The 71,915-nt window shown below is 48.5% G+C and overlaps 1 long non-coding RNA gene across 6 annotated transcripts; it reads right to left on the bottom strand.

The window, feature by feature from the left end:
• Nucleotides 1–12,406: 12,406 nt before the first annotated feature.
• Nucleotides 12,407–70,733, bottom strand: LOC128351584 (uncharacterized). 6 transcript variants are annotated; one of them, XR_008319891.1, is made up of 5 exons: nucleotides 70,596–70,733; nucleotides 45,044–45,177; nucleotides 21,452–21,568; nucleotides 18,853–19,026; nucleotides 12,407–12,433 (listed from the first exon to the last, which is right to left on the bottom strand). It is a non-coding gene; the product is annotated as an uncharacterized LOC128351584 (long non-coding RNA). The 6 variants fall into 6 exon arrangements; XR_008319890.1 differs by lacking the exon at nucleotides 12,407–12,433 and adding an exon at nucleotides 16,520–16,969; XR_008319892.1 differs by lacking the exons at nucleotides 12,407–12,433; nucleotides 18,853–19,026 and adding an exon at nucleotides 16,520–16,969.
• Nucleotides 70,734–71,915: the final 1,182 nt, after the last annotated feature.

Here is a 71,915-nt window from a genome sequence, read left to right as displayed (position 1 = left end):
TGTTCTTCTTGTTGTTATATCTGGTAGGTTCTTTTAGCTTTTTATACTTTTCAGTTTTAATTTGAATCTAATAATGATTGTGGTTTTTCATTGGACAACTTTTTTGTTTTGTTTTGTTTTTGTTTAATTTAGTTAATTTTATTACTTTGATTGTATCTTGGGTCTCCCTTATTGTTGTGAGCCACCCTGAGCCGTAGTGCACTGGAGGGATGGGGCTATAAATATTTTAAATAAATAATAATAAATAAATAAATCCATGGCAGATTGAGCCTGCAGGATGGATAATTTTAATTTAAAAATATAAGGAATATGTGCTGAAAGGGGCTGACTTTTGAATAAATATTATAGATGGATCTTGGTCATGGATTAGGGCACTGCTTGATGAAATAGCACTATATTAAGTGCTGCATTGAAATCGAACCACTATTTTAATGGAGCATCCAGCTAATTTTGGGAAAGCAATTCCTCAGTCGTGCTAAAGGGAAGCAATTTCAGTAACTTCTCTGACTTCTTAGATTTTTTTTCCTGGCATTCCCCACACACCTTCAACCTACAACCATAAGGGCCAGAAACGTCTAAATTAAAAATCAAAGGTAAAAGCCACATTTCATAGGAAACTGTATTCTGCAGCCAAACCACAGAAGCCTTTACCAGTATCCAAGGGCTCCTCCTGAGAACCTCCAGAATACAGAGAGTTCCCCAGGATCACTGAAGCCAGTGGCTGAGAAAGAAAATACGGCCATTTTAGCAGCCCCCGCAGCAAAGGTGGAGCAGTAGACATAAGTCAGATGAAAGTCCTATTTAAGCCCTCAGTAGCTTAAATAGTAGCTTAAATTATTATTACATTTATATCCTGCTCTTCCTCCAAGGAGCCCAGAGTGGTGTACTACATACTTAAGTTTCTCTTCACAACAACCCTGTGAGGTAGGTTAGGCTGAGGAAGAAGTGACTGGCCCAGAGTCACCCAGCAAGTCTCATGGCTGAATGGGGATGTGAACTTGGGTCTCCCCGGTCCTAGTCCAACACTCTAACCACTACACCACACTGGCTCTACAGGTCCTTGCTGGAGCAACATCCTAACTCACCTTATATCCAGCCTACACAGAGGCGTAACTAGGGAAAATGGCGCCCGGGGCAAGCACTGAAATGGCGCCCCCCCGCGCCCCCCCCCCCACATACTACATTATACTTAGGTTTTTCCTCACAAGTGCCCGCCACCGCCGCCAAGCCAGGCCACCAACTGGCCGCCAGGCGCCAGCAAAGCAATGGTGGGGGGCACGGGCGGTGCGGAAGGGACCACTCGTGGGGGAGGGGGCGCCGATGCGCTCCCTTGACTGCTGCAGTGCTGCTGCACTGAGCAGGAAACATTTGTATTAACAAAAAAAATTTTTAAAAAATTCAAAAAATTTTTGTCATGGCGGCGCCCCCCACGTGACCAGAAAAGATGGTGCCCGGGGCACGTGCCCCCCCCTGCCCCCCCTATAGTTACGCCTCTGAGCCTACAGTGAACTGTCCATGGCCCTTTTCTGATACAGGGAGCAGTCTCTGGTCCTATTTCTCTGCCTAGTTTCCTATTGTGATCCTGGCTAGACTCTGGCACAAGTAACCCTACTGGCCCTCAATCTTGGAACAGGATTAGATCCACTGGATAAGTTCATCTGGCTCCTGAAAATCCACTTGTTTGGTCCAGGCTGGGTAATTGACAGCCGTACTTTACTTCACACTAGGCTCTAGGCAAGGATCGGGTGCCTAGCAGGCAGAACATAATGATCTGCTGCCCAGAAAAGAGAAGATGGCCATGGTCCAAGGATTCATACCAGGCCTGGCCAGTTCAGAGGCTTCATACTGCCAGCCAATCACAGGGACTGATATTGCATATCACTATTGCCTTCAAGCTTAAAAGGGGCTCCAAGCCCTGAACATAAATAGTCTTGGGTAAGCCTCTCCCAGGTCCTCAAGTTCCTGATGCAAGTGTCAGTGCTTGATATAGCCAAGGCAACATGGCCTGATGTGTAACTTGTGGCAATGCCAACCAGTCTGGCTTGTGGGTTAGCCTGGAAGGTCTCCAGAACCAGCTTCAGTGGCAGGGGAGGGGATTATTATCACCCTCTTCCTCCTCCCTGTGGTAGCTCCTGTCTGGGTCAATTCTGGTATTTCACAACTAGTATTTAAATTCATAATTCTGTTTGGTTCTAGGATCCTAGAACTAGCATTCTAGTATTCCATTCTAGTCTCAGGGTCATCCAATGAAACGAACTCTTGGCAGTAAATTTGGTAGACTCTTGGCAACAGAATAGGCAAATAAAGTATTTATCAACACAATACATAATGAATTCATGAAATTCATTGCCACAGGAGAAGGAAAGGAGGAGGAGGATCCCTAGTTTAGATAGTCATTAAAAAGGCATTAGATCAATTGGTCAATTGATCCATATCAATGGAGCCTCTAGTTTCAGAGACAGTGGGGCTATTCTTATGATCACAAAAATCGGGCTAGGAAAATCCTAGCCCGATTTTTGTGATTGTAAGAACCAATGGGCTCACAGCTGAGCCCGGTGGTTCTGGAGCGGCTAACCCGCTCCTGTAGCCCACCCATTAGCCTGGGTTTGCGGAGCGAGCACTCCGCAAACCCGGGCTATCTGCTTGTGAGTAGCCCCCCGACCGGGAGGCTTAAAAGCAGCCTCCCGGCTTGGGGGTCTCCCCAGTATGCCCTGCGTGCTCGCGCAGGGCACACTGGGGTTTCCGGGGGCCACATGGCCCCCGAGCTCCCCAGCCCCCGCCAGCTCCGTCTCAGGGCCGGCCATCGTGTGGGTGGCTGATCCGGCCACCCAGGGCTCCCTCCCTGCTCAGCGCCCTAAACCGGGTCTCACAGATCGTGAGACCTGGTCCACTGTATCTTTTAAAAGCATTTGCTGAGGAGCAGGATATTGTCTTCATGACTTGCTTGTGGGCTTCCCAGTGATGGGTGACTTTGGAAATTCAGGTGCTGAATTAGATGTACCATTGGTCTGATCATGATGGACCATTGGTCTTCTCATGTTCTTTCTTAATGTGACTCAAAAATTCTCTGGAAGAAATGGCACCAGACCCTGTGGAAATTTCTTACTCATTTGTGTTACTCAGTAATTACACAATCCACAGCATCTTGCTAAGAAGCGGAATGTTCCCACTGTCAACCCCCACTTACACTGGTTCTACACACTGTTCCGTCCTTTAATCTGCCGTGCAGTAATTCACTCAGATCTGCAGAGCCCCACCTGGGATAGATGATACAGCATGTGCCCTCCTATGTTCTGTGGTGAATGGAGGTTGGCCCTTGAGGGTCAGCTGACATGCTCAGGAAGACGGCTGTTGCAGCCTAGGTGGCACTTTCAAAGCACAGTCTGCCCGGTATGTTCTGGAACCAGTAATGGTGTGCAGGACATGAGGGATCAAGGCCTGGCATGAAGCTAGTGGAGAGTGAGATCATGTTCAGTCTACTCCAGGGATGGGGAACCTTGGCACTCCTGCAGATGTTGGCCTACAATTCCCATAATCCCTAGCTATTGGCCTCTGTGGCTGGGGATTATGGGAGTTGTAGTCCAGAAACAGCTGGAGTGCCAAGGTTCCCCATCCCTGGTCTACTCCCTGGCGGTCCCTTCTGCAAGCCAGTCATGCTGCCACATGTAACATCACACACAGAGGGTGTGGCCAGCACTCAGAATAGGCTTGGGCCCGAAACATTTCGGAGGCCATTGTAGAGGCCTTCAAAACGTTTTGGCAGCTGAGCCCATTTCAGTGCTGGGGAGGCATTCCCTTAAGGGTGGGGGAGGGTGAATTCACCCCTCCTGCCACATTTTCCTCCGCCAGCGTTTCTCCCTGCCGCCCTGTTGTCTTCATCAGCCAGAAGAGGCCGGAAGTACCACTTAAATGAAATTAAGCTCGCGAACCCTATCCCCAAACCGAACCAAGGGGGGTGCCGGACCGAACTGGCCCTGTTCGGTTTCAGGCCAGTCTGGTTCTGGTTCAGTTTGAGGTCGAACCGAACCGGGCCAGCTGGTTCTGTGCACATCCCTAATACCCAGCCGACAATGAAGCTGGCTGAGAAATGAGGCTGTCAGAGTTTGAGGGGAGGGGAGGGGAGGGGAGGGGGGGGGGAAAGCCAGGTGGCTCCCAGGAGTTGGGTGACTTAAGTTCTTCGAACTCACCCTCCAGGTTATAGCTCTGCTTCTGGTCAGGAGCCTCATGCTGAGGTACACTAGACACTTGAAGAGCACACCTATTTCTCTCCATTGAATACTGAAGGGAACTCTGTACATACTGACAGAACTTCTCTACGATCCTCAAAGTCTCATTCGCTCCCCCCCCCCCCCGTTACCTCCCCAGGTCCCTCCTTCTTGACCACCTATGAATCAGCTGAAAATAGTAATACCAGTGACCTGGTCCCACCATCTCCCTCACTCCATTCTCAGTCTCCTCAGCATCTGGCCATTCTCCCCTCACCCTGGGCCAGGGCTGCATGACATTGGCCCTCCTGCAGATATTGGACTACCACTCCCATCACTCCTCACTATTGGCCACTGTGTCTGAGGATGATGGGAACTGTAGTCCGAAAACTGCTGCGGGGGTGCGGGGCAAAGTTGTTCAGTCCTGCTGTGGGCAAACATCTCCTCCTTCCTTTACCTCTTCCTTCTCCCTCCAAAACCGGCCCAGGCTGCCCAGCTGCCCATTCAGCAACTTGTGAACAACCCCCCCCCCCAACAAAGCAGCCCCTGTCAGCCCACCGCAGATATTCACCCATCACTGCCTGTGGAGACAGCCGGATTGGCCCTGAAACAAATTCCCGTGGCTGACGCCACACAGCGAAGGGGCCATTTGGAGCCCTGCTATAACATTCCACTGTGAAACCACAATTGGACACGCTGTCAGTCCCAATGTGTCTGACTCGAGGAAACAAGAGTTCCGCGCACTGCTTGGGGTGCAATTTGTTATATATTTCCCCCTCTTTTTTTATGAGCAGTGTTATGGCCAACCGTGTTTTATGGCTTGTATGTGAAACCAATGTCGACTCCAGTGTACATAAAGGGGATTGGGGAAATCTGCTTGGCTATGTTCATACCACCAGGACTGTTGCTGCTACTGGAGAGGTGAACACTGTCCAGTATACTGGAGGTATGTCCTGTGGATAGTCAGCATGTGGGCCAACAGCTAATTTTTCTTCATCAGTAGAGGCTGGGGGTGGAGACAGGTAATGCTCCCACTACCAACCTCAATTCAGAATGAATTTTTTCTGCAGTTTTGCAGAGAATTGTTGGGGGGAAACATGGTCACAAAGACCTGTCCCATTCCAATCCCTTACCTACTCTCCCTGCAGCTAATAGTCCTCCTCCTCCTAGCAGCAAAGGTGAAGACTGCTGCAAGGGCCTTCATGAAGCCCAAATGCCTTACCAACACGAAACTCCCTGAAGGTATCACCACAGAAGCTCTGACACTGAGGTCATTCTCACGTCCAGCCCTACCTAGGTAGGGCAGTGCTAGCCCAGGTGGGGCTGCTCTGAGAACCATCAGGATATTATTATTATTTTCTTTTACATTTATATCCCACTCTTCTTCCAAGGAGCCCAGAGCGGTTTACTACATACTTGAGTTTCTCCTCACAACCACCCCGTGAAGTAGGTTAGGCTGAGAGAAGTGACTGGCCCAGAGTAACCCAGCTAGTTTCATGGCTGAATGGGGATTTGAACTCGGGTCTCCCCGCTCCTAGTCCAGCACTCTAACCACTACACCACGCTGGCTCTCCAATCCCAGCACTCCTCTGCTGGGTAGCCCAGTTTTGAGGCCACCTACTCCACTGCCCAGTTGTGAGGGTGAGCAGGCCGCTGGCAGTCCTTACCAGGCTGCTGACAGCCATCTTACCCAGAGAACCAGGGAGAAGAAGCAGCCCAGCAACTCAGATGTATCCCAGATTGAATGGCCTTGCAACCTCCTGTTACCTACCCAGTTGCTTCAAGGCAAGCGTCCTTGCTTTTAAGCCTGCAAGCCCCCAAAGCCACACCTTTCCCAAGTAGCTCCCAGGACAAGCGACAGGTGGTATAGTTCAGCAATCTGGGAGGCTGGCAACCAGCCAGCTGGAACTTGGCAGCAGACAAGCAGGCTGCTCCCCTCCTGGGCTGGAATGTCCACAGGAGGCCAAGGGGCCAGCTGGTAAGTCCCAGCAAGGCAGATTGAATGGCCTTGCACCCCGCCTGTTACCTACCCCTTACTGAATGACTTTATTACATTGTACGAGTGTACAAAGACACATGTTTTTGTGTGATTGACCCTACCTGCACTCATTTTAAAAGTGAACCTGGTTACAAGTCCTTCGAATGCATGGTACAGATAGGAAGTGTGCTGCTTCCCTGTGATCAACATAATGTGTTGACCTGTGTACAGATACTGTACACTCATTGTACAAATGCTGAATATAACGTGTGAATGGGGTTTCTAAAGGCCCTCTTTCTAGTAAAAACCAATCCAGGTTCAGATGGAAAAGGAATATAAAGCAAGATCTCACCTGACATTAATGTATGTATTTAAAATGTTTCTGTCCCACCCCCCCTCCAGCACACTGCTGCTCAGGGATGCTTACAATAAAAGATGATACACGACACTAAAGCACAATAAACCGCAATGAAACAGTAAGAGGCAATAAAGACACAATCAACATATCAAAACACAATAAAAGGCAATAAAAGACAGCAGCAGATCACCACGCCAACGATATATGGGACCAAAAGCTCTCTAAGAGAGTCTGTTCCCGGACCATTCCCAATGTATTAATTATTAATCATGGCAGCTTTGCAAAATGTCTACAGAAACTACTTTCCTGTGATGATGTTCACTTGCATATACCTGTATTAATCATGTGTGGCCTCCGAGAAGTTCAAAGACACACGTGCACACACACATATATATACTTTTGTAGCAAGGCCTGGTTTCCTGGCAGACATACCTTTGTCCCAGGGGTAAGCTGCAGGAGAGTGACTATTGGCAAGCTTTTAACGAAAGTCCCAGGGCGTGTTGTGAAGACACCTGGTGGTACTGAAGCCCAACAGGTCTGGGCACTGCCAGGGCCTGGATCAAGGGTGCCAGCAGGATTTTCTGACCCCAGTCCATGATACGTAGATTGCCCCCACCCCTGCCTCTGTTGGCAAGTGCTGTGCAGTGGCTGTTGCTCCCCACACAGCATGCAAAGTGCTCCAGCCCAGCTCATCACCTGCCAAGCCCAGATCATCACTTGCCTGGAAGGGAGACCCATGTATGCCACCTTGGGATGGGACCATAGAGCCCATGATAGAGCCTCTGGTTTGCATGCAGAGGGTCCCAGGTTCAATCCCTGGCATCTCCAGGTAGGGCTGGGAAAGATTCCAGAAGCAGGAAGAGCTGGTCTTGTGGCAGCAAGCATGAGTTGTCCCCTTTGCTAAGCAGGGTCTGCCTTGGCTTGCATTTGAATGGGAGACTACATGTGCAAGCACTGTAAGAAATTCCCCTTAGGGGATGGGGCTGCTCTGAGAAGAGCATCTGCATGCTTGCAAGCAGAAGGTTTCTAGTTCCCTCCCTGGCATCTTCAGAGAGATTGGAGAGACTCCTGCCTGCAGCCATGGAGAAGCCGTTGCCAGTCTGTGTAGACAGTACTGAGTTAGATGGACCAATGGTTTGATTCAGTATATGGCAGCTGCCTATATTCCTATGTCCCTACCCTCTGAATTCATTAAATCCCCTTGGCCCAGTTACTTTCTCTCTCTCAACCTCACGGGGTTATTGGGAGGATAAAAGCAGAGACAACCATTTTATCCTATCCTTTCTCCAGGATGAAAATGTAATAAATACCATATTTTCAAGTATACTGTATACCCTGCACACAGGTACAACCTTCGCCTGAGTAAAACCCATGGAAAATTAGCATTTCTGTGTAAAGAAAAAAAATGAGCATAGCCCACACATATGTATTCCCTACACTGGCTTGGAGCAATTACCCTCAAGGAGGAAAAGCAATCTTCCCACCCACTAGAGAAAAGCAGATGCCTTTCCTTGATGCTGTTTTGGCTCTTGCGTGCCAGGCTCAACCAGAGGCTTTTCAGCTGTTTCCATCAACCAACCAGTCAACAGCCTGCCTGGCCTATCCCCAGATCTCTCTCTCACACACACCTAAACAGGAGAGAGTGCTCACACATGCTGTCACAGCTGCTTTCTTTCTCTTTCTCTCAGTTCCTTTCCACCTGCCTGTCTGGTCTTGTAGTAGCAAGCATGCATTGTCCCCTTTGCTAAGCAGAGTCTGCTCAGTTTGCATTTGAAAGGGAGAGCACATGTGAGCACTGTAAGATATTCCCCTCAGGGGATGGGGCTCCTATGGGAAGAGCACCTACAGGCTTGCATGCAGAAGGCTTCAAGTTCCTTCCCTGGCAGCATCTCCAAGATAGGGCTGAGAGAGATCCCTGCCTGCAACCTTGGAGAAGCTGCTGCCAGTCTGTGTAGACCAGTGTTTCTCAAACTTTTTGGAGTCAAGGACCACTACATTCTTCATGTGCAGTTTCCCAGACCAGCAGTTAGTAAAGGGGTTTCAAGTCTGTCTATCTATCTATCTGTCTATCTATCAGACTTCTATACTGCCCAAAACTTGCATCTCTGGGCAGTTTAGAATGAAAATAATATAAGCATTAAAATAATTAAATTTGGAATCTTTTGCAAACATGGAATATTAGGGGTTCTTAACCTTGGGTCCCTCAGTTAAACTCCCATAACCCCCAGCAACAATGGCATTTGGCCATTATGGCTGGGGATTATGGGAGTAGAAGTCCACCAACGTCTGGGTACCCAAGGTTGAGAACCCCTGAATCTAAAAGCCTGGGTGAACAAATTTGTCTCCAGTATGTCTGGAGTGGAGGTGCTTGTGATTACTCAGTGGAGAGGGGATGTTGGGCCATTAGAAAAATTCAAAAGCTACATGGGGCCAATGAAAACAACATACAAGCAAGCCCCACTGATGCAAGAGGGAAACAGCGTTCCCTCTCAAGGCGCCTCGATCACAACAGGCAGCTGGGTTTCAATCAACCAACCTTTGGCTGCAAACAATGAGCATGCAAGAACCAGCAGCCCTTCAAGTGGCGCCCACTGCCATACTTTTTCCTCCATGCCCCCGCATCGCATACAGTTTGAAGCTGTAAAGATAGGGAATAAGATAGCTGTAGGAAGATCTCAGCAGCACGTGGAGGCAAGGCACAAGAAGGGTCCCATGCCTCCGTGATACTCTTCCTCTTCCGTGCCATGTGCAAAATTGAGGAAGTGAGTGCCTTGATTTCAGTTGGGGGGGGTTGACTCCCAGTCAGGGACCGGCACTCAACCCTTCGGGGACCGGCAGCAGTCCAGGGACCGGTGGTTGAGAAACACTGGTGTAGACAATACTGAGCTAGATGGACCAATGGTATATGGCAACTCCCTATGTTCCTAAGGGGAGCCAGCTGTGGTAAGGGCAGGGAAGAAGCCAGAACTGTGACATGTACAGGAGGAGACAGCAAGGCTGTGTAAAGATAATGGCTGCATTCACATGAAACCGGAGGTGAAGGGACTTCTGGTTTCGAAAACTGTATGTCCAAATGTGGGCAACCTCAGTTTCATCAAAACATGGACCCGCGGTTTCCCTGCCTGGACTGTGCTTTGTACCTTCGGTTTCTAGTGAGGTCCGCCACCTGGACCTCCAGTTACGTCCGAACACTGACATCACAGTCTGGTTGCTCTGCAGCTGGCGTTGAGGGAGTAAGCTCTTCCCTCACTCTGGCTGCTGTTGGCTTCCAGGGCTGTACTTCAGTAAAGAAGGAAGCACAGACAGCCAGATCCTCCCGCCCTGCAAGACTGCAAAGAGGGAGCTCTCCTGAATGTCCACATTTGGATGAGAGAGCGGGCGGAGCAGAATTGTGGAAACTGTGGTTCCGTGTTAGATCCGAAGGTGGCCAATGGGTATAACCCACACCCACTTAGATCCCTACACTGCAGCTCCTTGAGGGGAACAACAACAAAAGTATAACCCATGGTGTATACAGTATGTGTGAAAAAACGTTAGAGGCATGTTGAAAGCTATTCCTGAAGAATACAGAGGTTGAGTTGGCTGAAAGGGGATTTGAAAATGGTTCTTCTCAGCCCAAACTCATCCCTCTGGTCACTGGCTACTAACTTGGCAATGTTGTCCCCTCCCAGAAATCTCCCCATGCCAGTTTGCACTTTGGGTCATTTCATTTGGCACCCTCAATTCCTGCAGGTGACAATAACACTCTGGGTCCTGGAGCTAGACCTGCCATCCTTGCACCAGCCACACCTCTTCCCTTCCACACTGCTTGCCCCATCCCCCCCCCATCTCAATCCCAGAAAAGCTCCAGTTCTGCTTCAACACTTGATCCAATTTGCTCAGTTTTACATACCCATGAAGGAAACTTGGCCTCCCCATCTGGATTTGGCATCTGCTAGACAGCCCCACATTCACGCCTGCTTGTTCTCAAAAATGCAGGAAGAGAGGCGGTGGTCCCACCATGGCCCCCAGCCCATCCCCTTGCATAGTTACCATCAGGTCATATTTTATTTCACCACACAAGCTCTTATTGTTATTATTTATCTTTGATATAGCCCTGTAGGTGCTCTGGGCCCTCTACAGACAAGCAGACACGGTAATAACTGTGTAAATTATGAACAGAAGATTCAAAGCTCTCCAATGTCCATAGAAATGCTTTCTTTGCTTCCCCTCAATGAATATTCCAGATCTCATTCCCCACCCCGCCCCCGCCCCCGTGGTTTCCATGTGCTCCACCAAAGTCAATGATAATGCCTCCCATCAGTCCCCACTTAATTCCCCTCTCCGGACCTTTTTATCAAATCTGTGCAGTAAGCCCAAGGAGATGTGGTTCTCGCTTTAATCTCACACTTCTGGGACCTCTTACGCTCGGTGTGACCCAGTCGAAATATGTGTGGTGATAATTGCACTGAGTGTGCCCTAGGAAATACAGTGGATAAATACGTACAGACAACTGAGTCAACATGTTCAGCAGGCAATTAAGCACACACCATGTGGTCTCAAGGGCCAAAGGGTCTAACCCAGGGAATTGCCATTCAAACTGAGGTAGTTGTGTCAGAGACGTTGGGTGGATTCCAATGCAACCATTTGTTGTTGTTGTTATTTATTTATATCCTGCTCTTCCTCCATGGAGCCCAGAGAGGTGTACTACATACTTAAGTTTCTCCTCACAACAACCCTGTGAAGTAGGTTAGGCTGAGAGACAAATTACTGACCCAGAGTCACCCAGCAAGTCTCATGACTGAATGGGGATTTGAACTCCCAGGTCCTAGTCCGGGACTCTAACCACTACACCACGCTGGCTCCTTTCCATTCTTTTTAGCAAAAGAATGCCCTCCATCTACTGACGCAGGGAAATGTAGACTCTCTCTTCCAGTGATGCAAGTGGTGGGCTTGTAGTTGAAGTGGGGAAATTAATCTGTCAAACTCTCTGCTGCAGGACGTGGTGATGACCACCAGCTTGGGTGGCTTTAAAAGGGGCTTCGACAAATTCATGGAGGACAAGGACTAATGTATTTACCTGGATCCAAGACTAGGTTCTTTTCCCCAGGTTATTTGATGTTAGAAATTGGAGGTCATCTTAAATTCAGAGTGCTGTTTGTTTCGCGTAAATACAGGTATAATCTATGTTTAACTTCTATTTCTAAGTGGGTCATCTTAAATTCAGGGTCATCTTTTATTCAGAAAAGTATGATACTAGCCTGGATGGCCAGAGGCTACCTGCAGATTGCAGGGGAGCAGCAGCAGGAGGGTGGCCATGCCTTTATCTCCTGCTTGTGAGCTTCCCAAAGGCATTTGGTGGGCCGCTGTGGGAATCATGATGCTGGACTAGATAGGTCTCAGGCCCGGTCCAGCAAGGCTGGATTGTAGAGGAGAGCTAATCTTTGTGGTAGCAAGCATGACTTGTCCCCTTAGCTAAGCAGAGGCTAGCCTGATTTCGCCCCATCGTGTGAAGCACTGGGCTCGGCTGCGAGTCCGGTGGTTCCTAGGCAGGTAACTCATCTAAGTACCCCTGCCCTAAAACCGAGGTTTCAAATTGGAGTTCAGCAAGGGAAACCTCCAGTCTCTTTTCGGCCGGCACCAGGGTTTCATGCCTACTCATGTACAGGTTTAGCAACCTCCAACTCTGGTTTCCCATTACGTGTGAATGTGGCCAATGGAATTCTAAAGGGAGGTTGGCCCATTTGGCAGTGCCATTGAATTTCTGCACACAAATGTCATGAGCACCACTAGACTGGTCAGCCCATTCGTTCTACACAGAATGGAGCTCAAATCATTCGGAAAGGGAAAGGAAGAGGAAGAGCCCAAAGCACTGGCCACATCTTCCATCCCACGGTGCATTCGATGTGACACCTATGGAGAAAGATAAGCATCTGGAGTCCTTTTGAATTCCGAATTCCATTCAGCTGTTCCTTCCTTGCTTTCCCTCTGGCATCTCAGTGGTCTCTGCCTTTCATAAGGAATGTTGTCCCTGGGAAAGTGTTGGGGTTTTTAAAAATCAGTTGCAGGCTTCTGTGTTAAATAGCTCCCATATGCAACATTTTGAGAGTTGTATCCCCACATCTGTGCGGAACAATCAACTATCCCCATGATACCGAGGGTTAGGGGAGATGGATGCGTGGGGAAAGCAAAGGACCCAGAAGGGAGGAAATCTTGGATTTGGTTGCGAGTTTGGCTGCAGTCTCACTGCGTCCGACCTTGGGCAAGGCTCTCCTAGCACTTCATCAGATTAGTTTCCTTTAATTCCTTTACAAAGGGAAGGATATATATCTGCCTTAGGAGATGACAGATTCAGACTCAGTTTTCCTGGTTGGGATTTTGATTTATATGCTGCCTCTTAATGTCTTGTTACAGCACATGCTAGAATCTGCAGCTACCAGTTCCCACCATGTGATAGAGCGATGTGGTTTCTGACGCCTCTTGCCCCTTATTTCCGGCTGCTAAAGCTCATTAAACACAGCTTTGGAAATGTATGGGAAACGGACCACATCCTAAGGTTACTTTCCCACTTGGACAATCGTTTTCTTGCTTGCTTGGTTTCTAGGGTTGTCCTGGAGCACAGAGATGAAGTGACTGAGCTTAAAAGGCCCTGGTTCAAACCCCTTCTTGCTATGAACTTAGGGGAAGCACTGTTTTCTCCATCGCAGTACCCACTTCTGCAATGTGGCAATCATAATACTGTCCTACATTACAGGGTTGCTGTGAAGATTACTAAGCTAATGTATGCAGAATGTTTTGAATACTCTAAAGCAGGGGTTCTCAACGTTGAGTCCCCAGATGTTATTGGACTTCAACTGCCATAATCCCCAGCCCCAGTGCCCTTTGGTTGGGTATTATGGGAGTTGAAGTCCAATAACATTGGGGGATGCAATGTTGAAAATCCATGCTCTAAAGCACCATTAGGGGCAAACTATTTCTTTATTTACATTTATATCCCATTCTTTCTTAAGAGTCCAGAGTGGTGGACATGGTTATGTTTAGCCTCACAATAACTCTGTGTGGTAGATGAAACAGAGATATGTGAGTCACCCAGTGACTTTCATGGTTTTATGAGGATTTGAACTCAGGACTCACTGGTCCTAGTCCAACCCTCAAACCATTACACCACACTGCTTCTCACATGAACAATGGCAACTACTGAAGTGGTTCTGCAAGATGCAGACACTATATACAGCCAGATTTGAGTTTCAGCACCTCCCATATTAAAAATGGACTAGAGTTGGGACAAAGGCAGCTGCCTTCTACTGAGTCAGACCATTGGTCCATGTAGCTCAGTCTACACAGACTGGCAGCAGCTTCTCCAAGATTACAGGCAGGAGTCTCTCTCAGCCCTGTCTTGAAGGTGCCAGAGATGGAACTTGAAGCTTTCTGTGTGCAAACAGGCAGGTGCTCTTCCGAGAGTGGCCCCATCATCCCAGATCGGCCCCATCCCCTGAGCAGCTCACACCTGTCTCCCATCCAAATGCAAACCAGGGTGGACCCTGCTTAGCAAAAGAGACAATTCATGCTTGCTACCACAAGACCAGTTGCTACCTTTCATGTTAACCTTTCATGCAGAAGGAGATGGTGCATTCACTGTGCCTCTAGCCTGTACCTTCCTCTCATGGGACTTTACTACACCTGTGCAGCCTAAAAAATGTTGGATCCAAACTGACAGATAAATCATCAGGAGCCCCACCACACCCCACAGCCACCAATTGTTGAGTTGAGTCATGTCAGATCGAATATCCGACATTTTCCCACAGTTTCCAGCATTCCTGTCAGACCCAAGCAGTGTTCCCTCTAATTTTTGTCATCTCTGCAAAACATGAGTTTTGTTTTGGGTGGAAGTATCAAGGCAGCTGTGCACCCATGCATTCAGAATGGGGCCTTCCTGACTCAACCTGATGCACATGCACATGCACATGCCTTTGAGGGAACACTGGCCCCAAGTTAATTACCCACTCCGGCACCTCTCAGCTGAGAGGCCCCATGTGGGCCATCCTCTATAATAAAGAGCTTGAGTCTGATCCCGTGTCCCTGCCCGTGTCTTTCTCGGCCGTTCTGGGCATGCGCAGAGTGCATGCCCAGAACGAACGTCCGAAAAAGATACAGCCGCAGGGACACAGGCGGCCATGTTGGGTCCCGGTAAGCAGCGAGGGGAAGCAGCAGCAGCAGGAGGCGGCGGCGACTGGAGCTGATGCCGGCCGTGGCGGGCCACCAGGGACCAATGGCGGCGGCGGCCGCCTCGACGGGACAACGGGGCAGCAAGTGGGGCCCATGGCGGCGGCAGCGGCCACGGAGGGGCGACAGTTGGTGGTTGCGGGGCTGGCCCGTCAGCGGACGGGCAGCCCGCAGTGGGCCCCGATACCAGGGGCTGAAGGTGGAAATGGGGGGAGCGGTGGCTGGCGACTGGGGCCGATGCCGGCTGTGGTGGGCCGGCAGGGATTGATGGTGGTGGCAGCCGCCGCGATGGGACAACAGGGCGGCGAGTGGGGCCCATGCCAGCGGCGGCGGCTGCAGAGGAGCGACAGTTGGTGGTTGCGGGGCCGGCCCAGCAGCGGACGGGCAGCCCGCAGTGGGCCCCAATACCAGGGGCTGAAGGTGGAAATGGGGGGAGCGGTGGCTGTCCGGCAGTCGGCCGCAACGACGGACAAGTGGCGGCAGCGGCCATGGCAGGCCGCGTGGTGTGGCGGGCCCACCGCGGCCGGCATCAGGCCCAGTCGCCACCTCCTGCTGCTGCTTCCCCTCACCGCTTCCAAAAATGTAAACTGTAAACTGTTTGCCGCCCAGGAGGAGGAGCGGAGGGCCGGTAAGATAAAAATTTAAAAATGGGGGGAGGGCAGGGGGGAGGGGCAAGAGGGAGTGGGGCAGTGGGGAGGGGCAAGAGGGAGTGGGGGAGGGGGAGGGCAAGAGGGAGGGGGCAGGGGGGAGGGGGGAGGGCAAGAGGGAGTGGGGCAGGGGGGAGGGGAAGAGGGAGTGGGGCAGGGGGGCAAGGTCAAGAGGGAGTGGGCGAGGGGGAAGGGCAAGAGGAAGTGAGGGAGGGGGAGGGCAAGAGGGAGTGGGGCAGGGGGGAGGGGCAAGCGCAAGAGGGAGTGGGGCACTCTTGGTGGCGGCGGCGAAACTCTCCCCTACTAGCGCCCGTTATTTTAACGGGCTTGAAAACACTAGTTTTAACATAAATGGCCAGCACATCGCCTCTCAGTTGAGAGGTGACTCAGTGGACATTTAACTTGGGTCTGGTTGGAATGTCGAAACTCCGATGGAATTCAGACACAACAGCAGGGAGCTCAGTCGGAGGTTCCGACTGTCAGGGCTCCCTGCTGCCATGTCTGAACAAATTCTGATAATGCCGGGCACAGAGCATATCAGGCCTGACATGCCTGTCAGGCCGACATGACTGCACAGCCCGAGATTATTGTCCATAGCCAATGAAAAGATGGAGGAGGGTGCACTGAAGGAGCAGAGAAGGAAGTGGCATTCTTATGACGGAGATGGAAGTGAGGAGAGACAACACCATTGCACCTTCTCTTGTGGTACCATGCATGCTGACGCTCCAGGCAAATTCTCTAGGCTGCAGCCTGGCAAACCTACAGGGAACAACCACTCCCTCTCTCTCCCCTGCTCTCAGTGGCTCCAACGGCAAGCATTCTCCGGACGCCTCAAGGAGCTGCTTTCTCGGCCGCTGTGCACGGAGCCAAGCCTGTCACTTGCCTGATGCTGTTTCCTTAGTAAAGATGTTTTAGACTAAATTAGTGGCATTGCTTGCCAAAATATTTGACAACACTGAGCATGTCTTGGCAAGGCTCCAGGCTCCTTTTTTTTTTTTTTTTTTGGGTGGAAAAAATTATTCTACTCATACAAAGATCAGCATCAATTTGCATGCCGCTGCCACTACAATCCAGATGACGGAGGAGGGAGCAGGAGAAGGAAGGATGGATGCAGCCAATAAGCAGTAGTGCAACATTTATTTATTTGCTTGCTTGCTTGCTGTACAATTATGTGTAAAATTACAATAAGTACCCAATGAATATCAATTCAATAAAATTCACAAATAATCCTTATTAGTTGTAATTGATAATAATAACATAATTGATTAATAATTGATATATTAATATCAATTCACTTAAAAAAAATACTAATAATCCACAACATAATCATCAACAGCAGCAATGCCAGGATCTTAGTCCCTCCAGAGCTCAGCATGCTTAAGGTCACAACTAGGGTTGCCATATTCAAGCTTCCCAAATCCAGGTGGCCTAATTTGCATATGATGCAAATTATGTGGCAAACAATTTGCATTTTATTTATTTATTTATGTGAGATTTGTATACTTCCCCTCCTTCTCTTCCCTCCCATGGCTTCGGATCCAGAGTAAAATCCAGGCAATCTGGTGAGCACATTTGAAATCTGTATAGTAAAAGGTGAAAGATTTATATGATCTGAAGAAAAACCAGAGTATCCATGTAGATCCAGGAGGAACTGAGGAGCCGGGTGGAGGAGCCAGAATCTGGGGGCTACCCTAAATTCTGAGGGACATGGCAACCCTCGTCACAACACAAGAAGTTCAGTCCCTGACATCTTCAGCTAAAAGGATCTCAAGGACTTTCTGCCCCTCCTCTTGTTGACCACCTCAGCCAGCCCCACAGAAGGGTCCTTAAGGTGAGGAGAGCTGGTCTTGTGGTAGCAAGCATGAACTTTGCTAAGAAGGGTCCACCCTGGTTTGAATTTGAATGGGAGACTACATGTGAGCACTGTAAGATATTCCCCTTAGGGGATGAGGCCGCTTTGGGAAGAGCATCTGTATGCTTGCATGCAGAAAGTTCCAATTTCTCTCCCAGCCATCACCAGATAGGGCTGGGAGATATTCCTGCTTGTAACCTTGGAGAAGCCATTGCCATTCTGTATAGACAGACAATACTGAGCAACAAGGACCAATTGTCTGACAGTATAAGGCAGCTGCCTATGTGCCTATGGGCTTAAGGGCTGCCTCAGAAGCAGATGTGGCCTGCTTTAGTGCAGTTACTAGCTGACTCTGCACAGAGCATCTGTGCGCTCTTTGGGGCCAGCGGTTACCTCTGCCCCACCACTTCTGCACCAGTTTCTGCTTCCAGGCCCAGCCACCTCTCCTCCCCACTGTCAATTTCACCCCCCCACCGCCACTTTCTTCCCCCACTCCTGGGCCTTGCCTCCATGGCCGGGCCGGGTCCACCACCTCTGGCCTCCACGGCTGGGCTGCCACTGTGACAACTAATCCTCCTGGGTGCACCTCAGCCAATCAGGAGCGTCTGCTGCCCAGCCAATCAGGTGGGCTCTGGGACGCACATTCCAAGGCACACCCAGGAGAATCTATATTATTAATTCTCCAAGATGGGCCATGCGTGGGGACGTGGTAGAAAGGAGGCGATTGGCTGACAGAGTTTGCAAGCAGAAGAACCTGATTGGGCAGTGTGGATTCCATATGCAGATAGGGATAAGGAGCCTGTGAGAGCAGAAGCACCATGGTGATTGGGCAGTGGGGTTTCCATATGCAGATAGTGGGGAGGAGCCTATCTGTGATGGTTAAGGTCAGTTGGAATGCAACTGTTACGAGCAGCCATGGTGGTGACAGCAGCAGCGAGGAATGGCCTGGTCAACCACTGCTGCTGCTCCTGGGGGGAGGAGCAGGAGTGGGGCTTGGTTGAGGGTGGGGAGGTCTCTGTGTATAGGGGGCTGTAGCTTGGCTAATAGGCGGCAGCAATGCTGCAGCCACGACCAAGAAGGAGGGAGCGAGCGAGAGCGCTGCGGGGGGATGCCACAGGCTCAGTGCACAACTGCACAGATGCTCTGTGCGGGGTCAGCTAGTTAATATAATAGATTCCCCTGAACCTGGGGTCTTTTGCTATGCAAAGGAGAGCTCTGGTCATGTGATTCCCCCCCCACCCCGAGCAACAGCATCAGTATGGTGGAAGGGGTAGTCTTTCTCCTTCTCCATTGATCCAAGTGAGGGCTGCACAACTCCAGCCCTCCAGCTGTTGTGGGCTTGCAGCTGTCATCATCCCTGCCTATTGGCCACAGTGGATGATGGGAGATGTAGTCCAACAACAGTTGGAGGGCCAATGTTGTGCAGCCCTGATCTACGTGGATCCTGTACCTTGGGAAAATCATTGAGGAACATAAGAACAGCCCTGCTGGATCAGGCCCAAGGCCTATCTAGTCCTGCATTTGGTTTCCCACATTGGCCCACCAGATGCCTCTGAGAAGCCCACAGGCAAGAGGTGGATGAGGGCACGTCCTCTCTCCTACTTTCTTACCTGCAACTGGTATCGAGAGGGATCTTGCTTGTGAGGCCAGAGACGGCCTATAGCCACCAGACAAGTAGCCACTGATAGACCTCTCCTCCATGAACAATGGTGCTGCTTCCAGGCCCTTTCCTGAAGTGGTGGCTTATGGAGAGGTGTAGCAGGAAGCTCCATCTGTCCCATCTGCTGGAAGAGTATTGAATAAACAACAAGAATTGGAGGCTCTGGGAGGAGGATGCTAGTCCAAAATGATAATCTGGCACCACAGTAAGGGCGAAAAGAGTGACTTGTTTCTAAATACATATACAGTGTTTTCTGCCACCCAAGTGGCACCTAAAGTTGTGGGCAGCATAATAAATCATCAATAAAAGTTACAATAAAACAGTTTGTTGTTGTTGTTGTTGTTTTTTAAAAAAATTTTAAGCCCCTTCCAAAAACCCACAGCCTCCATTAAAGCAGCCATAAGAATAACACCCAAGTGCCAGCAGAAATAGAAAACATATTGCGCTCTCCCTCAGCCAAGGAAAAACATCTTCCTACATAGACGGTTTTCAATAACCACCAAGAAGCTAAGGAAAAAATGACCAGGAGGGTTGGGCAGCACTCTGGAGAAGAGGCAGCTCTAGGCCCTCACAGCCCTCACCTTGATAAGGAGTGGGGCACAAGGCAGCACCTGTCCTATAGATGTAAGGCACTGCAAGGCAGAGAAAGGAAGAAGGCTCCTGAAGGGATGCTGGAGGGAGACCACGGGGGCCTTTCCCAGCACTTGAAACTGGACCCAGAGCATATGCGAAGCCAGCACAGTCAAGCCAAGTTAGGAATAATGTTGTTGTTGATTTATTTTTATTTATTTTATTTATTTTATTTATATACTCCAAAGGCTCTAGGCGGTTCACCAAAATAAACCCAACAAAAACAAAATAAAACAAACTGTTAAAACAATTTAAAACGATCCAAAGAAGATTACCCCTGCTAACTGAGCAAAGAGGCACCTTCCAAAGTGGTGATTCTCTTCTATTTAGCAGGGGGAGAACAACTGGCCCTCTCCAACCTCAGCACAGCATCCCTCCGGTGTGGTGTCTGTCTACTTTATGTTTCTTTTTAGATGGTGAGCCCTTTGGGAACAATGGCTCATCTTCTTTATTATTTAGGAACATAGGAAGCTGCCATATACTGAGTCAGACCACTGGTCTATCTAGCTCAGTATTGTCTTCACAGACTGACAGACTGTCACAGACTGACAGACTGCAACCTCTCCCAGGTTGCAGGCAGGAATCTCTCTCAGCCCTATCTTGGAGAAGCCAGGGAGGGAACTTGAAACCTTCTGCTCTTCCCAGAGCGGCTCCATCCCCTGAGGGGAATCTCTTACAGTGCTCACACTGCTAGTCTCCCATTCAAATGCAACCAGGGCAGACCCTGCTTAGCTAAGGGGACAAGTCATGCTTACAACCACAAGACCAGTTCTCCTCCTCAGAGGAGAAAAATATAGGAAAAATCTTTTTTCTATGCAAACTGCTTTGCAAACCTTTGTTGGGAAACGGTATATACATAGTAGTAGTAGTCAATCCTAGAGGTTACCAGAGAGTGCGGCACAGTTCTGAGGTCATTAGCTTCAAGGAACGGATGGATGAGCCCTACAACTCATGTCAGCTCTAGGATATGGCAAATTGGGGCGATTGCCCCCCGGCTCGCCTTTACAGAGGCCCCATAATGTGCTGCCCTCCACCAGCCCCACCCCTTGCCTCAACCCTCCTTGCCTCTTGGCCGGAGTCCAGAGACATCACCCCCTTCCCCCTCGCTGGTTTAGGCTGCCTAGTGCCGTCAGACCCTTTTGCTGAAGCAGTAGCAACGTGCACCCACCGATTGCTTTCCCCGCTCAGGGTCACTTGTCTGACACTTGCTGCTAGCTGCTCTAGCAGCAGAGACTCCCTCACACCAGCACTAAGCTGGAAGGACTTCATTGCCCCCATTCAGTTATCCCGCTGTCCTTTCTTCTGTGGGATGCTTGAAGGGAGGGAACCAAGTACTACATGCACAGTACTGGGGAGAGTGACAGAGGGGTGGGTGAGCGGGTTGCTGCGGTTGGAGCTGCCCACGGCAACAGCGGAGCTCCAGTGGGCAAAGCAGCCCAATGCGTACTGCAGCAGAACAGAGTGCATGCTGGGAGACGGAGGCCAGTGAGAGGGAAGAAGGGCAGAGACAGGAGGTGAGGCAAGAGGGAAGAAGAGGGGCAGTGTCAATAGCCTCTGGCCAAGGGGCATTGCTGGCAAGGCAGGGAGGTAAGAGCAGGGAAGCAGGGGGGATAACGATATGCAAATGCAAAAGGGCTGCATACTCCTCTAGGGACAGAGCCTTGCAAGCTTTGAAAGTGCACAGTGGGGCAGGAAGGGGGGACGATTGCCAGCAGCTTCCTCCTCTGTCCCCGCGCTCCTTGCAAGGATTGCAAGGAGTGTGAGAAGAGGCACTCCTTGCAAAGCTTAGAAGAGTCAGACCAGTCCTTAAGAGCTGCTCTGATGGCGGTGGAGAAAAACATCTTCCGTTCTGCAGGGCTGGCACCACAAGGGTTTTGCCTGCTTGATAAGATCACGGGAGGGAGTTCTGCTCAATGTACCAAGTATGAGGGAGGCTCCGCTGTCGTGCACGTGGGACAGGGCCTTCTTGGTGATTGCCCCCAGGCTTTGGAATGCTCTCTCACCAGGCATCTGCCCCTCAGCTTCCATAACAGCTTCTAGAAAGCAAGTAAAAACATAGAGTTTTTAAACTCAGGCTTTTAGATGAGTGTTATGTTCTGTGTTGCTGCTGCTCTGGATATTGTGTTTTGTTGTTTTGTTGTGCCTATGTTTTTAACTTTGTTTGATTTATTCTATTTCTAATATTGATTTCTAATATTTGTATTTAAGTGTTTAATATATTTGTATAGTTTTAAAGATATTGTAAACCGCCTTGGGATTATTATTATTTTTTAATGAAAGCCAGTATACAAAGCTGACAATCAATCAATCAATCAATCAATCAATCAATCAATCAGCAAGCAAATAAATAATCTGTCACCTAGGGCAACTGACTCATCTTATCAAAGGGCCACCCCTGGGCAATTCTCAGCATTCAATGCTAGATGGAGCTTCCCAATCAACTTCAAAGGCAGTGATCAATATAAGAGGATACAAAAGCATGGATGACTGAGGCCAAAACCCACGTCTGAGAGAAACAGTCACAGATGAAAAGGGAAAATGAACTTTCAAAGAGAATCCAGCCTCTCCCTGACACCTCACCAACCTCAACCAAGTATATTTCATCCTGTCCCATTTCACAGTCTGCACCACATCCTTGGCTAGGGAAAGTGCTACTATCCATCGGATGTTTGAAACCATCTGTTATGTGACTGTAACTGTCAACTGGAATTCATATCCAGGACAGATCCAAGTCCCTTTTCTTCCCCCTGCCCCCACAGCCACCCTGTTTATAGTGGGGAAGAAGAGGGCCTTGGAGCTCTCTTTCTTGCTCAGTTTCTCAGATTTTGGATATGAGTTCAAAATCTTCATGTGAAAAAGCTACAATCGCAAGAGAGTGCTAGGAGAAATATTCTGAAAGACATCCTGTGCAACATTCCACAGGCCTTTTAATAGAGCATGCATGCAGATACTGTATACAAGAGCGTTCTTGCACAAGATGCAATAATTGTGAAAAAGCATTTATGCAATGGATGGTCATTATTTCCAATGGCTGTCCATCATTGTATTAATAGTACGGCTTAAAGGGAAGACTAGGCCTCACTTAGAGCAACTGATCGGAGGGTGGGCCTTTCCTAATAAGGTAGAAAGTCTGGGAAATTCAGAGCCGAGGGACCAGTCCAGAGGACTGGGTGGGAACTACCCACACAGGCACCTACTGAAGAAGAGAAAGTATTTCTCTGTTGGTTAGTTCTGTCCAGGAATGGCCAGAGGAAGCAGCAGGCTGAGAACTGTTGGGGAAATTGGAAGGCCACGGCCTGTGAGTAATAAGTGAAGACCAGTTCAGTTAGACCCATGAGGGAAGTTATTTTTCTTTACTGTACTGCTTGGAATCTAAGTTGCCTGGTTTAATGGAAACTGTCCCTCTTACAATAGGAACCAGCAACGCTGCAGCCGTGACCAAGAGGGGTGAGGGGGATGGAGTAAAAGGATGAAGGAGTGACCAAGAGGGGTGAGAGGGATGAAAGCAACCAGCTGGAGTAGGAGAAACAGGAGTGATGTGAGGATGGAGAGATCTCTGAGGTGAGGGGGCTGTGGCAGGGGGTGAGAGGAGCAATCAAGTGCTAGTACACAGATGCTCTGCATGGGTTAAGCTAGTTATTGTTATTCATACAGTTGTTTTCTTTTAATCTAATAATACATCCTTGTTAGTGAAATGTGCTCCATTTTGGGTCTGCCATAGTCACAGACCTTTGGAGGCCTAGGACTGCTCAGCCCTTCTAGGGAGGGTCTTGCCCCTTTAACCTCCCCAAGGGATCTTATGTGGAAAGGGTGGGTTTTCCCACATGAAAATAAAGTGGATGGTGGCAGCCTACTTGAATCCCTTGCAGTCAAGGATTCACCTCAGCAAACCACCGCCCCCCACCCCCCGGCTCTGGTAGGAGTCATGACAGTTGTGCAAGTGTGTTTGTGCAGTTATTGTACATTGTGCAAGAGCGCACTTGTGCATCTGCATACATGTTCTGTTAAAAGGATGTGCAGAATGCCAGCATCTGTTTATCTGGAAACAAGATACTGCTGTATTTGGACCCCAGCCTAAGCCAATTGGCCTCTTTTTAAGTTCTCTCTCTCTTCTTATCCTACATGTTTTGGATAAGAACAGTGTCTTATCAAATAGTTTTTGCAGATCAAAAAGGAAAAGACAGGAGCATATGCTGCTGCTTTGTTTGCAGTAGCTGCTGAAAAAATGTAGAGGAAAGTGTGTGAAAGCCTATATTTTATTGGACTGATTTTTATAGGTAATTGTATTTATCATCTCTGTGTATTGCTTATGATGATAGATTCACTGACGGTTAGAACCCATTGCTAAGGCCATAAAGTTATTGACATTTCTAAGATGCCATCTTCACCTCAAGTATTCAAACACTGAATTTTCTTATTTAGAATTTAGATTCCAACTTTTGATGTTTCAGGTTGAAGCAATGAGGGTGTTTTTCCCATTTAGAGAGCTTTCAGCTTTTGAAATGTGTGTGGGAAGGGAGAGAATTTAATTTGAATTGTTGTGACGAGACTTGAATTTCATCCAAAGAACCCCTAGCTCTTCAAACTCATATCAAATATCTCTTAAATACCAGATATTCACAGGAAATATCAGATCAGTGTTTGAACTGTTCTCTCTGAGGAGAGATAGTTAGCATTATTGTTGTTTGTTACTCCCCGCCCCCAAAGACTTTAATGAAAGCGGGGCTGAAAGTTCTCTGAGAACTTTCAGCTAAACTGAGGAGGGAGCCCAGAAGTGAAAGAGGGATAAATTGGCCTGCACGTTTCACTGATCTTGTGCCTTTCACTGCCACGGACACTCATTTCATAGTAATGTCCACAAAACTCCTCTTGATTATCACTGTCCACCATCAGCAAGAATCATTTTGCCCCAGAAAGCCCTTCAGAAAGCTGCTGTAGTGCTATTCGCATTATGCTGGTCTTGTGGTAGCAAGCATGACTTATGCCTTCTCCTGATCATGTTGACATGGAGAAAAATATTTGGGTGTCATCTGCATACTGATAACACCCTGCACAAAATTTCCTGATGATCTCTCCCAGCGGTTTCATGTAGATGTTAAACAACATCAGAGACAATATGGAGCCCTGAGGGACACCATACCAAAGTTCAAAATTTGAAGAATGACAGTCCCCGAGGGCCACCATCTGGAATCTGCCTGAGAGGTAGGAGTGGAACCACTGCAAAGCACCCACCCCAACTGCCTCAGATGCTCCAGAAGGATACTATGGTCAATAGTCTCGAAAGCCACTGAGAGATCCAAAAGGACCAACAGAGTCACACTTCTTCTGTCAATTCCCAATTGGATATAATCCATCAGGCCGACCAAGGCAGTCTCTACCCCATAGCCCACCCAAAAGCTGGTCTGAAATGGGTCTAGATATTCAGTTTCATCCAAGACTACCTGGAGTTGGGAGGCCACCACCCTCTCAATTACCTTGTCCAGCCACGGAAGGTTGGAGACAGGCCTATAGTTGCTTAACTCTGAGGAATCCAGGGCAGGCTTCTTCATAAGTGGTCTAATAATTGCCTCCTTAAGACAAGGAGGCATCCTGCCCTCCCACAGAGAAGCATTTATTATCTCTATTAGGCCTTCTACAACAACCTCCCTGCCGGATCGTATTAGCCATGTCAGGTAAGGGTCAAGAGAACAGGTTGTAGGCCGCACCGTTACAAGCAGCTTGTCCACATTCTCACGAGTCACAAACTGGAACTGATCCAGCCTGAGCAAATAAGAGGAGTTTCTGGACACCTCCAATTCAGACACTGCAATAATTGTGGGGTCTAAATCCAAGTCAGCCTGAATACGAGATATTTTATATTTTTTAAAAATGCATTATACATATCACAGCAGGTAATAGATTGTTCCAAGTCGTGATTCAATGGAGGAGGGGCCCTCTCACAACCCTGAACAACTCCTCTGGATGTGAACTTGCGGACGCAATATGTGCTCAAAAGAATTGCTTCTTTGCTGCCAGAGCATAGATCTTCAAATGTGCTCTATGTTGTAATCTGTCGTATTCGAGTCGAGTCTTCCTCCACTTGCACTCTAGTCATCTATCTCACTGCTTCAGCCCCCATAGTTCTTCGGTATACCACAGGGCCAATTCTGAAGTGGGTCGAAGAGGACACTTAGGAGCTAACGTGTCCACTGCCCTGGTGAGTTGATTATTCCAATTCTGCACCAAAGTGTCGACAGGGTCACCAGCAGAGCCAACACTAAATCCCTCCAAGGCTTCTTGGAATCCTATTGGATGCAATAACCTTCTCTGGCAGATCATCCTAATGGGCCCCTCACCCCTGCGAAGGTGGGGTGTGACTGTGAGTCCAACCTTAACCAGATGGTGGTCCGTCCATGGCAATGGGGAAATCACAGGAGTCCCCACCCATGGAACACCACCCTGTTCAGAGTGAAAGACCAGATCAAGCATGTGACCAGCAATGAGTGTGGATCCCAAGGCCCCTTGAGATAGGCCCATAGTTGTCAAAGTGGACATAGAAGTCCTCCACCACCACAAGCGTGGGGGACTCCAATGCCAAACTTGAGACCAAGTCCATCAGCCCAGTTAGGGACTCCATTCAGCAGCAGGGTGATCGGTATACCAACAGAAGTCCCAGTCTATCCCTGGTCCCCAAACTTAGGTGCACGCATTCAATATGGTCAGACACCAACAAGGATCCTAGTCAGGGAGATGTTATTCTTATAGACCACAGCACTTCACCTCCCCGCCCACATTCCCACACCTGCTCCTCAACAGAGTACCCTGGAGGGAGAAGCTGGGACCAGACTGGGCTACCAGCCTCCCCCAACTAAGTATCTGTGATACATACCAGGTCTGCCCCTTCATCCAGAAACAAGTCATGGATGGTTTCTGACTTATTCTGGACAGACCTGGCATTACAGAGAAGAAGGTGAGGGTCTTTGGGAGGTTGGCACTTATCCCCAAGGTCAAAGAGCTGGCCGGTCAGCCGGAAGGAGAAACAGCTAATAGGTTTTTATTTCTCTTTCCCTGCCAATGGCTCACTGACTTGCCAACATTACTTCTTCTGTTCCCCACCACCACTGAAATAGTCACCCCACAGTCAGTGGACACACCCCCTGTCTCTCCATCCTCAGACAAACCAAGACACATCCGAAAACCCCAGGGCCTGAAAGTAACAGAAGCCAAAATAAGAATACTAGGTCTTCACCCTCATTGTCCCCCAAAGTGGCTCCCCCAAAGGGGCAACCCCCTTTGGTGTCATCCCTTCCTGGCCCATGTAGACAATACTGATAGCTTCCTATATTCCTAAGCCCAGATAGAAGTAGGCTGTCTGACCCCTGCAGGGGTGGTGGGCCTATTAGAATGGCCCACCCCAAAAGGCTGTTGGATCTAGAAGGATTCCAAAGGGCCTTGGTGGGCTTAGGAGTTGGTTCTGCCGCTGATTCTGTCAAAGCCCTGATGGATACCTAGAACAGGGAACTTTCCAGGGGAGTAGACACACACTCCTAAGTGTCCTCTTGCTCCTAAGTGTCCTCTCAGAACGGCTTCAAAATTAGTTGCATGATATATGGAAGAGCTACAGGGGCTGAAACACGTAGGTAGACGAGTGGAGTGCAATTGGAGGAGGACTCATCTTGAATTCGATAAGACACAGCATAGAGAGTCCATTTGAAGGCCTATGCTGTGGCAATACATGCAGCAAGGAAGCAATTTTATTCTGTGTGTATTGTGTCTTCGGGTTTTCATCCAGCAGAGCTGTTCCAGATTGTTAGGGGATTAACTCAAGCCCCTTCTGTTTCAAATCTGTTTCCAGAAACAATTTCTCACTGTGACACATTCAATGAGTTCTTTGCAGATAAAATCTCTCACATTCGGGCTGATATGGACTCAAATATTTCTTCAGAGCCAGTTAGGGAGGTGTCCCGCAATCTCTCTTGCAAGATTAGATTGGGGCAGTTTCAGTTTGTGACTCTTGAGGATGTGGACAAGAAGCTTGGAATGGTACGGCCAACCACCACCTGTTCTTTGGATCCTTGCCCAACATGGCTGATTTCATCTTGCAGGGAGGTTTTTGGAGCTGGCCTAGTTGATATCATTAATATCTGACTGAGAGAGGGCAGGATGCCACCTTCTCTTCCTAAGAAGCCCACTCTGGATCCCCTGGTGATGGATAATTATAGGACAGTTTCCAACCTTTCATGGTTGTGTAAGATGATTGAGTGGGTGGTGGCTGGCCAGCTCCAAGCAGTCTTGGAGGAAACTAATTATCTAGACCAATTTCAATTATCTAGAATATCTAGACCCATTTAGGTTATCTAGACCAATTATCTAGATTATCAATTATCTAGATCATCTATACCTACAAAGATTAGAATCCTTTGGTCAATGGTTTTTCCCATGACACTCTATGGACGTGAAAGCTGGACTTTGAAGAAGCAAGATAGAAGAAACATTGACGCTTTTGAACTTTGGTGCTGGAGAAGACTTTTGAAGATACCATGTACAGCCAGTAAAACAAACAAATGGATCCTAGAACAAATCAGTCCTGAATTTTCACTCGAGGCACAAATGACCAGGCTTAAGCTATCATACTTCGGACACATTATGTGAAGATGCAGCTCCCTTGAGAAGTCCATAATGCTGGGAAAAGTTGGAGGAAAGAGAAGATGAGGACAACCAGCAGCAAGGTGGATGGACTCGATTACAACAGTAATGAATGCATCACTGAGAGACTTTAAAGGCCAACTTGAAGTCAGATCATCCTGGAGAGAATCTATCTATGTGGTTGCTAAGAGCTGACACTGACTTGACAGCACTTAATCAATCAATCAATCAATCGGATTATCTAGACCCATTTAGGGTGGGCTATGGCATAAAACTCTTAGTGCTTTTTTGCACTTCTACTATACTAAAGGAAGCCAGTATATACCTATGGCACCCCAGGTATTTCGGGCTAGGATTGTGGCTCAATTACTTTTTAGAGCCTCATCATGGATACAGGGGGTAACAATTGAATTGGAGAGAGTACAGTCTATATTCCTAAGAGCAATCTTTGCAGTGCCTAGGTGTGTGCCATGTTCTGTTCTTTGCCTGGAATCTGGGTCTTTTTCTATAGTCTGTATTGGGAATCCACTTTTGTTGGATGGATTAAACTCTGTTTAGAGATTTGGGAATTTTCTTTTTTCTGTTACTTATGGTTGGACTCTTATCCAAACCCCTGGCTATCTTATATAAACAACAAAATAATGCAAGTGGGACTCTCTCCTTCTGAACTACTTACTCTGGAGAATAATAAGGTGAAGGAAATACTATTTCTATAGTTGCATGACATTGAACGTCAGGAACTTACGTCTTCGGCTAACAGGACCTGCTCTCCCTTACATTTTGGGATTTCTCCCCTATGGGAGATAGAGGTGCAAATTATCTAACAACGCTTCACTTCTCCAAGTTTCGGGTTGCATTTGCTCGGGCTCGCTTAAATGTGCTGCCCTCCTCTCTTTTGGAAAGGTGGTTCGCTAAGGATTCTTCAGCTAAGGATTCTTCAGTTTTCTACCCTTGTGGCTCTGGCCTCCTGCAAACTGTTACCCATGTTTTGTTATATTGCTCTTTGTATCGAGGTGCTAGAGAAGAACTTATTTCCCCCCTGTTAGTTAGATTTTCTGGAAGGTGTGAGCTTTTTTATACACAATATTGCCTTGCGGATACTGGCTGTGAAATCACAAAAGTGGTGGCCAATTTTTTTTATATTGCTATGAGATTAAGGTCTCAATTTTAGGATTTGTTTTACTGTTTTTTAAGTACTCTATCCTGGATGCTTGTATACTGTTTTATTGTGTGTAATTATCAGTCACTATTTGTGTATATTAGTTATATTTGTTATTCTGATTTTTATCTCTTGGCTGGCCAACGGCTGTAATAAAAACTGACTGACTGAAAGGGTGGGCTATGGGCTTGAGACAGCTTTGGCCGGCCTTCCAGATGATCTTCGCCAGGGAATTGATAGAGGGAGTGTGACTTGGCTCTTTTGGATCTCTCAGCAGTTTTTGATTCCATCAACCATGCTATTCTGTGGAGTCCCTCAGGGTTCCATTCTGTCACCAATGCTTTTTAACATCTACATGAAATTGCTGTGTGCCTCACCAAATCATCAGGGGATTTGGTCCTGGGTGTTAATTTTAATCTGGTTTACGTTGTTGTTTTTTTTAATTATTGTTGTTGTTTTCTGATGTGTTTTTGATTTTAATGTAAACCACCCTGAACCACTTTTGCACATGGAAATCCTCATCTCAAAAAGTTAAATTAGCATTTGGAAAGTTGCTTGGATTCACAATATTTCTGAGAATTTTCATTTCAGCGTTGACTGCCCTTTAGAGATTATTGGAGGCAAGGTAGATGGCTGATGCTCTTGCAGAGTCTCCTAGGCTATTCCCTTCTCATGAAGTCACAGTCTCTATCCTGACCTCCTTGCAGCCTGAGCAGCTGCAAAGAGGCTTTGAAGTGAAACCGGAGGAGCAGAGTGTCGTGAGAGGTGAGACTTCCAGCCAGCTTGGCTGCCTGCCTCCAAATGGATCCCGGCTCTTGTTATGGCAAGGCCAGCTGGATGGAGGCTGCATGCCTGAGCAGCAGCCGTGCAAGTGTGGGCTGGCGATTAGTGATGCCTGCCACCCGCCCTCCAGGGCTTCTCCCTCTGCTTCTTGCAGCCCTGATGCCTTTGGACATGGCAAGGAAAGAGAAACAGATGTGCCTGTGGAGAGATGGCGTTTTATCCTGATGTCAAAACAAGGAAATGGAAACCCCCCAAGTGACACCACAGAAGTTTGCTCTTCAGCTGCATACCGTATGCTGATGGGTTGTCAGTGTGTGTCTGTGTGTGTGTGTGTGTGTGTGTGTGTGTGTGTGTGTGTGTGTGTGTGCATGTTAGGACATGTCCCTACTCAAGCTGCTCTGCAGAAGGTTTTGTGTAGGCACGATGCCTCTCAATACCAGTTGCAGGGGAGCAACTGCAGGAGAGAGGACATGCACATACCTTTTGCCCATGGTCTCCCCAGAGGCATCTGGTGGGCCACTGTGTGAAACAGGATGCTGGACTAGATGGGCCTTGGGCCTGATCCAGCAGGGCTGCTCTGATGTGTATTGATCTTTGGCCTGTGGGATCCACAATGCCACTGCTCCGAGGGTCAAACTACTCATCACTTTAAATACACACTCTGAGCCTTCACAACTTGTTTTTAAACAGAAATAACATGTGTGGGCATTGGGCTGTCTAGGTCAGGACAGCAGAAGTGAGGATGTGTATCCTGCTCTCCTCCACCATGGTCCAGATCTGGATTGGGGCCCTGCTTGTGCTATTCACCCTGAGAAAAGTTCCCCTTGGTGAGGGGACCTCCTCCCTGGAGCTGGAGTTCCAATCTGGATCCCCGCCCCCACCCATGTGATTTGTTTGTTTGTTTGTTTGTTTGTTTGTTTGTTTAGAAAATGAACACAGACATCTCAATCCGTACATTTAACATTCAGTTTGACCCTGAATCAGAGTGAAGCCCAAAGATCTCCCAGCAACCCAGCTCAGTCAGTGGTGTGAATTTAGGGATAAGCAAAACCTCCCTGAAAAGTGTCTTTAATCTTTTTTAAATGTGCTTGGATTTATTTGCAATCCCCCCACATTTAAGACTGAAGAGGAACGTTTGCTTTCACTTCTCATTTTATGCCAAGAGAATTCTGGGGATGACAATTTAAAGATGTGAAGCCCCACCCACCCACCCACGAAATTGCACTAGGAGAACTGGTCTTGTGGTAGCAAGCATGACTTGTTCCCTTAGTTAAGCAGGGTCTGCCCTGGTTGCATATGAAAGGGAGGCTAGAAGTGTCAGCACTGGAAGATATTCCCCTTAGTAGGGGATGGAGTCGCTCTGGGAAGAGCATCTAGGTTCCAAGTTCCCTCCCTGGCAGCATCTCCAAGATAGGGCTGAGAGAGATTCCTGCCTGCAACCTTGGAGAAGCCGCTGCCAGTCTGTGTAGACAATACTGAGCTAGATGGACCAAGGGTCTGACTCAGTATATGGCAGCTTCCTATGCTCCTATGTCTTTTTTTTTTTTTTTAAACCCAAACAAGGAGGATTTCCTTCAGATGTTTTATCTCAGACCAAACTCCCCCAGGTTTGCTTTGCATTCTGTTCAACCAAAATGTGTTGCCATTTTAGAAGCTATCACTTCACCACTGGAAACTTTCCAGAGGTGGCCCATCTGCCCACCAGGCCACTACAAGATCAGGGCATGTGGCTGGAAGGTGGGACAGAAATATCCCCACTAATTATAAGGTGTCCAGAGCTGGGGGTGCTGGTGGCTCAGGTGCCTTTTTCTTTGCACCACACAGGAACATAGGAAGTTGCCCTATACGGAGCCAGACACTTGGTTCATTTCACTCACTCCTGTCTATACTGACTGGTCGTGCCTCTCCAGGGTTTCAGGCAGGAGGCTCTCTCAGCCCTGCCTGGAGATGCTAGGGGGTAAGCCTGGTACCTTCTGCATGCACTGAGCAATGGCCCCTTCCCCTAAGGGGGATATCTTAAAGCACTCACATGTAGTCACCCATCCAAATGCAAACCAGGACAGACCCTGCTTAGCAAAGGGGACAATTCATGCTCGCTGCCTCACAAGTCCAGCTCTCCCCAGGAAAATCACAAGGGATAAGGACTGCTGACCTGCACGCTGATGCTCTGCAGTAACTCCCCCCGCTCCTACCTCTGACAGTGGCATGAAGGGAAAGCAAAGCCAGCCAACCCAGGAAGAATCACATGAACTGAAGAGCCAATATATTTGCTGGCCCATTATAAGAATTCCTCTAGGCCACTGTTTCTCAACAGCCGGTCCGGGGACCGGTGCCGGTCCGCGAAGAGTTGAGTGCCGGTCCGTGTCTCCAAAGCCTTTCTTGCTTCCTTTCCCTCCCTCCTCCCTTCCTCTGCCCAGAACAGATCCAAGAAGACTCAGCACTCTCTTTAGCTCAAAGCTGGAACTGCAGAATCTTGCCCCATGATAAATACAAAGGGGTGGGGGCTTGGAACTATTTGCTTATAGTAAGAGACGTGTAAAGTTACTGTCTGAAAATTCTCATCACATTCATACACATGGGGGAGAGAAGAGGGGAGGCTCTTCATTGGCATGCGCTTTAGGAGCCATCCAATGAGAGGGGCAGTTTTTCAGGATGACTATTGCGTTCCAGCCAGTCAAAGGAAAGCTGATTTGACTATGCATAAAGGGAGGAGGGCTTATGGCAAAGGGCAGGGATTTTGTACAGATTTTATTGTATTTATTTTATTATAAATTTTAATTAATTCAATTTATTTTATTTTGATTCAAATTAATCTTGGCCTTCTAGAACTTCAAAAGTTAAATTTGATTAAATTCATTCTAATTAATTTCACTTTAATTTGATTTAATTAATTGATTGATATTAAGTGTTACTTTAATAATCAGCACCCTAAAAATTGACCTCGGCCCCCATGAGCCAAGTCACGGTCAGTTTTGGCCCACCAGGTCATTTGAGTTGTGCACGCCTGTAGTATAGTACTAATAGATAAACTTGAAACCCCTTTACTAACAGGTGGTCCGGGAAACTGCGCACAAAGAATGTAGCGGTCCTTGAAACTCCACATGAAGAATTTAGCAGTCCTTGACTCCAAAAAGGTTGAGAAACACTGCTCTAGGCTTCTCATCCTTAAGAGAATGTGCCAAACCCACTACTGCCCTTATGGCATTTAAAGGGTCTCTTGTTTCAGTTGCTTTGTAATGCAATCATAAAACCCAACATTGGCCAGAAGGTTCATTTGCATGACAAATGCCTCTCTCCTGCATGAACAAAGGTCAGATATCCATATAAATGGCCCGAGGATGATGCAAAGGGAGACATAACCTTCCTGCATGAAAATGCCGTGGAATGATGGTGTGAATTCACCCTCACTTTGGCAATATAGAGTGAGAGTGGTGGAAAATTCTGAGCCAAGCTCTGAGGTTAGGATTTCTAAGTTGCATGCCAAACATCTCAGAATGTTCCGAATCAAAGCTGCCTTCCTGGGTATCATGCTGGCACAACCACCCTCCAACATTTCACAGATGAAAAGAGGCACATGCTTATAACACTCCTCATTTCAAGGAACACTTTGCAAGCTGCACTATGATCCAGTGGGCCAGCATGGAAAATACTGGTCCACTGGAGTAGAAAGGGGGTGCACTGAGAATGTGCCTATCAGGACATCTTCCACAGATGTCCACAGATGTCCTGCAGAGTGGCCATTCAGATGAAAGCCCACCCCCACATGACAGGAATGTGCCACGAGGCCATTGAGACATCCACAGAAGGCAATCCATTCCAACTGAGTGTGCCCTTGGTGCAGCTCCTTCCTGATCACCGTCAACCAGGACGGTGTTGAAGACTCTTCAGTTCCTACTGAATGCTCAGGAAAGGGCAGAGGGCTCAGCTATGGGCATGTATCCTAGGCCTGGCCAATCGAGAGACTTAATCCTGCCTGCCAATCCCAGGGACTCATGTTAGACACCCCTGTTAGCCTCTGAAGAGATACTCATATGAAACAATCCTATCTATCTATCTATCTATCTATCTATCTATCTATCTATCCACACACACACCCTCCGCGCGTTGACTGAATGTGTTATGGAGGAGCAAGACCATGTCTGCTGGCTCCACCCTCTGATTTCTGCATGAACTGTATAAAAGGGGCTTCTTTGCAAGTATGGCTGCATCAGAGAGACCTTGATCAAGCTGGGTTCAGGGTCATGTACAGAGCCTATGTGCTTACATTGCACGAGTTTGGAGGTCCATCATCTACTGTACACACAGAAGGCAGGGGCAGTGGACAGGGGCAGGGTGAGTATATGCATGGGTTCAGTGAATGCATGGGACGCGGAGACACCATCTGCAAAATTTCTCTGGAACTTCTCCTTGGGAGAACCCAGAAATTCCTTTCAGATTTGACCTTGGAGAAATTTCGGATTCACCAAAAATCAATCAGAACAGTTCTAAGTCAGGACTTTGGTCCATCTGGCCCTATACTGTCTACCCTTAAAGGCTTTTGGAAGTAGGGGCTGTTCTCAGTTCTCTACCTGAGATCCTTAAACTGGAGATTCCAGGGACTGAACCTGAGCTTTTCCTTCTACTACACCAACAACTACTGCTACTTATAGACCACTTTTCAACAAAAAAGTTGTCAAACTTATTTATTTGTTTGTTTGTTTGTTTTTCACATTTTTATACCGCCCAAAATGCCAGTTCTCTGGGCAGTTGAAGAAGAAGAAGAAGAAGAAGAAGAAGAAGAAGAAGAAGAAGAAGAAGAAGAAGAAGAAGAAGAAGAAGAAGAAGAAGAAGAAGAAGAAGAAGAAGAAGAAGAAGATAGTTCCCTCTCCCGAAAGGGCTCTAAACAGAAACACAGAGGAGACACCTACAACAACCACTGGAAGGATGCTGTACTGGCGTTGGACAGGACCAGTTGCTCTCCCCCTGATAAATGAAAAGAGAATCACCACTTTGGAAGATGCCTCTTTGTCTCCTTAGCAGAGAGTTGCATCTGCATGCAGCTTCTGCATACAAAGCATGTGATTTTTCACTGAGCAGCTATGGCGTTGAGACCAGAGCCCACATAGCTCTGGGTAAGAGCCTGAGATCCAAGTTCTGGATTATGGCCTCAGAACATGACAACACTAGTTCTAGTCCCTGACAGCATCCATCCCATACAATTCCCACATTTGGAATTTGCAAAGGGGGAGTAGAAATAAAAAAAATCACCAAAAAACTGTATAGATTGGGTCTCTGACAGCCATGAATGGTTTCAACACCAGGTCATTCTGCCCTGAGTCAGTCCTGATTTCAGAGGTACAGTGTATCCTTCCACCCTTCTTCTCGCTTCCTCCCAGGTTGGAGCAATGATACCAGAAGGCCCAGATGCCAGCCATAATCAATCAACCTCTTCTCCTGCCCCCTCCCTCCCCGACTCTCCAATACGCATCAGGGCACTTGCCAGAAGGGTCATTTGGCAGTACTGGTCTGCAATCCAGACCATCCATCCTTCATATAAATTGCCCACATCCTCTCCACCAGATTCAGAGGAGCAGAGAATTGTGAAAGCAAAACATTGCAATAAATAAGACAACCCAACAACAGTTAGCGCTCGCCACCACTGCCACCCCACATGCACAGAAGCGGCGGTGGGTGGGGTGGGGGGGACCCTCAGCAGAACTCCAAATCCCTCCAGATCATTGAGATATTGCCTCAAGACACAGGCAAAACAAAAAGTGGGGAGTATTCATGGAGAAGCTTGGGGTATTATCCCCAGATTTGAGCTACAAAACTAGGACACTGATACAAAAAACCACAAACGAAACAACCAATGTGTTGATGCTCTCACAAAGCATAAATAGCTGGAATGTTAATTACTGGAACAGAAGTCATAGAAGTGGGGAGCTCAGGCTCATAAATAATGATATGGGGGTGGTGGTGGAGAAATTCAAATCCTTGATGCCTCTCAGTAGAGGACTGGAAGAGCTGTGATCTGAAGCAATCTTCTTTGATCTTTGCTGGATCTGTACCTCCTTCTGCCTTGATGTAGAAATGCTCCTCCTTGGTCAGAACTACCTTTTACAAGACAAATGCAATTTCCCAACCTCATACCTGCCAAGCAACAACACTATTGCGGGGTTGGGAGAATTGCAGTGAGTGAGGAGTGCTTAACCCTTTCCACCACCCACGGCCAGCTCCAGGTTACATAGGAAGCTGCCTTCTACCGAGTCAGAACCTTGGTCCATCTAGTATTGTCTATGCAGACTGGCAGCAGCTTCTCCAAGGTTGCAGGCAGGAGTTAGTCTCAGCCCTGTCTTGGAGATGCCAGGGAGGGAACTTGGAACCTTCTGCATGCAAGCAGGCAGGTGCTCTTCCCAGAGCGGCCCCCAAGGTACGTATTTTAAAACTTCGGGAGGATGTGAGAGGGCCCAGCTCAAAGCAGGCTGGATTCAAATCAAAACAGGGCCAGACTTTTCATGCTGGGGGCGTTTAAATTTCAAGCGCCTACCAGTTGAATTCTCATGCCAATCCTGCCCTATAAGCCATGGGTTCTCAACCTTGGGTCCCCAGTTTTGACCACAACTCCCATCATTCCCAGCCATGATGCTTTTGGGTTTCCCTTCAACAGATAATACTAGCCAAAGGCCTCTGTGGCTGGGGATGATGGGAGTTGTAGTACAGCAACATCAGAGAACTGAAGGCTGAGAATCCCTGCTATAAGGGCTTTGGGGTTTTGTGAATACAACCACCTTTCAAAGAGCTCCAGATCCCAAGACCACCATGATCTTAGCCTCATCCATGACCTGAGCCATGTTAGAAGGGCGGTATAGCAATCAATCAATCAATCAAATAAATAAATAAATAAATAAATAAATAAATAAATAAATTCAGACGTGATAAAATCGCCCCACTGTAGCTGTGTACAACGGGGTGAAGGGACAGGAAGTCCCGCCCCCCCACTGCATCAATCAGTAGCTCACCCTGCCACTCACACTTACAATGGGGCTTGTCTGAAGAGGGAAACGCCGAAAGCGTGAAGGCGGACGCTTCCATAAATGCGAGACTGGATCTATTCTGCAATCACAGAAGCACCCGCATTCATTATGCTTTCAGCTTTTCCTGCTTCAGACAAGCTCCACTGTAAGCATAAGGGGCGGAGCATGCTGCTGATTGACACGGTAAGGGTTGGACTTCCTCTCCCTTCACCCCACTGTACACAGCTACAGCAGGGCAATTTTATAACATCTGTTCTTTTGGTGTATTGCAGAGCAATGTGACAGAGAAGCCGTGGAGTGGGGAGGTGAAGTGCTTCTTAAGCCCCACTTTTATTTATTTATAATTCAATCTTATTTATAATTCAATATAATTCAACAAAGAGTGCCTTCTTCGTTATGAGCCCCACCACCCATTAAGATCTTCAGGGGAGGTTCATCTGAGGGTGCTGCTGGCTTGTCTGGTGATGACTCGGAGGCGAGCCTTCTCTGTCGTTGCCCCAGGGCTGTGGGGCGCACTTCCTGCTGAGATTAGAGCCTCTGGATGGGGCGGTTTATAAATGAAATGAAATGAAATGAAATGAAATGAAATGAAATGAAATAAATAAAGAAAGAAAGAAAGAAAGAAAGAAAGAAAGAAAGAAAAAGAAAGACACTTCTCTTCAGTCAAGCTTTTCTGCTATTTAGTGGCTTTTAGCTATTTTAATTTGAACTTTTCTATGTTTTAAATTGTTTGAAAATTTTCTGTTTTGTTTGAATGTTGTAAACCGCCTAGAGACTTGGACAGTATACAGTGGGCAGTATACAAATATGATAACTAAACTAAATGAATGAAGTTCTATATCACCTTTCATAAAACTCATCCCAAGGCGGTTTATGCAAGTTAAAATGCAATAAAACTCCATTAAAATATTAAAATCAATTAACCATATGAGCCATTAAAACACACACACCAAAAAGCAGCAGCCATTTAAAAAGGCCAAGAGAGAGCTTCAGGAGAGCACAGGGCACCACTGTGGCTTCGCTCCTGGCATGCCGTGAGGAGCCTCCTTCCTTCCTCACCTCAAAGTGCCATTGCAAATTCTCCTGCCTCTCTGTTGTAGCCAAGACCAGTAAGTACCTGGTGGGATACTGGCCGGGAAGCTGGCATGGAGGAGTGAAGGCCGTCTCCAATCTTTCAAAGTTCAGGGAAAGGAAACCTCTCAGGGCTCCGAAAGTGTGTCTCTTCTTGCAAGGGGCAGAATTCTTCTCTGAGCTCAATCTCAAAGAATTCCATCAATATCCCCAGGAGAAACACATCAAAAGTAAATTAAAAAATGGACTCCCCCCTCCCATTCTTCTCTTCAATTGAAAATATATCTCTCTCAATAGACAGATAGATAGATAGATAGATAGATAGATAGATAGATAGATAGATAAAACAGGAATAAGTCTTTTTAATGATTATTATTTGGAATTCTTCTACTCCCCCTGCCCCAACTAGGAACATAGGAAGCTGCCATATACTGAGTCAGATCATTGGTCCATCTAGCTCAGTATTGTCTTCACAGACTGGCAGCGGCTTCTCCAACGTGGCAGGCAGGAATCTCTCTCAGCCCTATCTTGGAGATGCTGCCAGGGAGGGAACTTGGAACCTAGATGCTCTTCCCAGAGCGACTCCATCCCCTACTAAGGGGAATATCTTCCAGTGCTGACACTTCTAGTCTCCCTTTCATATGCAACCTGGGCAGACCTTGCTCAGCTAAGGGGACAAGTCATGCTTGCTATTACAAGACCAGCTCTCCTCCTCTATTTTAGGTTGTGTGCACAAGATCCATTCCAATGTTTCAAAAGTCATACATTCTGCCAAAAATCAGCCATAGGGGAAGCAAAGGGATGTTGGAATTTTGGAACAATTACGGAATGGTGACGACTGACTCCACTCATCCCTTGTATGCTTATATTACATAGACCTATACACACACTGACCAGTCCACAGAAACTGCTGCTGTTTCAACCATCCAATACAGCCATCAAGGAAGAGGTCCTTGGCCCTATCAGGGCACCCAGGCACCTGGGAGAACACTTCTTTTATTTAAAGGATGAGGGGTACTGTGAGTATCTTCTCCAAGGGACCCCCAAGACCATCTGCCACTGTGAGAAGAGCTGCTTCTGAAATTAGCTCCATCTGAAACCCACCCCCCCAATTTTGGAGTTCTGATTTACCAGGTTTTGTTTCCAAATTGGAACTGATGCATTCGGAATCCCTCATCTTACAGCAGAGTAAACCCACAGAAGAGCAAAAAGCATAGATGACAGGAAATCCTCTTTCCCCCTAGTTTTGAGGGATATCCACTCTGCTCATGGCATGCTCAGAGGCACTTTTATTTTCTAACTTCCAAGGCACTGATCCTGAAAAATTGGTTCTAAAGCTGAGCACTGGTGAGTTGGGCACACATAAAGGCTCTGATGAAATGAAAGAAATAGAAGTTTCAGCTTCACAAGGTAAGATTCCCAAAGAAGCGCTGAATTAGCATGGCAAGTTCCCTCTTTCATGCAAAAAAAGGTCAAGTGCAACCTTGGGGCAGCCTGATTGTCGAGAGACTCCCTGCACCTGCTTTTCCAATCTCTCTTTCCACATCCACTGCTTGTCATTTATCAACCCTGCCAAGATTACCCCCTTAAGCACATCCGCTGGAAAAGTCAACAAGTCAACCAGTGCAGACAAATGCTCACACACGCTGATGGCTGGATTTTGTGCTCCCAGCATGCGCAGGAAATGAGGGCATCCAACTGGTGCTGGTGGTGCTGATGGAAGAAGATTTTGCCACAGCACCCCCTAGTGGAATAATTGCAACAACACAGCAAACTGTCGGGATCCTTCTTTTAGCTCCATCTGTTTGACTTTGCATCTCTTTCACTGCCCCCTTGATCAGTTCCTCCTTGATCAAGCATGTGTGCACATTTCTTGCAGATGACCATCAGCCATACCAGCTTTGGGCCCATTATGAAGAAACGGTCAGATAGAGAAGCTTCCTGAGTATATTAGCAACTTTGCAATGCAACCAGTGTTAGACTCTTGATGTTAGGAAGGAAGGAAGGAAGGAAGGAAGGAAGGAAGGAAGGAAGGAAAGAGAAATTATCTAGAAATTGAATTCTCTGTCCAGTAACACATTTTGTGCTTTTCCTGTGCTACTATAGAGCTGTGACATATACACTACTAGACTTGATTACAAACTAGGATTCTTCCCCAAATATTTTTACGTGTTCTTCCAGGGATGACTGTAGCCTGGAAGCAGTATCCTGTCCTATGATCATGTGGAGGACAGAAGATCAGACTGATTGATCCAAAGCTATGAACAGAACTCTGGCCATCTTTGCATGTAATGTGGAACCATGGGTCCAATGGACTAGTGGTTCTGTGCCCCACTCCCCCCGCTCTCCCATCCAAATTTGGACAAAATGGAGAGCGTGGTGTAGTGGTTAGAGTACTGGACTATGACTGGGGAGACACAAGTTCAAATCCCCATTCAGCCATGATACCAGCTGGGTGACTCTGGGCCAGTCACTTCTCTCTCAGCCTAACATACTTCACAGGGTTATTGTGAGGAGAAACTTGAGTATGTAGTACACCGCTCTGGGCTCCTTGGAGGAAGAGCGGGATATACAATGTAAATAATAAATAGTAATAATTGCAGAGAAGAGAGGGAGCTGGTTGTGAGGACTTCCTTCTAGACTGAAGGACAGTCTGCACAGCCAATCATGCAAGAATTAAGGGAGAAGCTTCCTCCCTCAAATTCAGTTTAGGAACATAGGAAGCTGCCATATACTGCCATACCAAGGATGGATCCTTGGTCCATCTCGCTCAGTATTGTCTACACAGGCTGGCAGTGGCTTCTCCAAGGTTACAGGCATGCATCTTTCTCAGCCCTATAATCTGGAGATGCCAGGGAAGGAACTTGGAGCCTAGATGCTCTTCCCAGAGCGGCTCCATCCCCTAAGGGTAATATCTTACAGTGCTCACACTTCTAGTCTCCCATTCATATGCAACCAGGGCAGACCCTGCTTAGCTATGGGGAAAAGTCATGCTCAAGACCAGCTCTTTCAGGGGACAAGGCTTTGGATCCAAATTCAGACACGGTTCTGAATTCAGATGTGGTTCTGAATTCAGACATACTGCAATCTGCATGGAACCTCAGGTTGTGGCGACAAAACTCTCTACAACCCGAGGACTCAGATTGGAGTGCTAAATCGGAACCCTCAGTTTCATCATCACGCCAAACCCCAGCTTCCTGCATTTGGGTGTAACATCCACAGAACCGCGGGCCCATTCAATTCTGGTTCCGTGCTACGTGCAATTGCGGCCTCAGTGTCTCTTTCTCACACACACGGCTTGTACACCATCAATGCACAAGGTCAGATGGATGCATGGAGTGTGGAGATGGGGCCAGTGGCTGCTGTCCTGCTCCTCTCGCCCCACATTGGTTCATATGCCCAGATATCTCAGGTGAAACAGGGCTTGCATTCTCATGTCTCCAGGTAATAATGTGATTGGTATCATGAAGTCATGAGAGACTATCATTGTTACAGAACGTATTCATTTGGTTTGCTTGTTTAAAAATGTATACCCTGCTATTATTTCCCCCCCAAAGGAACTGATAGTGGCTTACAGTGCAAAAGTTAAAAACCACAAAATGGTCATACGGCTATAATAATAAGCAGCATTAAAAATGAGCCAATTAAACAGTTATTCAGACAGCCCAGAGAAGAAGCATAACCACAATAAAACCACACCAAGATAAAAGGGGGTCATACCAGGCTAGAGAAGGCCTATATGCAGTGCAGTGTTCAGCTTTCACTTGAAGAAAGCCAGGGAGGGTCCCAAATTGCCACTGGAGGGGCAGGGAATCACTTCAGGAGGGGGCAACTTGACAGGCCCTCCACAAAGTGGTGTGTGTGTGGAGGTTTGATTGCCCCCTGGTGGAGAGGAAATGTTATGCCGGCCTCAGAGTCTGGCAGTCACTGGGAGCGAAGCGCCATAGCTCAGCTAGTTCTGCTCACAAGCCTGCTTTTCCCAGTCCTTTCCCAGTCCTGCTTCCCAGTGCCCAGTAGGGCTTTCACCAGTAGACACTCTCATCCTGGACTGCTCCATCCCGTCCTCCTTTATATATTCCCCGACAGTCAGGGCAACTCTAGCGAGAATTTGGCTCCGGCCGAGACCTCAGAGCAAGAGCTCGCGAGAGATCTCCCAAGTCTTGCAAGATGATGCCATCCTGTGCCGACGACTCTCTCAGTCTCTGCGGGGGCCAGTCAGAACCGACGCAGGTGGCTGTCTCCGTGCCCCACTTCCCTGCATGGCTGTACAAAGCTGGGATGAGCCATGCGGGGGGAGCCCAGGATATCCCAACACAACTACAGAGAAGGCCCACTCCTGTGTCCATATCAGCCGCGCCTCCAACAGTGCCCGGGCATTCAGTAGGGCCTTTGGGATAAGTGTGCATGGCTGCGCAGATTCATGGGATGGGCGAAGGCAGCCCCTGGTCCTAAATCAGCATTTAGGTCTTTAAAGGTAACCACCGGCACTTTGAAATGAAATACACTGGTAATCCGTGTAGACGTGATTTAACATGTTACACTGTTCTGAATTCTTGTTCTGAGTTCTTTTCAGTATATTTGGATAATTAAGACTAGAAAAACTCACCATTTATGGGCTAGCAACACCTTTGGAGCATTATGAATAGGGGTAAAAGAGGCTATGGTGACATTAACAGTAACTAGCAGGAAACGGCAGGGTTTTATAACACAGCCAGCTTATAAATCCACATTGGTCTGTTGAGAACCAGCGTCTCTGTCTCTCTGCAGACCTGGGCATTCAGACAGGTGGTCATGTGACTGCTTTGACATATGCTCAGCCTACAGCTCTCTACCCATATTTAGCACGCTACAGAAAAGTTGCCAAAAGTAGATGGACGGCGCCCTCATGATAAATGTGAACTGAGCTGAGAACGGAGCACAGGCGGAAACAATTTCATTGCATGCACTCGAGCAACACACCAGAATGGTTCTGCCAATTGGCTCAATGGCGACATTGACGGGGCAAGATATGAGAAGTGCCGTTTCCCAAAACCCTTCTCATCTATGAAATCTACTGGATGGCTGTAGGCAAGTCACCATCTCTCACTCTCGCTCTCTAACCTGCTTTGCAAGATGGCTGTGAATATAAATGAGATGTGAATCCTAAGGTGTTCTGCACACTGTGAAGTGCTGCAGACATAATAACAAAATTTATTCCCCTTATCTCAGCAATAGCTACACATTTCCTCAGGGCCCATGCAGGTGGCTAGGTTGTGTTTCCTGCCTGGATAAAACACCCAGCTTATGCATGAGAAGCTGCTACCAGAAGCAACGACTTCTACATCCGTAAGTGTGTCTGACGTATCTTGTGTACATGTTGCGGGGTGTGTGGGGTTGGACGTCCAGTGTCCTCTGTGTGCAGTGGGTATGTAGACTGCAAGCAACTTTTGCAACTATCTGCACCGTGCTCTTAATATACTCTCCCAGCAGATGGAATAACTTAGTTAACAGACTATTTAAATTCCTAGGGGGGCACCTGTAACTATTAGAAATTGATTTTATGAGCCTGTTATACAAACATTACTCTTCGAGGTCTGAAGCACATTGAAATTCTTCCTGTTCTCTCACAAACAGATGGCGCTTGGATTTTTTTTTTCCTCCGAACCGACTCGTATTCATAAATAATAACCTTCAATCCCTCTTGCAAGACAGAAACAATTCTAATTAGAACAGCACAAATCGGCCATGTTTCTCCTCACACATTTCCCTTTTTTTAAAAAGAGAGAGAGAGAGAGAGAGAGAATTGGAGTGGGAAGGACAGTTTCCCAAAATTAAGGAGCCTTTCTTAACTACCCCCCCCCTTTTGGCAAAACCCCACCTCAGGCAAGTGTTTGTGAAATTTGCAGGATGTTTGTCATAATTAGACATAGAGCGGGGGAAGGGGGCTTTGGCGTAACTTGCGGGAGCCCTGGAATCCAGTCAGAACAAACACGCAATATGGCCATTCCAAAAGGAACCGATGTAATTTGGGGGCAGCAAATGAGGAGGCATCTCAGATGGTGGAGCAGGAAAGGCATATTCCCTCTGCGAAGCCTCTCTGAGGCCCTTCTGAGGCTGCACCTGCAATCCTCTGCTAAATTGCGGGCATCCTGGTACCAAGAAAATGTCAACAAATTGGAGCGAATTCAAGGCAGACTGGAGGGGAGAACAGCGGTTGCGGGGGGGGAGGGGAGGGAAGGGAACAGATTAAAGAGCTGGGAGGATTGATTTCTAAGATTAAAAGAGCTGAATCTGTCAAGCTTGAGTAGACAACTGAGTGTGTTGGCGGGGTGGGGGGTGGGGGAGGGACATTTTGATGGCCTGCAGATATCCGCAGCTCTTTTTTTCACACCCCTCAAGGAGGAAAGGGCAATTACACTGAGTGCCAGTATCTCAGAGAAAGGGGTTATAACGAGTGAAGAGATTAGATGTGTTTAAATTCAGTGATTCTCCAACTATGTTATCAGGGCTCCTCAATGAGACTTGTAATGGCGGGGAAGCTTCCCTGAAGGAGGACATTTGGCATTGCCAGATCTGAGGCATCCCCCAGCCTGAGATTCAAGAAGCAAGGCGTGGTGGTACCACAAGGCAGGGCTTAGTGATGTCATGAGGCTGCTGCCTACTGATTGATGAAAACAATCTGCTGCTGCCACTGCCTCCTCCTCTTTTGGGCCAATCAGAGGAGGCGGAGTGGCACACCAGCAATGCAGACTCCATTGTGAATACAGAAGGCAGCAGAGGTGGCAGGAAATCAGAGAACGGTCAACTCACCTGGAGGGCTGAAGACAGTCCTACAAATCCCGTGTCAGTCGGAAAACCTGAGATCTGGCAACCGTACTCACCACTTTTCTTTTCTTTCTTTCTTTCTTTCTTTCTTTCTTTCTTTCTTTCTTTCTTTCTTTCTTTCTTTCTTTCTTCTGATGTCTTCAAGGCCATTCACAGCGAAAAATAATGACTTACAATTCAGTACACAATGCTGCAAAAGGGGGAAATGGATAGGCAGAGAAAACAAGCAAATTGATAGTCCCAGGGATAGAGCAAGGGCAGCCCAACAGACTTTGGTGCCTGAGGCAAAGGACTAATCCATGGGCAGGTGGCCAGCATTTTCAGGACATGTCATTGGGCAGCAGGCGAGCACTCTCAGACTGTGGCACCAAGCCAGGCAGTGGCAGTAGGGGCATTCCTAGCTTGCATCACGAGAAGGGGAGAGTGGGGAGGAGATACATGCCCCAGTAGTGCGGAGGGGGAAATGAACAGCACGCCTGAGAGTCAAGGAAGGGCAGTGGCAGTGGGCAGTAGGGTCTGCAAGAGGCACCTCTGGTAACAGGGAGCCAGCAATTGCTGCCCTCTGCAGGGTTCCTTGCATCCTTGCACCTGTTCCTGAGGTGACCGCCTCACCCTGCCTCAAGGAAGTGCCTCCACTGGAAGAGGGGAACCAAACCACAGTTGGCTGAGCAGGCCTCGCAGTCTCCCCTTTCCTTCTGATGCAGCCCAGTGGAATACCCTCTGGTGGAGGCAGTTGTGGGAGGGGAGGGAGCACAGGGCAGTTGGTCCTAGCCAGGCCAATGGACAGCCCCTCTCAGTGTCCCCTCTCCCTCTGAGACAGGCCACTGGGAACTTCTGATTGATGCAACATGGAGCTTCAGGAACTCCAGAGAAATGCGGCAATCGACTACTGTGACCCCAGGCCTCCTCCAGATCCATTTTCTATCCGTTTCCAACCTCTCCTTTGCTTTCTTCTCATCTTTGTCCCCCTGTCTTCATTTTTGTCCCTTCCTCTTCCTTTTTTACGGTGGTTTTTAGATTGCAGGCCTGAATATTATGCTCATGTCTTGATGACAGCAGCCCAGAGAGATGATGTGTGTGTGAATGGGCTGTCTCAGCTAAAAGCTGATCTCTTTCCATTATCTCAAACACAATCCTTTCTGATGAAGGCAAGGATGGGATGTGGAGTGAATATGGAGATTTCTACCAGGATAAACCATCCAAGGAATTTTGAAGGCCAAAGAAGTATCAAAAAGAGTAGCAGCACAATTCCTCAGGAGGTGTCTACAGGTCCCTATATGAAGTATGACATGATCATGGCTTTTAAAAAGGAAATGTCAGGATGCCAGAGTGGTATGTGAGTGTAATTTGCACATGTAGCATGTGCCACCACAACACAGAAACAAGATCCCTCCCTGGCATCTCCAAGATAGGGATGGGGCTGTAACTCAGTGGTAAGGCATCTGCTTGCATGTAGAAGGGATATCTACTCCCTGTATCTCTAAGAAGGTCTGGGAGTGACTCCTGCCTGAAGCCTTGGAGAGACACTGACAATCAGTGCAGACAATACAAGACTAATGGCCTGACTCAGTATTAGGGATGTGCGAACCAGCTCGACATCGAGCCAGTTCGACATTGAACCGGTTCGGTTCTGTGATTCGGGGTCGAACCAAACCATCCCCTGGCATGACCCAGGCCTCTCAGAGGCCAATTGCACAGGTGCAGTGGCCTCCAAAATGATCACTGCACCAAGGGGGAAGGCCCGAACAGGACGAAGAGCCAGCCGAACGGGCTAGTTGGGGCTGCATTGAGGCTGGCAGGGGGGGAACATCTACAAACCCCCCGCCCCCGCTGCCTCCAACAACTCCCCCAGAGGGGGTAAGTGCCTTAAAAAAAATCTGTTAAAAAAAAAAAGCTCACGAACCTACCCCCCCCCCTGAACTGAACTGGGGGGCGGGGTTGAGGGGGTGCTGGACCAAACTGGCCCAGTCTGGTTTGAGTCCGTTCTGGACTCAAATCAAACCAGGCCAGCCAGTTCCGTGTACATCCCTACTCAGTATAAGAGAACTTTCTATATTCTTATGGTGAAACTTCCATTTCGGGGATGGAGCTTTGGCGCAGTGGTAGAGTATCTGCTTTGTATACAGAAAGTCTCAGGTTCAGTTCCTGGTGAAATATATACCATGGGGCAGGGGGAGAAGCTGACTGTGCATGCAGTTGAAACCTGCATGCCAGTCTTTCCAGGATTTCTGATTGTGTGAAGAGAGAGCCCCATATATTCACAAATGGGTTGTGTAGGCTCCATGCTGACATGCAATAGAATGCCGATAGGAACATAGGAAGCTGCCTTCTACTGAGTCAGACCCTTGGTCCCTCTAGCTCAGTGTTGTCTACCCAGACTGGCAGTGGCTTCTCCAAGGACACAGGCAGGAGTCTCTCCCAGCCCTATCTGGAGATTCCAGGGAGGGAGTTTGGAACCTTCTGCATGTAAGCATGCAGGTGCTCTTCCCAGAAAGGCCACATTGAGTGTTCACATGTGGTCACCCATCCAAATGCAAACCAGGGCAGACCCTGCTTGGCAAAAGGGAAAATTCAAGCTCACTACTGCAAGAACAGATCTCCTCCTGTGCATTTGCCTTGTCTCTGCTTTTGTTGCCTATAATCACATTCCATGGCATTTAGAAACCTACACAGAGCAGGAGAAGATCCTCAGAATTGGGAATTTGACGACATTATTGCAGAAGAGTCTTATATTCCTTGGTGAGGACTCTGTGGGGACTAGCAGTGGAGTCTGCAGGAAGCATCTTTGGCAGTGGGGAGGAGAAGTGGGTATGCCTGATCAGGGCCTGGTTAGAGCAGCCTGGACTTCTCATTTTCCTGATAACATTATCAGTCACTTTTTACATCAGCTAACGCAATGTACAACTTTTCTATGACTTGAGTTTTTGATTTTCACAAATGTTTCTTTAGAACTACACTTTTTCTTTTTTCTTTTTCAAACTGTACATTTTGTGTCTGGTTGCACATTTTAAAAAAAATGCTGCAGCTGATGAGATATTAGTCCTGTTTTCAAATCTAGAGTGAAAAACACACTTCGAGGGAGTGGGGGAGCCCAGAAGCAGAAACCACCTCTAATTTTTGTGGTAGCAATCATGAATTGTCCCCTTTGCTAAGCGGAGTCCACCCTGGTTTGCATTTGAATGGGAGACTACATGTGAGCACTGTAAGATAGTCCCATTAGTAGATGGGGCCTTTCTGGGGAGAGCATCTGCATGCTTGCATTCAGAAGGTAGGGGTGTGCAAGCCGGTTCGATTAGAACCATGGTTCGAATGAAATCTGCCTAGTTTGGGCGGTCTGAGTTCAAACCAGTCCAGCCCTAGGACCAGTTCATGGGCCGGTTCAGAGATACTTGTGAAGGGGAATCTGGCGAGGATTCCCCTTTACAGAAAAAGGGGGCATTCCCTAATCCCTATCCTAAAGGTAGCCGGGGGGTGGGGGTGAGAAAAAAGGTGCTTCTCCATACCTTTTGTGGTGACTGCAGAGGTGGCAGAGAGACATTGGAGGTTACGGGGGGGGGGGCTCTTCCAAGCACCCCACCAGCTTCCTGAATAACAGGTTGCGGCCTCCGTGCATGCGCCCACTACCACCTACCACCACCTCCGATGTCTCTCCGCCACCTCCACAGCCACTGCTAAAGGTATGGAGGAGTACCCTTTCTCTCGCCCCCCCCCCCCTACTGGAATTCCCCTTTACAACTATCTCTAAACCAGCCCACATTGAATCGGTTCAATGGCCAAACCAGACCGGACTTGGTTCGGCCAAACCCAGAACTCGACCAGGCTGGGTCAGTTCGAATCTGGTCTAGATTCAAACTGAACTGGCCAAACGGGTTCCATGCACACCCCTAACAGAAGGTTCCAAGTGCCCTCCCTGGCAGCATCTCCAAATAGGGCTGCAAGAAACTTCTGCCTGTAACCTTGGAGAAGCCACTGCCAGTCTGGCAGAAGAAGGCAGATTCCTATTGTTCCTCTATACATTCTATTGAATGGCAGCATGAAGCTGCCAGCGGAGTAATGGCAGGAGAGAGGGCACGCCCTTAACTCCTGCCTGTGGCGTCCAGTGGCATCTGGTGGGCCACTGTGCGAAACGGGATGCTGGACAAGATGGGCATTCTTGGGCCTGATCCAGCAGGGCTCTTCTTATGTTCTTATGAGCCTACACAACCCATTTGTGCACATATGGGGCTCTCTCCTCACACAATCAGAAAACCTGGAAAAACTGACATGCAGATTTCAACTGCATGCACGGTCAGCTTCTCCCACCCCCCACCCCATTTTATGTATTTCACTTACCCTGGATATGTCTGAGAACAGAGCTATTGAGTGTCAGACATGCGTGTCCAAATTGACTCTTTAGCAAAGGTTTTATCAAACAGTCCTGGACTGGGTTCCTTCCGGACTATTTTTATTTTTACTTTTTTAGCACTCTGCTCTAACTTAATATGAGTTTTCCTTCACATAACATTTGGGTTCCTTGGCACAGAACATATAATTGCTGGGTTTCCCCCCCGCCTGCTTTGACATACCATACAGACAGGCTTGACAGTTAAGGATGGAGAGGAAGGGAAAAAGTTTATACTTGAAGAATAAATTGTTCACAGAAACCTGTCTGAAACTGGAGAAAGAGGAATATCTTCTGGGATGAGAGTAGTGCTAGATTGCACTGCTTCCCATGGTTATTATGCATGGCTTTGAGGGACCTTCACACATTCTGCTGGATCAGAGGTTCTGGACTAGTAGGGGTGTGCAGAACCAGTTCGAATCGAATGAGTTAGATTTGAATCGGTCCGTTTTGACGGTTCAAACTCGAACAGCCCCCACAAAAGGCGACCTGTCTAGGTTTGAACCAGATCGGGCGCGGTCTGATTTGGACTGGAGCAAGAGGGCACTTAGCTGCTTCTGCAGTAGCAGCATCTCCTCTAAGCCCCATAGATGCTCCCCCACCCCCAGCAGTGTGGACCAGCGACAGCCCGGTACTGGTTCCATTCGCACTCCTACCAACTAGTGTAGGCTGGTGTGCCACACTGAATCACTTTGAATCTGCTCCAAAGAAGGGAGTCTAAATTCCCCACTTGTCGAACAGACTTGCCCCACAATGCATTGAGAAGGACCTGTCCCTCCTGGTGCACGAGAGAGTGGGTCAGCTCCAAAAGCAGCGAGTTAAACTTAAGGATGTGAGAGAAAGATATGACAGAGGAAGTAGGTATGTGTGCCTTTGGATGAAAAAGGTTGGGAATTACTGAGTTAGATCACCCACTTTCTCAGTGCTTAATGGGTTACAAATTAATTTATTCATTTTACAGCATTATCATTGTACCTGTGGCCATACTTACAGAGTGTCATTGGCAAAAATAGTTCCCTGCTCCCAAAGAGCTTACACAGTCTAAAGGGGACAGAAGCCCTATTTGGATGTTATTCCCAGAGCCCATGTTTGAGTACCACCTCCCAAAGCATGCCAGAAGCCCCGCCCACAGCACATCACTCACTCACCCCACCAATGGGTCACTCATGGTTACAGCATTCATCTGAAGAGGTGAACACTGTAAGCATGATGGCAGGAGCTTCCATGAGCAGCAAGCTTGGCCACCCCAGGCTAGAGCACAGAAGCACCTGCCATCATGTGTACAGTAGTCTTCTCTTCAGACAAATGCTGTTACCGTGAGTGGCCCATTGGATGGCTGAGTGAGTGACATGTTGGTGAGTGGACATCTGGCATGCTTTGGGAGGCTTTGTGTGAGTATAGCCTCTGGGAATAAAGTCCGAATAGGACTAACAAGGAAAGCAAAATAAAGGAGGGGAGAGAGTGAAGAGGGGATGGAGGGATGGCTGAAGGCAAATATAGTACCACATCCTTAGAGCTTCGGTCCAGCTGGGAATGAGGATGATGCCAGCCAATCAAAGACAGTGCAGAAAAAGATGGGCTGGCATGTGACGTAATTCTACTGAGAAGGAATGTGTCATTTGAAGTAGGGTTGGGACCAAAATTTCTCCAAAGTGGAATTCAAGGATCCTCAAGGAGAAACTTAAACTTAAATGCCATTTCAGGGTTCTTCCCAAGGGGAAGCATAGGAACATTTCCTCCGTTCTCCACATTCCTGGGCACAGAAGGGATGCAGATATTGGAGGGGTGTCCCACCCCAAGTCAAGCAGGACAGGCTGGAGGCACACACTCCAGTGGGAGTTGTTGAACCAGCAAAGAGCTGGTGACAACTGGAGGACCTTATGCCAGTTAGGGTCCCACTCCTTCCAGAACAACTGGAGGTGGTGACAACTGGAGGCCTCCCGTGGTGGTGACAAGAGCTGGTGACAACTAGAGGCCTTTATGCCACGCAAGGGTCCCACTCAGTCCTGATCAACTTCCACGGAGACACCCAGGGGAGTCCCTCTTCCTTTTGAGCAGACCAGTCAGGAGGGAGGTGTCCGCTCTGCTCCTGGGGACCTTGGCTCAATGGAGGGAGCTCTGGGGAAGGGGCCAAAAGCCCACCAGCTGGCATCTGCTCCCCAGCACTCCAGGAGTCTGGGGAGAAAGTGAGTGGCTCTGGCTGCATCCAGCTGTGATGGCTCAGTAGGTGGTGGTGGGAGAGAGTGTTGTCAGGGGTGAGGACCAGAGGTCGAAGTCCAGGGACTCCACAGCCCCTGGGGGCTCCCAAATCCTCTTTAGTCCTTGGGTAGTGTGGTCACCCGGTGGAGCATGATGTTGCTTAATTTGCAGGGGAGGGGCGGGGCCTCCAAAGGCCTTTAGGTCCAGGCTCCAAAATGACTTAGGTGCACCTCTGGTGAGGACTCAAGCTGGGGCAGGGCACCTCTCATCCTTCAGTTCAAACATAGGAACGTACATGCAGCCCTTATTGCCTACAACACATCAGCACATTAGTTCATCTGCGTTAGCTCACTATTGTACTGAGCTGACTGGCAGTGGCTCTCCGAAGTCCCAGGCAGGAGTCTTTCCCAGCCCTACATGGAGATGCCACCAGGGACTGATGCTGGGGCCTTCTGCCTGGAAAGCAGGTGCTCTACCGCTGTGCTATGGCCGCATCCCTAGGAAACTGCCACCTTCTGAGTCAGACCACTGGTCCTCCAAGCTCCTTATTGTCGACTCTGGCTGGCAGTGGCTCTCCAAGGTTTTAGGCAGGAGTTTCCCCCAGCCCTGCCTGAAGAAGCCGGGGACTGCTCAAGGGGCCTTCTGCAAGCGAAGCAGATGATCTATCAGTGAGCTACGGCCTCATTTGATTTCTCCTGGGTCAGAACCCTGGACCACAGCTCTAGGTCAGAACAAGAGCTTTGCATGCAGTAGTCTGCCGATTCAGTCCCTAACGTCTCTTGTCAAAAGGATGAGGTAGCAGCAGATGATGGGAATGATCTCTGCCCCAAATTCCAGAGTGCTGCTGTGAATGCTGGGACTGGGTTGGATGGATTCGTGTTCTGATTCACTAGAAGGCAGCTTCATAGTGAGGTCATCGGCACAATAGAAAACTGTGTTCTACCCGAGTTTGGGAGCTCCCAATTTTTGGTTTCCCAATGTGTATGCTCCCAATTTTCGGTTGTCTGGAAGCAAGGTAAGAGGAAAACCTGGGTAGAAGTGAATGAGGCAATTCACACAATCGCCAAAAAGTGGGCTAAGGGAGCCTAGCCCACTTTTTGGCGAGCGTGAGAACCATTGGGCTCGCAGATGAGCCCGGTGTCCACAAAGCAGGTAAACCGCTTATGGAACCCTCCCCTTAGACGAGGTTAGACGAGGTTACGGAGCCCTCCCCTTAGACGAGCAAGCACTCCGCTAACCCCATCCATTTGATCGTGTGTTGCCATGCCGCAGCTCCTTGCCATGGCAATGCACAAGGAGATCCCTGCTGGGAGGCTGAAACAAGCCTCCCAGCCCTGGGGGTCTCTCCAGGGTCTTTCTGCTTTCCCCGCTAACCCGCTTTTGGTGAGTCTCACCAATTGTGAGACTCGCCTCATTGTGTGGAAGCAAAGTAGGAGGAAAACCTGGGTAGAAGTGATTGTGTGGAAGCAAAGTAGCTTTTCCTGCTACCTTGCTTCCACACAATCACTTCTACCCAGGTTTTCCTCCTACCTTGCTTCCACACAACTGGAAATTGGGTGCTCATACAGCTCCCAAACCCGGGTCGAACAGTTTTCGATTGTGTGAATGACCTCATGGTCTATCTATAATATTCGATTGGTGAATGCCCATTCAAGCATGCGAGTGACCCCTCAGTGTTTGGTGGATCGTGCCCATGGTCGGCAAAACAGTCTCTCTAAAGTCCTGAGCAAACAAATCTGTTGCTTGGATAATTTAACCTAAGCTCTAGGTTATACACTATAAGGGGCTTAGTTGACTGGGAGGGACAAACTTTTAAAAATGAGTTTATGCATATTTGAATTTTCCCAAGGCTTTGGGAAAAACAGGCGAGTGGAAGATCTCATCAGCAGAAGGCAGATGTTGGCCATGAACTCCCCATTGGAACTCAGGCCTGCGGAATTGTAACTGCTGTCATATGCTAAGCAAATATCTGCTGCTTATCAATCTGGGTCACGAACTCTGAATAACCCCATTTAAGCATTACTGATCACAAAGCCTATGGGAGAGAAGACCCCGGGCCATATCTTTGACTTCATGGAAGCTCTGCTTTCCTGCAGGAATAGAGGCCTAGTTTTTAAACCTTCACAGTAGAGATTAATATTTATTCAAGTAAAGGAAAAAGCATTTCATGTATAGGGATAGTTATAAGTGTGGCAGTACTAACTGAGCTCCAAAAAGTGAGGAAATTCAAAAGCCTGTGATGTTCATGTCAAGCCATAAGACCTAATGTCCAGTCTAGGATATTGTACTGGCCTACTAAATCATACCCATGGGACACAATTTGGCTTGTTCCGCCCTGCTCCAATCCATGGATTGTAAGGACAGTGGGAGGAAAGACCCCCCAAAGAGCCAACTGTTGTACTGAGATTTGGTGCCTGCTTTTGAGTTTCTGCTCCTCGTACCTTAGCCATTTTTCCATGGATTCATTAAAAACCCGAAACTTGTTAAACAGGATATTCTGAACTTGGAATTCTCTATGGAGTTCAATGGAATTCTCTGCCATGGGATGTGGTGATGGCCACTGGGTTGGATGGTTTTAATGGGGGCTTAGACAAATTCATGGAGGACAGGTCTATCAATGGCTACTAGTATGATGGTTATAGGTCATCTCCAGCCTCAGAGGCAAGTTGCCTCTGAATACCAGTTGCAGGGGAGCAACAGCAGGAGAGAGGGCATGCCCTCACCTCTTGCCTGTGGGCCAGTGGTGGAACCAGGGAACGGAGGCCTGGTTCTGCTCCAGCCCCAATGGCCCCACCGTGTGCACACCATGCATGTCAGTGACACCCCTGCCTTGTGCATGGCCTCATGCACACATGGGCATGGCCTGATTGCTGAAAGGCCCAGCCAACAAATGAGCTCTGGAGGGCTTGTGCGGGCCCTCCAGAAACCAGGTGACGCCCATGTGCACATGATGTAATGCACAAAAGGGGTATGGCCTGGTCTCTGGAGGGCCCGCGTGAGCCCTCCAGGGTTCATTCCCATGTAGCATTTGGTGACTGGGTGCATTTATTCCAAGGAGGGAGAGATAGGGAAACAAACTCCAGCGGGCGCAGCCCTTCCATGACTTGCAGACGGGTAGGGGTCTGCACAAAATTGAGTAGCCCAGTTGGTTCAAGTCTGGGTCAGATTCAAACTAGACTGGGCATGTTCAGTTTTGCCACCCCCTGAACCACTACCCCCCAGTTTGGTCCTGTCCAGGGGGTTCATGGTTTTTAAAGGCCATGCAGAAGCCCCTTGAGCATGCACAAGGGCTTCCAAAATGGCCACTACCATGGGGGTGAGGCCTGGAATGGGCTGAAGACTGCCTGAACCAGGCAATTTGGCACATAATGGAGGCCAGCAGGGGAGGGGGAACCTCTGGAGACCCTCCCACCACAGCCTTGGAGAAGCCACCCGGAAGGAGTGAGTAATTTTTTTTTAAAAAAAATCATGAACCCTGCCCCTGAATGCCCGGGGGCGGGGTTTCAGTATGGTAACAAACTGAACAGCAGGGGGAAGGGCGGGTTTGGTTCGCTATCAGACCTGTTTGCACATATCCCTACAGCCAGGTTCTTTGAACCCATCTGCCCAGTGATGGCTCTGCCCCTGCTGTGAGTTTCTCTCAGAGGCATCTGGTGGCCCACTGTGTGAAACAAGATGCTGGACTGGATGGGGCCTGATCCAGCACGACTGTTCTTATGTTCTTGTGAACTTAAGAATACCCCTTCTAACATGAATAGTGCAAACAGCAAGCTTTGAGAAGCCACAGAAGGTTGGAGGGGTCAGAGGAAATAGCATCATCATCAATCAACAACAACAATTTATATACTGTTTTTCAGCAAAAGTTTCCAAAGTGGTTTACATAGAGAATGAATGCATGCATGAATGAATGAATGAATGAATAAGTAAGAAAGATGGATCCCTGTCCCCAAAGGGCTCAAAATCTAAAAAGAAACCATAAGATAGACACCAGCAACAGTCACTGGAAGTACTGTGCTGGGGGTGGATAGGGCCAGTTACTCTCCCCCTGCTTAATAAAGAGAATCACCATGTTTAAGAAGGTGCCTCTTTGCCAGTTAGCAAGGGTAGTTTTGCCCAGTTAGCATGACAGTATGCAGTGTTTTACCTTTCCACCCATAATAGACATTGTCATTAGGATTAGTTTGGCTGAAAATTTATATCCCACTTTATTTCTCCAAAGGGAAATGTGAAGCAGCCTTCACCATCACAGTAAAAAGAATATCATCATAAATCCAAACACAAAACCAGCAGTATGAAAAAAACAAAAACAAATCACAGCATCCATAGAGTTAGCTCAAATTTGAGAGAACATGCAAAACTGACCAGTTTTCATTCTGAGGCATGATGCCTCTCAAACCCAGTTGCAGGGGAGCAACAGCAGGAGAGAGGGCATGCACATACCTCTTGCCTGTGGGCTCCCCAGAGGCATCTGGTGGGCCACTGTGTGAAACAGGACTAGAATGGCCTTGGGCCTGATCCAGCAGGGCTGTTCTTAGGGATAGGGAGGGTGCCAACCTTGCCTTGGGAGCCAACACAGGGTGGGGGTAATTTCAGAGAAGGCAATCCCCATATGGGTTTAACCTCACCACCATAAAGGAGGAATATGAAGAATGGCCTAAAAGGTCTTATGCACAGGGTGGATTTATGAGGGATGTGGTGTTCCTTCAGGTATCTTAGTCCTAAACTGCATAGGGCTTGAGAATTAATATTCAGTGCCTTGAAGTGTGTCCGGAAGCTTACTGGTAACCATTGCAGCTGATAAAACAGAGGTGTGATAGGGTGGAGTGCTTTGCACCTGTCAACACTTTTGCTGCTGCATTCTGCACCTGTTGTCATTTCCAAAATGTCTTCAAGGGCAGCCCCATGGAAAAGCACATTACTGTAGTCTAGAGAGAGGTGGCAAAGGCATGGATGATCGTTTCTTTCCCTTCTGTGATTCACAGCCAGTCCCACCCAAACCCCTTCACCTGCAGAAAAAGCTATCTCTCATTCTCAGTGCATGCATTTGTCTAATGTAAATGCATTAATTTATGGTGCCACTTTCTTAGTTCTCTGTGGTCACCCTCACAACACAGGAGGCCCATGTTTGCATTTTGCATGCTTTTGTAACGTATTTTTAAATATTATTAATTTTCTTCCAGTAAAACTTCGACCTTTTTCAAAAGCCTCTGTTGCAAAAGTTTCTTAACTCATATTTTTCTGGACAAACCTGCCTTCGAGTGAGGGCTCTCGGGGGACGATCGTCTGTTCATATTCCATTAAAACTCCTGTCAGAGCAGGATGGTGCACGGGGAGTCCCTGATGTGCAGGGCAACGAACTTGTTCCTGCCATGTGCTTCTCCAGCCTTTTAAAGGTACCTGGGGTGGGTGGGAGTGTGAGGTGGCGACTCTACTGGAAGCAGAAGCAGCCGGCCCGAAGCCAGCCAAGGATTAAACTTGTCAGCCAGTTATTTCCTGCGACTTTTGGGAAAGGGACGAAAGGAAAGGAGCCTCGTTAAAACCTCTCCATAAAAAGGAAATGATTTCCTCTCCCCTTTCCCCCCCATCCGCTGTCTTCCTCGGTCGTAAAGTTGGAGGGCAGTTGCCTTGGTGAGTTGGCTTTATAGGAATTGATTTTTATAAACTCCTGTGTCCTCTGCAGATAAGGTTGGAGATTTGCATTTGGTCTGGGGTTTGTCTTTAATCTATACTTGGTGGCTAAAATTTTTCCCTCTTGTTGCTGCAAAGCTCAGAATACACACAGAAACTGGGGCTGGGATTCCAGAAGATCACTTCATGGGGATTAATTCTGCACTCACATGAAATTAACTGCACTTTTCTTCACAACATTTGAATGGTTGAAGAGTGGTCAACAGGTGAATCTTTCCCCACTCTTCCACAGAGCATTAAGGGGAGGAGTGCAGGTTCTGACCAGGTAATCAGGGATGGGTTTTTTAGTCCCATCAGTTCTGATCAGTGGCAGGAGCATGAGGATGATTGAATGCACTCCACAATTGCCACTGCAGGGTGCCAAAGGAGAAGGACCCCTGCCCACATCGGATGTTGTTGATTGCTTGTCAGTGGCAAATAACAAGGGAATACTTGGAGCAACGGGATGACAGTTCAGTGTCCAGAGCATGGCTAGCATTAGCTAATAGCATCATTGGCCAGTACCCTTCCTGGGCATTGCCAGACACTGTGGGCATGAAGCAGGGGCAGCCCTTTTATGAGGCAAGGGGCGGCCCCTTTATGAAGCACAGTAACCTCAGGTGGCAGATTATTGGAGCACCATCAGGGTGGCAAAGATGCTCCTCACCGCTGCCATTAGAGCAGCTCTTTGGGACCCAGCTGACCTTGCAAACTTTGCAAGGAGCACCTCCCTTCACATTCCTAACAAAGCTTACAAGGCACATGAGGAGAGAAGGAGAGGCTCCTGGCAACCTTCCCTCCCTCTCGCCCCCCATGCCCCTTTCAAGCTTACAAGGGTTGGTTTTGAAAGGGCGCCTGGCCCTGCCAGGCGTGTGGGGCAAGGTAGCAGTTGGAGCCTCACCTCAGGTGTACCACAGGCTTCCCCAGGCATGGAGCCTGCTGCATAATGCTGCATTACCTGCCTCCACCACGGCTAAGTGATACCCTCTAGCAAAGCCAGGATCTCCAGCCCCTGTCACCAAGTGGTGTGGCGGTGACCAGCTAGAACATTCAACCTCTCCATTCCTGATTCCAGTTTGATCTGAGCTCAGAATTACTGGATGAAGTTTTTCAGGGTATCCACTGGCACTCTAGCTTGGCATTCTGGAGTCTGGTTTCTTTTTGTAGTATCACCGTTCCATGGCAAGGTGAGTTGTGTGTGTGTTCCATGGTCAGGATGCTTTCTGGGTTCCTGCCCTAATGGCTGATGCCGCGTTGTGTATGCACATCTTACTAATGTTCACATTGCATCTTGAATACTGTCATCTGCACATTCATCAGCTGCATTGGCTCCCAGTCCGTTGCCGGGCCCAATTCAAAGTGCTGGTTTTAACCTTTAAAGCCCTAAATGGCCTGGGATTGGGTTACCTGAGTGAGTACCTTGCCCCATATAACTCAACCCAGACCTTAAGATCGTCTTCAGAGGCCATCCTCTGGGTGGCTCTGCCAAATGAGGTGAGGTGGGTGGCTACTAAGGAGACGGCCTTTTCGGTGGTGGCCCCCATTTATGGAATAGCCTCCCCAGTGAGGTTCACCTGGCTTCATCACTTTTTTCTTTTAGACTCCAAGTAAAGACCTTTTGGTTCACTCAGGCCCTTTATATTTTGATTTTCAAATTAGATTTTCAATTTACTTATAAAGAGTTTTTATTGTATTGCATTGCATTTTGTATTGTATTTTTCTTTTCTCCACTTTTGGTCTGTTATGATTTAATGTGCTATTATGCTATATGTTCTGATTTCATGTTTTAATGTTGTGTTGCAGCCTCCCAGAGAACAATTTGTTTATTATTTATTATTAGATTTCTATACTGCCCTTCCAAAAATGGCTCAGGGTGGTTCACACAGAGAAATAAATAAATAAGATAAACAAAATGGATCCCTGTCCCCAAAGGGCTCACAGTCTATAAAGAAACATATGACAGACACCAGCAACAGTCACTGGAGGTACTGTGCTGGGGATGAATAGGGCTAGTTACTCTCCCCCTGCTAAATAAAGAGAATCACCACATTAAAAGGTGCCTCTTTGCCAAGTTAGCAGGGGTGGTTAGGCTAACAAATAAAGATGATGATGATGATGATGATGATGATGATGATGATGATGATGATGATCTATCTATTTATTTATTTGATGTCTATACCGCCCTTCCAAAATGACTTAGGGCAGTTTACAACATGAAAAAAAATTAAAACATTTTAACAGTTATAATCAAACTATTCCAGGATTTCTGTTTCTAAAACCTCTTTCTGAAAACTGGAACAAAAGCAAAGAAGGTCCGTCATCATTATTCCCATTTTACAGATCAGCAAGCGATGATATAAGATTATGGCTTGCTCAAGGCTACATTATAGGCCTTTTCACACAACCATTTGTGGATGAGTTGGAGGGTTAGAGAGCTTCTACCCTAGTAGCAGCACACTATCAAAACCTCCATTTGAGTCAGCAAACCAAGAGACACACAACTAAGCCAAATGCTGAAACTGAGAGCTGCAAGCATGGAAAGTCCTGCAAAGACCTATCAGGCCTTCCCAGCATGCTTTGTGCTGCCAGTAGCCTGGAAAGCCTCATTACATCAGCCGCTGCTCTCTGATTGGCCACAAAGGGTCAGGAAGCTGACCTAGTCCTGCTGAAGCTGCTCCAGCTACAGGATCATAGAGTGTACTTTGCAGAGTGCCACATCCATAGATGGCAGCCCTTGTAGCCACAGTTCTCTATTGTTTCCAGGCCTCCTGGGGAAAGTGGTGTCTGCTGAGGAAAAACACCATTTAAATGCCCCCTTGTGAGTGGGTGGCAAAAATGAGGGAATATTTTGAAATACTAGATAACTTGGCGCATCATCTACATATCCTTTGGGAATGGGTCCATAGCCTCTATTTTGAAAGCAGAGGTGCCAGGTTCAATCCTTGGCAGCATCTTCAGGTAGAGCTAGGAAAGATTCCTGCCTGAAACCTTGGAGAGCTGCTGCCAGTCAGTGTAGACAATACTGAACTAGATGGACCAATGGTTCAACTCAGTATAAGGCAGCTTCCTATGTTACTGTAATCAAAATTATGGTTTAACTGAGAGTAGAGTTGTTCACCTAATTGCAACTTCACACATGCACACCCAAAGTGGACCTGAATATGTACTGGAGCCTAGTAGGTTCAGAGCTGGCCTCATCACGAGATGTGAGTTTCCCCCAACAGCTATACCAACCATCCACTTCCCTCATAAAAGCTGCAGAGATTCTAAATGTTCTATTGCAATCCATCTTTTTGTAGTTAGAATGTTCTTGAATATTCCGTCACATCCCCGCAGCACAGCTCATTGGCTGGAAGTACGGGTCACAGAGAACAGTCAACAGCTGATCTTTCACCATGTTTATGTCTAGCAGTTTTTAAGACAGAACCGGGGGCTGGTATTTATTCTACCTAATTAATCTGGGATACTGGAGCATAGGACTGTGAAGATGACTCCTCTCAGAATGTCAATATGTGCATTCTGCAGAGCCATTGCCAAAGGAGTAACAATTCCTTTCAAAGCCCTGGCTCAAAAACCATCAGGAATGAGCAAAATAATGTTGATATATAATAGCAGTGACCCAGAGGAAACCATTCTTCCTCTCCTCTTTGTTATTCATGACAAGATCTCACGAGCATTAAACAAGTCTCTAGGGCACTGAATGAGAGGGAGGGGGATTATGTTCAGGAGAGAGACGGAAAGAGAGATTCATTCGCTCGGCTTTTCCTGACTGGTGTCTTGGCCAGTGGGCAGAAAGAGTCTGGTGTGTCATCCACGGGGAGACTAGTGCAAAACAGCAAAGCGTCGGAGCTGCTGGTGCAGTGGCGCGTGGCAAATTACCAGAGACAGGAGTCTGTATTGCAATATGGGCAGTGGCGGGGAAGCAATGTGAGTCTGGGTGGATGCATAGGTGCCTTGTGTCATGGGGCAGCGGGAAGAGGACTTGGGCACGAAAGGAAGAGATATTTCCATGCCGAGGCCTCAAGCATCTGGGGAGAACCCCAGCTGAGTGACAGAGCATATGCTTTGCACGCAGAAGGTTGGGGTGCAGATCCTCTATTAAGCACTGGAGTGTGCTCTTCATTATACTGACACACACACCCCTCCACCTGGCCAATGTGAATCAGCTGTATCTTCAGTCCCCAAAAGAAATTTTCCTTTCCCCTCCCCAAATTTTAAGTGAGGAGTTGGTCTTCAAGCCTTCCCACCGTCTGCACCCCTGCAAAAGTTCAATCCTCAGCCTAGGATATGAAGCAGGATGCAAACATGCATTAAACGTAGGAAGACTGGAACATAGGAAGCTGCCTTCTACTGAGTCAGACCCTTGGTCCATCCAGCCCAGTATTGTCTACACAGGCTGGCAGCTGCTTCTCCAAGACTGCAGGCAGGAGTCTCTCTCAGGGAGATGCCAAGGAGGTAACTTGGAACCTTCTTCATGCAAGCCGCCAGATGTTCTTCCACGGAGCTATGGTCCCATCTCCTCAGGGGAATATCTTGAAGTGCTCACATGTAGTTTCCCATTCAAACACAAACCAGGGCAGACCCTGCTTAGCAAAGGGGACAATTCATGCTTGCTACCACAAGACTAGCCCTCTCTCCCAGTAGGGCTGAGCCAAAGTATTGTCTATTATAGGAGTTCCCAATCTTGGTTCCCCAGATGTCCCAATGCACTGTCAGGACATCCTTCAATTGCATTTAGGGGCCATTCGTCCAATTGCATTTAGGGGACATTCGACTGCCTAAAGGCGAGTCTCACTGATCATGAGACTCGCCTCCCTGTTTAACAAAGTTTGATGCCGGGGTCCTTTCCAGCCCTACCTAGAGATGCTATCAGGGATTGAACTTGAGATTTTCTGCATGCAAAGCAGGCACTCTCTACTGAGCTTCAGTCCCTTGTCAGAAAAGCTCCCCTGGCCTGCTTCATCAATGCTCACTTTTTTGCCAGTTGAGGGCTCAACATTTTGTGTTGCTACTGTTATGGGGTTCTTGCAGATTGCAGCTTCTGTGTAACATCTATATATATTTAATTCTCTAAGACGTACCCGTGGCTAATCCCACGTGTGGCAGCTCTCGTGAGAGTTTGGAGAGCTGCCAGATGGATAGCCACAGGTTTGGGCGGGAGGGAAGAAAATGGTGGGCTAGTCAGCTAGCCAGCAGGGGGCAAATGCGGCGGCAGGGATGCAAGGGTGATGGGCAGGTGGAAGAAAGTGGCAACAGCGGAGGGCGGGATGACGGCGGGTGGGCCAAAAGGCAGGAGCCCCACTGGTGGGGGAGATGATGGCGGCAGGCAAGCAGTGGAGAGGGTGGCACAGCCTCCCTCTCTGGCCCGCCTGCCTGCCAAAAGGCAGGAGCTCCCAGAAGGGGGCAGAGGAAGTGGCAGCCAGCCCCAGAGGGGAAGTGGTGACCAGGCCAGCCGGCCACAGAAGTAGAATGAACTGGTGCGGGGGACAATGTACTGGGGTGGGGAAAATGAACTGAGGCTGAAGTGGAGGCGGGGGGGAGACAAGGAGAACTAGGGGAGCAGTTGCTCTGTGCCAGGTCAGCTAGTATATTGTATATGTTTATTATTGGCATTTGGAGAATTCTTTGATTTTGTGTGGTTAGCTACCTTGTTTTCTTTCAAGAAAAAGGAAGTGTGTGTGTGTGTGTGTGTGTGTGTGTGTGTGTGTGTGTGTGTGTGTGTGTGTGTGTGTAAAACCAGTAAGCTTACCTGATTTTGGATACTTTTGTTTCTCATGGGGTGGAAGGAGAGAGAGATTTACAACATGCAATAATACATGAATACATTCTGGTTGCAGAATCCATATTTCCCTCTTGCAGAAACTGGAGCTTTTTGTGACGATGAATCCATAGAGGCTCTGACTATGGATTTGCTTGACTGAATTTAGCTGGAGGGGTTGATTTAAGATAATAACAACAGTAATAACATTTTATTTTCCAAATCTCCCTTCTGCATTTGAGACGCTTCAGGGTGCACACATTCTAATGAAAACCATTTCTGAAACACACATGCACACACATACACACAAATGTTTATAATAAAACTTCACTCATTAAAATTAACAATGGAAATAAATTAGCTGGGGCGGGGGCTGAGTGAGGAGGGGAGGGGAGACACCAAGGCCAAATAATCGGTTTAGTGAGGAGAAGAGAAGCACCGAGGGAGAGTGGGGGAGAATACGTTAAGCGATTTTTTGGGTCACTGATAGGGAAAATAATGGTGTCATTTGCATGGGAGGCTTTGGAATGATTCTGCTTTTGGAAGAAATTACCTCCTAATTTTTAATTACGGATATGTAATACCTTGATGAATGGCTGTTATTTACCAGTGTGTCTACTCGGAATGACTGAAAGCCAATTAAAGCTTCTTGTGAATAGCTACATTACATGGCTAGAGCAAGACAGTATTTCTTTTTCCTATAGCAAGATGATCAGCTTTGGGTTATTCTGTCCACATGGTTGACACTAGAACCCACATCATGATCCCCATGTATGCTGCTCAGAGCTCCATTGGTGAAGATGGGATACAGAGGGGGGGTTGATCTCTTAAAACACACAGCGAGTCCCAACCGATGTCTCCATCTTTTTATGAGAACCTCCCACACAGCCCTATATGCAGCACCCATGTGACCGAGGGCCTCGCTGTCCCAATTATTTAGTTCCACTCCCCCATTAGAACTAACTTTACTCTGTTTCATTGCCTGTCTCACTATCACCTCCTCCACTTAGATGTGGGTGCAGAAAATGGCAAAATGGAAAGTCAGTCAGTGGGGAAGGAGCATAGGAAGCTGCCATATACTGAGTCAGACCATAGGTCCATCGAGCTCAGTATTGTCTACACAGACTGGCAGTGGCTTCTCCAAGGTTGCAGGCAGGAGTTCCTCTCAGCCAAATCTTGGAGATGCCAGGGAGGGAACTTGGAACCTCAGATGCTCTTCCCAGAGCAGCTCCATTGCCTGAGGGGAATATCTTACAGTGCTCACACTTCTAGTCTCCCATTCATATGCAACCAGGGTGGACCCTGCTTAGCTAAGGGGACAAGTTATGCTTGCTACCACAAGACCAGCTCTCCTCTCCAGTGATGGGGCACACCTTTTCCTCATATGCTCCAACTGCCCCTATTAAACACAGATAGTCCCTATTTTCTGGAACCTGTCCCTGGGAAATCACTGAACCCTGTTTTTGCCTCTTGGGGATTGTTTTAATGTTTTTCATATGAGTTGTTACAGCAGTCATCCTTCAGGATTCAGCAACCTGGCAAGTGTCTCCAGAAATGAAACATCCGAGTGCATGGCTGGCTGCAGTGTGTCTGTATCACAGCAGCATGTAGATGGTGCACAGCACTAAGGCACCCTGCCAGTGGGTAGGATCCAGTCTTCAGCTGTGTGTCTTAGTGGCCAGATTTGGAAGTAAGATGAAACTGAGGGGCCCTTCACCTCCAGTTTCCTTAGCTGCACATCTGAATTTGCGAAACCAGAGACAAAGGCAAACAGGGACCCGCGGTTCTCTCCCTGAACTCCAATCTGAACCTTTGGTGGAGTTTGGGCACCTGCAACTCCAGTTTTGCCACACCAGCGTTCCATCCGAATGCTGGCACCACAGTTTGGGTTTGGCCCCATGCAACCAGAGTTGAGGCAAGAAGTCCCTCACTCACTCTGGCCCAATTGGCTGTGTGGGCTGTCCTTCTGTCAAGAAGGGAGCCCGCATAGCCAGCTCCCCTGCCTCTCTGCAGTCTCACTGACTGCAGAGAAGCAGCTCTCCTGAACGCCCAAATGCGGATGGAGAGCGGCGGGGAGGGGGCACAGAACCGTGGGTTGATTGGACCTGTGGTTCCACATTACATTTGAAGGCGGCCAATGAGTCGAGGGCTTGGGCAGTAATCCCTGAGATGAGAATTGGCTGTTCTATCAGTGCTTCCCTATTTCTGTCTGCAAAATACTGGAGGGTATGGGCTTGGCTTATCTGCTTTGACCATCTGAAGAAATGTACTCTGCATGCCCTTTGTTACCTTTTTGGAATTCGTAGCATGCATTTAGTCAGAGCTGTACACCGCACCCCTCAAGTCACTTGGCCACGCCCCCTAAACAGTCACAGGCATGTCCCCATTTCCATTGGTTAAGTGTTGGAGGGTGTGCTGCCTTTGCCAAAGACTCCTGCCCAGACTGTGTAGGGTTGCACACATGTGCTTCCTGCATGCTAGCAGAACCTCCTTGGCCGCAGAAGACTGCATGCAGACAAGAGCCTGCAGCTAGCCAGACCAGAGAGTTTTAAGCCTAGTTCTCTCACTGAGAGTACCTCTGAGGGGATAAACCTGATTCCTGGCGAGGCCATGCGACAAAATGGTACACACACACACACACACACACACACACACACACACACACACACCCCTACACCCCTGCAGATTAAAAAAACAGCAGGTCGGGAATCAGGATCTAGTCTAGTTTTCTCCTTGAGGCTCTTCCCACGATCAGTGAGAAGCACCTTTAGGGGGTTAGTGGGGAGAGCGGGCTTAGCCCGCTCTCCCCACACACAAGCAGGGTGGTAGCCCTGGACGGCTGAATCGGCCACCCGCACGACTGCTGGCTCCATTATGGAACTGGTGGGGGCTGGGAGGATTGGGGGCCGTGCGGCCCCCAGAAGTTCCTGCAAGTGTGCAGGGCATGCCGGAGAGACCCCCGAGCCAGGAGGCTGCTTTTCGGCCTCCCAGTCGGGGGGTTCTCCTTGTGAGTTGCTGTGGCGCAGAGCCACACTGTGGCAACTCACGATCCGTTAACCCGGGTTAGCGGAGTGCTCACTCCGCTAACCTGGGCTAAGGGGCGGGCTACTGAAGTGGGCTCGCCTGCGAGCCCGGTGGTTTACACGAGCAGCAAAAATCGGGCTAGGCTCTCCTAGCCCGATTTTTGCTGCTCGTGGGAATAGCCTCCCTGAGATGCTAGTTTCCTAGATGAAACGAGGTCTGGGAGAGCAAGAAAGAGCCTTCAGTCCTGTGAACCTGCAGTCTGCAATGGCACCGCCCAGATTCAGGTTTTGCTGGGAGTGAGAATGTGGCCCTAGCGATTGTGCGGCAGCGGGCAGCTCCCCACTGACTTCACCTCAGCCTAGCATGGGCACCACCGCGACTGGTTTTGGAGGCCGAGGTCAGCTAAGCTCTCTTCACCAGCCCTGACTCTCCAACCCAGACTTCAGGGGCTGGGATGAGAAAGAAAGGTCTTCCTTTAGCACAACAGAAGAGCTTGCTCCAAATAGTACAATGCACAATACTATTGTACAATACATTATTGTACAATACTATTGTACAATACATTATACAATAGTACAATGGGGGTGGGGGGTACCCAAACCTGTGTAGTAAGTCTCACTAAGTTTAATGGGCTTACTCCCAGGCAAATATACTTAGCTGGGGGTAATCCCCACTTAACGCAATGAGACGCGCTTCCAAAAATATTAGGAAGACTGGCTTCTAGGAATACTAGGAATGCTGGCCTTACCTTCATTTGAGTTTCATAGGGTACTTTTTATGCTTACCTACTTTGGTGTCCAGTCCTCATTCTTACCGTGACTTGGTTGCTGCACTAACAATGCATGGGGTGCAGCTCAGAAGCCCAAAGTGTGCCCCACACAGAGCCAGAAGCGTGCCCCTCACGGAGTCACAACTCCCACAAGGTCAGGGACAGGCTGAGCAAAGGCTGAGCTGCTACGAAGTGGATTTCCATACCACTTCTCAACCAAAGTCCCCAAAGTGGTTTACATGGATAGATGTAAATAAATTAAATAAATAAATAAACAAAGATGGCTCCCTTTCCCCAAAGGGCTAAAAAAGAAACACAAGGTGGATGCCGGCAACGGCCACTGGAGGGATGCTGTGCTGGGGTTGGACAAGGCAGGGGTGTAGCTATAACTGAGCAGATGGGTTCAAGGAACCCAGCCCACCCCCCCAGCTCCTGAGGACCCCCCAGCTCCACCCCTCCCTATTTTCTTCATTATCTCCCTCACTCCGAGGGGCCACCGGGGAGGGGGAGAACACAGGCCCCCTCTCCCCTAGTGACACCCTTGGGATAGAGCCAGCTGTTCTCCCCCTGCTCCATAAAGAAAATCACCACTTTAAAAAATCGCCTCTTTGCTCAGTTAGCAGGCAAGGCCCCAGGCACCTGGGCTGGTGTGTCCAGCCACTGCCCCCCGCTCCATGATGCACCCCCATGATGATGCATGCGTGCTACTCTACCTTCCCGCTGAGCTCCCCACAGCCCTACCACGGCATGCTCATTCCCCTCCTTCCCCACTTCCCCTTACCAGGTGGTGGCCTCTGCTCCATCTTGCCTCCTCCCTCCTCCCACCCATCCTTCTGAAAAACAAGGAGTAGGGAAGGGAGTGGAAGGGAGTGCGTGGAGGAATTCACACTTCCTGCCACTCTATTCCCTGCCGTGGACCCGTACCAAATGGGATGGGAGCCAGAAGAGCATTGTGGCAGGTGGGGCACTCCACCAAGTAGGGTAAGGTTAGAGCGCCCACTTGTGGCATGGATGGCGAAGCAGGCAGCCAGAGGCAGAGAGCTCACAGTGAAAACTGAGACATCCATTTCATTGCACCTTATTGCCATTGGTCTGAGAAATGTGTGCTACACTAATGCAAGAGCGTAGGAAGGACAGCAGGTCTTGGGGTAGTAAGCATGAATTGCCCCCTTTACTAAGCAGGGTTTTCCCTGGTTTGTATTTGAATGGGAGACTACATGTGTGAGCACTGTAAGATATCCCCCTTAGGGGATGAGGCCGCTCTGGGAAGAGCACCTGCCTGCTTGCATGCAGAAGGTCCCAGATGCAGAAGGTCCCTGGCAGCATCTCTAAGATAGGCCGGAGAGAGACTCCTGCCTGCAACCTTGGAGAGGCCGCTGCCAGTCTGGGTAGACAATACTGAGTTAGATGGACCAATGGCCTGACTCGCTATATGGCAGCTTCCTATGTACCAGAAGGGTGCGTCTGCAATGCACAGCCATTCTGATCCTGCGCCACGGCAGCCTGGCTCCGAGGGTCTGTCCAAGACTGTCTTATTTTAGAAACTAAACAGCCAGGCTATTGAGGAATCTCAATTATTTGGGAATCTCAATTCTAACTCCCTCCCCACCTCTGGGGGGAAGATAGCAGAGGAAGGTGTGATAAAATCTGACGGTTTTCTCCTCCTTAGGCACAAAGGAAAATTGTTCCCGGGAGCCTTCACATTCTGAAAGTCAATTCCATTCATGTTATTGGCATGATACAGCTGGGGATGATGCCAAAGTCAATACAGTCATGGCCAGTTCTGCCCCCACCCCAAGCCTAGATAGGCAGAAGGAACCATTTTAGTATTCCCAGTGATTGGCTAGGCACTGGGAGATGTTCAACGCTAGGGTGCAGAGCTGCCAATGGAATGAACTTTAGGGACACTCCCTGGGGCCCAATCCTCTCCCATTTGGCCAAGACCTATTGAACCTTGATTTCTTAATGTCAACAATGCTTGCATTTGTTATCTCACTCCTTTGCAGCCTCTTTCTCTAGGCTCGCTAACATAGGTTGCCCTGCACTAGCTTTGCACGTGGGGAAAGTAACACAAAATCCTTCCTCCAAAAAGAATGCAGCAAGCATGCAGGCATCACTGCACATGACAATCCGTGCTTCCCCTTCCAGGAACTGGAGCCAAGCGTGCCAACATAAGTTTCTGAGCCCATTAGATTGTATTAAGTTGCCCACCCTCCAGTCTATGGGGTTTGGCCTTAGCTCAATGGAAGAGCATCTGCTTTGCATGCAGAAGGTCCCTGGCAGGGTCTCCAGGTAGGGCTGGGGAAGACCCCTGCCTGAAACCGCCAGTCACTGTAGACAATACTGAGCTAGATGGAGCAAGGGTCTGACTTGGTATAAGGAAGCTTCCTGTTGGAATTATTTAAACCCAAGATTCCAACATTCCTATATGTCTGTCTACTAGTAAGAGCTGTGCAGTGGGCTGCCCCCCGCCGCCCCAGCATACAACATGCTGCCCACACTACCCAGATGATTGTCTACCTTGCTCTTCCCACTACTTCTTTTTTTCCTCTACTTCTTTCCACTTCTTCCTCCTCTCCTGTCTCCCATTTTTCCTTGGAGAGCTGTTGCAAGGAGTGGAAGTGAATTGGGGCCAGTAGAGTTGAGTACATTTACAGTGGGAATGGTGAGCTGGAGGGGCAACAGTGGCAAGGTAGACACAGGTGGGTGGGGTCACGGGCGGCCCTTTCATGAGGCTAGGGGAGGCGGTTTTGCCTCTGGCAGCAGATTATTGGAGTACCAGCGGGTCATCAAGATGCCCCCTGTGGCCACCATCAGAGTAGCTCTTTGGGACCAAGTTATACATGGAACAGCTCTTCCCACACTCCTTGCAAGCTCCTGAGAAGAAGCATGAGGAGAGAAGAGGCCACCTCCCCTTCTACCCTCTCCTTGCACCACTTTCAAAGGGGAGGTTTCGAAAGGGAAACCATCCATGGCCCCTCCCATGATCATCAGCAAGGCAACATTTTGCACCTCAGTCCAGGCAGCAGAATACTTTTGGACACCACCCTTGTTTGGCCCCCTGTTGCCTCCAGCCCAGCAGAGGAGGTTCTGTTCTACACCATTGGTAGAAGCCCTGACTGGAGCGACAGCAACATGGGATGGATCTTCAGGGCTCTGAAGTCATCCCACATGACCTCAGGCTTCCAGTGCCAAGACCCAGGGCCCCATGGTGACACTGGGAGGGGCTCCGATTTGGGTCCTGTTCCTATGTCCCCAAGCCCCATTTTTCAGTCCAGCAGTGCTTCTCTTCACATCCTTGGCTTTACCTTTCCATTACAAGCTTTCCCCCATCATAGGAACATAGGAAGCTGGCACTGACTGAGTCAGACCCTTGGTCCATCTAGCTCAGTACTGTCTACACTGACTGGCACCAACTCTCCAAGGTTCCAAGCAGGAGTCTTTCCCAGCCCTACTTGGAGATGCTGCCAGGGATTGAACGTGGGACCTTCTGCATGCCAAGCAGATGCTCTACCACTGAGCTACGGGGGCCCACCCCCAATCCCTGGCTTCCACCCTCCCCTGTTCATGGCCAACCACATTTCTGGCCAAACCATGTCTTGGGCTCCTTTCTTCTAGCCAGCTTCCTGGCTTGCAGCTCAGTAATTCAGGACCTGGGAGGTCGCCAGCCACCCCATCTACCCACCTCATTCTGCACTCTTTAGCTGTAACCTTACATGTGACAGAGTCAGTGCAGGCAGCCCGACTTCCATATTTAGGCAACGCTGTGCTCCTCTCAGCGCTTCGCTTGGCCAGCTCCATCTTGCTTACCTTCCAGGGCCGGCAGCTTCTTCAACAATTGGCACCGGCGAGGAGGGCTGCGTTCACCCGGGGTCTGCATTCCTCGGAGCTGTGTTGGCTCTGCTGCTGCAGCTGCAGCAGCAGCAGCCACAGCAGCAGTGTTATCTCAGCCAGACTGACTCTCTGTGAGTCAGCATTCATTCCCCTTGTGCTGGAGAGGAGCCAGGTTCCAGGCAAATGATTTCCAATACTTGGGGGCTTGTGGTCAGGCTGTGTGTCGAGAGGATTAATGACAAAGGCTTTTGTTGGGGCTGGGGGGTGGGCAGCGAGAAATTGAAGGAATCTGGTTCTAATTAAAAATAATATGAAGGAATCGTGCAGCAAAGGAATGTTTTTGTACCGGACCAGACTGGGGTGTCTGTGCAGCCCAGTCTCCAGTCTCTGGCAGTGGGAAGCAGTCGAGGTTTCAGGATAAAGATCCAAGGCAAGGAATCATTTAACAGAGACTTAGGGGAGAGCTTCCTCCCAGAGAAAGGGGATCCCTACTATTTTATTTTATTTTATTTTTACATTTACATCCTGTTCTTCCCCCGAGCAGTGTACATGGTTATGTTTATCCTCACAACAACCCTGTGAGGTAGGTTAGGCTGGGAGATAAGTGACTGGCCCAGAGCTACTCGATGAGCTTCATGGCTGGATGGGGATTTGAACTTGGGTCTCCCCGGTCCTAGTCCAACAGTCTCACCACTATGCCATGGCACAGTCCTGGCACATTGCATAGCCTGGACAGAAACTATAGTTTCTTACAGTGTTGAGGACTGTGTGAGAGAATCCACTAGTGTAGTGACTCTGGTGGCAGGCCACAGCTGGATTTGGGGGCAGCTCCTGTCACCTGCCCACCCACCTGCCTGCATCCCTGGTCCCTGCTCAGCTGTGGACTCCCTGCCACCCTGCCTATTGAGGTCTAATGACATCACTGCCTGGTGCATGATGCCAAGTGGTGATATCATTAGACCCTTTACTAAGCAGGGTCCAAGTTCCCTACCTGGCAGCATCTCCAAGACATGGCTGAGAGAGACTCCTGCCTCCAAACTTGGAGAAGCCACTGCCAGTCTGTGAAGACAATACTGAACTGGATAGACCAATGGTCTGACTTGGTATATGGCAGCTGCCAATGTTCCTCTGAATCAAGCTGTGCTTTAATTCTTCCCTGGTCCATCTAGACTGGTCTGTCTAGCTAAGTATTATCTACACAGACTGGCAGTGGCTTCTCTAAGGTTGCAGGCAGGAATCTCTCGCAGCCCTATCTTGGAAATACCAGGGAGGGAACTTGGCACCTTCTGCAGGCAA

The sequence above is a fragment of the Hemicordylus capensis genome, chromosome 3 (genome assembly GCF_027244095.1).
Source record: "Hemicordylus capensis ecotype Gifberg chromosome 3, rHemCap1.1.pri, whole genome shotgun sequence".
Taxonomy (NCBI): domain Eukaryota; kingdom Metazoa; phylum Chordata; class Lepidosauria; order Squamata; family Cordylidae; genus Hemicordylus; species Hemicordylus capensis.
Note: the sequence above shows the minus strand (reverse complement) of the source record. Positions and strands in the feature narration are given on the sequence as shown.